Genomic DNA, 72,089 nt, shown 5'->3' on the forward strand with positions numbered 1-72,089 from the left:
ATTGAGTTGTGTCCTTATGTTCACTAACTTGTTTTGAAATTTTTAAAGTTTTACGGATTTCTTTTCTTCGTCTGTGCCGATTTCTTTTATCTATCGCATGCGGTGTTTTCGCTCTTGAGCTAACACGATTTACTTCGGCTCCAACATTTGTCTCTGGTTCTGGTGAAGCTGGAGTAAATTGCGATGTCTGTTCAGAAACCGATGGTGAAGGTAGTTGCCCAGAATGCTGCTCTGTTTCAAATGACACCGGCATTAATTCATAGGTTGCTCTATCACCTCGATCCTGGAAGACTTTGAGGAGTCTGTCAATCATGTCACTCAGCTGGGTAAAAGTAAACATGACTGCACGTCCATGTCCAGTAGGATGGGGCAAGCCTTCGGCAGTCCTTGAGTGGGAGTCAAAGAATCCGTACCTTCCACATCGGTCTCTGAACACCGCGATGCACTCTGGAGAAACGATGAGAAGTGCATGGCTGACATCTGTTGTGAGGCACTGCAGTCTTTCAGCGAGAGGAATCCACCACCCTTCCATGTCAGGGGTCCCTCTGGCTCGTAGACATCCCATCATCACTTCAGACTTCTGTACCTGGTATGCTCGGTTAAACGACGACACGCTTACCGGTACATCCTCCATAGTGAGATGATCGCTATTAAATCGTCTTTCAGCCATAAGCTGCATTTTAACGCCGACGTACAACGCGTCCCCGTCCTCTAAAACTCTATCGAGGTCCGGCATTTGAAACGGAATCCCTTCATTTTGATTAGCCAAGAATGTCAATGCGACGCACGTGCACTGATGATTCCTGGAGAAAACATCATATCTAACATCGTTCTGGCAATGAGACGCCTGCACGGACAAAACCCTACCTTCCGCGAACATACGACCCGAAAACTGAGGTACAGCAGCCGCAGTGCTTGCCTGTTCAACCTGTAAATAAATAATTGAGAGAATAAAAGAGAGAACGAATAAGTGTGTGTGAGAGAATGAATAAGTGTGTGTGTGTGTGTGTGTGTGAGAGAGAATGAATAATTGTGTGTGTGAGAAAATAAGTGTGTGTGTGTGTGTGTGTGAGAGAGAATGAATAAGTGTGAGAGAGAGAGAGAGAGAGAGAGAGAGAGAGAGAGAGAGAATGAATAAGGGTGTGTGTGTGTGTGTGAGAGAATGAATAATTTGTGTGTGTGAGAGAATGAATAAGTGTGTGTGTGTGTGTGTGTGAGAGAGAGAGAAAGAAAGAAAGAATGAATGAATGAATAAGTGTGTGTGTGAGAGAGAATGAATAAGTGTGAGAGAGAGAGACAGAGAGAGAGACAGAGAGAGAGAGAGAATGAATAAGGGTGTGTGTGTGTGTGTGAGAGAATGAATAATTTGTGTGTGTGAGAGAATGAATAAGTGTGTGTGTGTGTGTGTGTGTGTGTGTGTGTGTGTGTGTGTGTGTGAGAGGGAGAGAGAAAGAAAGAATGAATGAATAAGTGTGTGTGTGTGTGTCAGGGTATATACAGCAATCCTTAAGTTAAATTTACTACTTTTTAACACCTTTTTTACTACCTTCAGAATATTTTTTAAAACCATCACGACACTGAATTGCAAGTGTTAATCAGCTACCTTTCTATTATTTACACAGATTTTGACATATATAACATACAAAAAAGAATAGATTTAGAATCGACGCCAGGAGCAAATCTGTAATAAGTTATCATTCAGACACAGTAAAATACATCTCAACATTCACAAAGGTTGGTTAAGGAGAAGCATTACTGCATACACATTTGATTTCAATTAATAATTGGTTATTCAGCAATTAAATTATTTAGTGTTTTTTTTCCCCCAACAACAAAACCGGAGGCAAATATTACATTTCTATAACTGTGATAAGTTGTTGAATTTGACAAAATATTAAAAACTAGTGCTGTCAATCGATTAAAAACAAGATTAATCACACATTTTTTCTGTGATTAATCGCAATAAAAAAAATGTTTTTGTACGTTTTTAATATATTTTTTAATATAATAATTTCACAGTTAATCAAATTAATGTAGAAACAACATAAAGACAGTATATTTTAAATACTTGTTTAAATGGCATCTTTTTATGAATGAAGGCCAGTATTACTGATATTAATACAGCTACTGATTTATTTTTTATTACAACATTCATTATTAGGCTTCAAAAATATAACAGTTTTTAATTTAAGTAAACTTAAAACAATGCTAACATAAACCCATAATAAATGTCATGTTTACTCCTCCCCTTCCTATCTTAACAGTTAGGAAATATAGAGAAATTTAATAAAGTTATCAAAGTTATATGCAGTCTGCACTGCATAAACTATAAATGAAATAGTTAATCCTTATTAAAGCTACAAAAGTGATTTAGTCAAGAGCAGCGAGTCATTTTCTCTGTTCCCTTTGTTCTTTAGCTTTACTGACAGGAAGCTTTATTGGCTGCTGTCCCTTTAAGAGCAGACAGACACACGGATCTCACTGTTTATATACTACTGTCTATGGATCGTGCCTCATTCTCTCACAACTCTTTTTATTCATTTTAGACTTTATATAAATCATTTAAGATTGCTCTTATGAAGATAGTCGTTGAAGATATGCCTTTAAGGAAGTCTAAAATAAAACGTAAGCCAGCCACTTCTGTTGAGCGCGCAGTGTTCTGAGATGATACCGAACGATCACTGAATATGACGTCAGCCTCAAACACACGTTGAGACGGAGACGTAAGATCTTTGATTATGTGCCCAGATATGCTAAAGCCCATATTTAAATGAACTAACGCGAACGCAGACAGAATTTCAATCAGAATAGGACACCTGATAGTCTGAAAAAATAATACCTAATTTGGAAAAAAATAATACCTCTGAGACCACATTTAACACTTTTAATGGCCTTAAATTTGACAATTTTGATTTATCACTTTTTAATACTTTTTAAAACCCCGCGGACACCCTGGTGTGTGTGTGTTGTTCTAGCCTGGTGGGGACTTCAACCTGAATAAACACAGACTCATGGGGACACGTATCACTGTGGGGACCTAAATTGAGGCCCAAATGGGTACAAAAGCTTATAAATTATACAGAATGAGTTCTTTTGAAAATGTAAATGCAGAAAGTTTCCAGTGATGGGTAGGTTTAGGGGCAGGGGCAGTGTAGGGGGATAGAATATATGGTTTGTACAGCATAAAAAACATTACGTCTATGGTGAGTCCCCAGAAAGGTAGCGCAGCAGACATGTGTGTGTATGTGTGTGTGACAATGAATAAATGTGTGTGTGTGTGTGTGTGCGAGAATGAATAAGTGTGTGAGTGACTGATTGAATGAGTGTAAGAATGAGCGAGTGTGAGAATTAATAAATGAGTGAGAGAGAGTAAGTGTGAGTGTGAGAGTGATAGTGAGAGAGAGTGATAGCAATAGTATGTGAGTGTGAGTGTGTGAGAGAATGAATGAGTGTGTAATTTGACAATATCAACAGTACCTTGTCAGTCGTGGAGAGTTGATCCTTCAGGTCCTCCTTTTGCCGACGTGTTTGTTGGGCCCTAGCTCTCTTTCCTTTCCGCGGCATCCTTTAAAATATCAAGAGATAAAAAGAAATAAGACAAAAAAATTATTCACGAAAAATTTATCAGATTAACTCACAAATTTGAGTGAACTTAGTAACTAATAAAAGTACAGAGCGTACTTTAAAGTCTAAAATCATTAAACATAACAAATGATTTATTTTTAATCCTCAAAATGAATGCATATTGAAATACCTTTCTTTGTTAGTCAAATTCATTTTAACAGGACATTCTCACTTTAACAGGGACTTACTTTGAAAGTCCTCCCGATGTAACAGCTGATGAGCCTGAAAAGAGAAAACCTGCAGTACTCTCAGGTAGAAAAAACAGTTAAACAACAAAGAAATATACACTGTGTATTTGTGAAGGTTTTTTTGTATTTTTTTTGTTTTGTTTTGTTAAGAAAAGAACAATAAAAGTATAGTGAAATGAACTGTTCTCTGTATGAGTGTAATACAAGCTTAAAAGAACAAGTTAAGATTTAGAAATGTAATAAAAAAAAAATTAAAATAAACAACTGTCTATTCAAATATTCAAAATAAACTTAAAAGAAATAAATTTAAAAGAAAGAAGATTATAGAAAAAACTACAATAACAGCTTTAATGTGTTTTTTTTTCTTTAAGTAAAGAAGTAGAAAGAACAAATGAACTGCTCCCCGTGTAAAACAGCAAGACACAAGGAACCTAAAAAAGAAACACAAATAGAAATGGACATATTAGGTCACAGGAAGTACAATTATGGTGGTGTGATGAAATATTTTTTTAAAATATTGCTCTAAACCATATTAATACTGACCAAGGCGTGCAGCAGAAGATGCAGGTTGTGCTCTGATCAGTCAGTCTGAAAAAGAACAATGATAACAATGACAACTTAACTCAAGTCAACTATGCATAACTTGTTTGCATGTTAAATAACAATTATATATTTTATCTATATAGAATCTAATTTAGAAGCTGTATATCAAATATGCAGCCTAAAGATGAGATGAACTGGTCACCTATCAGATTTACCACAAGAGATACTGGGATAAGCTCCAGCATCTCTATATTGAACAAGTGGTTTGAATAACGGATGGATGCTGTGGTCTTAATTATTTGTGGTATAATCAAAACAGGTTTAATTTTTATAGTTTCTGTGACCCTATATATTTTTTTTAAAACTATAATTATTTCCTTATCAAGTCAAATCTTTTTGTATGTGTGGTCATGTCACTAATTAAAGTCTTACCTCAAAGGTCAGGAAGGTTTGTGAAAGTATTCTGAAACAGAGAAAGAAAAGTCATAGAAGGGACTTACAACACCACACTTACAACCCCTGTGACTTTAAATTGAATGGCAAAGATAGATAAAACTGGATTTTTTTTAATTTATTTTTTTACATTTATGCTGTAAAGTCTCTGTGTTGTTGGTAATTCCATTTCTAAAAATCTTTAAATGACTAAATACATTTTATGTAATTGTAATACAAGTAGTAAAAACATTACAATGTCATGAATGGACAATAATTATTGGACAAATATTATGTATTATAATAAAAAAATATCTCCTAACTATTACTGAACTAAAATATAGTGATTTTATATCGTATTGGTAAGTTACACATAAGAATAGCACAAGAAAATTAATGTCATCTCTCCATCACTTCCCTAAATAAAATAGCGATGTGAATGTCACCACATCAACGCGTTATGCACATAGGTTATGCATTACTATTTAAAGAAAAACAAAATGGCTGCGAATACAGCAAAGCGGCTGTCTCTTCACAAACCCAAGGGTGCGTTTCAATCAACTCCCTAGTTCAGTGGTAAGGGCACTGATAAGGGAGTCAGCCCATTGACTTATGTCCAAGTCAGTGCCCTGACTAGTGAAGTGGGGAGCGGATAGAGCCGCACCCCATTTCAATCGACAGCGCGGACTTCTACTGCATGTACCACGTGATCGCACGGCGCGAAATCAAAAAGTTCAACTCTGTCGAGTCATAAGCTCTCACAGAAACTCCTGTCGTATTCAATAAAGCCATGTACACTGCACAGTGAATTACATACATCATATATTTGCACTTTGTTGTTTATAATTAGAGAACTCTGTCAGCGAATGTGTAACAGAGGCCTCATCGGATTTATTCACCGGTGACTAACTTAGCCGCATTCGATTGGACAAAGCGTTACTAAACTCACCAATGCACTCTCAATCGACTTGCTTTGATCGACAAAAACGAATATAAATGCAGCAATCGACACTTCTCGTTGTAATACATGCATGTAAAATACAACAAAAGGCTAATATATTACATAAACTACCATCGTGGAAGCTGCAGCTTAATATAAGTGGCAAAGTGAAAAACGTTCAGCCTAATGTTAACATAACTTACAGTTCTAGCTCACGCATGAATGTAGGCTAAAGGATTTATATTCATCAAACACACACACAACATGATTTTATGTTTTACACACAAAAATAGATGAGTGGCTAGCCATAGAAATTACTTGCAGTTATACACATTACCATCTACAGACAAAAAGGTACCTTCAATGTCAACAAAAACGATAAAATATATACCTCATATTATAATACGATTAATAGTACTAACATTCTATTAAAATAAAGAACTATATGTCACATTACAAGGGTTTATAACGCAGCATATATGAGAACAGCCATTTCGCTTACCTCAGGAGATGAGAGTGGAACGATCTTCAGTGAGAGCTGCCGCTCGTTGGTGCCGCCAGCCAATCAGCAGCGAGCTTTGATTGGACAACCAATAAAATGACTTTTTCTTCACTTTGGGCCTTTTTTAAAGATGATGAGAACAATATAATAATTATGTTATATAAATAATAAAAAATAATGTAAATTTCCATCACCATACTCCAAATATATTATTTTATACTTGTTTTTTTTTTTTTTTTTTTTAAAGTGATAGGTCTGTATTTAAACTTACTGAGAGAGTGATGGTAATTTGACACCTCTATCAGCCATAATCCAGCTCCCTGTAATTGCTTCCTCTTATAAAAATGTGTAAATTCAGAAGTGGAACATTTTATTATGATTATGATTATGATTATGATTATGATTATTATGATTATTATGATTATGATTATTATGATTATTATTATTATTATTATTATTATTATTAGTAGTAGTAGTAGTAGTAGTAGTAGTAGTAGTAGTAGTAGTAGTATTACAGTAGTTTTTTATAACTCCCATTACCTTTATATAAGTTCACCCTGCTATACTTACGTTATGTATTAAGTAAACAGCAGAACATTTTTTTTAAGTTGTTACACCGTCCCTAGGGTAATGTAAATGATTACTAGGATTTTGATAAGTGGTTGCTATAGTAAACTGGGTGGATGTAAGGGTGTTGCTCAACTGTTAAGAGGTTTTAGGTTGTTATTAAGGTTTTGCTATGTGGTTGCTAAGATTTTCTGTATATTTTCTATGCAGTTGCTAAATGTTCTGGGTGGTTGCAAGGCAGTTGCTAAGGTGTTCAAGGTTGTTACTAGGGAGTTGATAGGCGGTTGCTAAGGTATTGTAGATGGTTGCTAGTTCATTGTTGGGTGGTTGCTAAGGTATTGTAATTGGTTGATAGGGCATCGCTGTGCAGTTGCTATGGTATTCTGGGTGGTTGCTAGGGGGTTGCTGGGTGGTTGCTAGGGCATTGCAATACAGTTGCTAGGGTTTTCTAGCTGGTTGCTAGGGTGTTGCTATGCAGTTGCTATGGTATTCTGTGTGCTTGCTAGGGGGTTGCTGGGTGGTTGCTAGGGTATCCTGGGTGATTGCTAGGGCATTTCTAGGTGGTTGCTAGGGTATTCTGTGTGGTTGCTAGGGTGTTGATATGTGGTTACTATGTGGTTGCTAGGGTGTTCTGGGTGGTTGCTAGGGCGTTGCTAGGCGGTTGCTAGGCGGTTGCTACGGTGTTCTGGGTGGTTGCTAGGACGTTGCTATGTGGTTGCTAGGGTGTTCTGGGTGGTTGCTAGGGCATTCCTAGGCGGTTGCTAGGGTGTTCTGGGTGGTTGTTAGGGCGTTGCTAGGTGGTTGCTAGGGTGTTCTGGGTGGTTGCTAGGGCGTTGCTAGGCGGTTGCTTGGGTGTTCTGGGTGGTTGCTAGGTGGTTGCTAGGTGGTTGCTAGGGTGTTCTGGGTGGTTGCTAGGGCGTTGCTAGGCGGTTGCTAGGGTGTTCTGGGAGGTTGCTAGGGCATTGCTAGGTGGTTGCTAGGCGGTTGCTATGGTGTTCTGAGTGGTTGCTAGGGCGTTGCTAGGCGGTTGCTAGGGTGTTCTGGGTGGTTGCTAGGGCGTTGCTAGGGTGTTGCTAGGCGGTTGCTAAGGTGTTCTGGGTGGTTGCTAGGCAGTTGCTATGGTGTTCTGGGTGGTTGCTATGACGTTGCTATGTGGTTGCTAGGGTGTGGCAGCATCCCATAATGATACCCCAAAATCACCTTGCCTGTATGGATGATATATACCAACCCCCATGTCTCTATGATTTTCTGATGCAGAGATCTGAACGGTTGCTAAGGTACTCTGTTTGGTTGCTATGGAGTGGCTTGGTAGCATCCCATAATGATTCCCCAAAATCCCCTTGCCAGTATGAATGATATAAACCAACCCCCGTGTCTCTACGATTTTCTGATGCAGAGATCTGAACGGTTGCTAAGGTACTCTGTTTGGTTGCTATGGAGTTGCTTGGCACCATCCCATAATGATACCCCAAAAGCTCCTTGCCAGTATGAATGATATAAACCAACCCCCGTGTCTCTATGATGTTCAGATGAGAAGATATACACTGTGGATTTGGGTTGTTAGGGTGCTTGATAGTGGTTGCTAGGGCGTGGCTAGGAAGTGTTGAAGGTGATTTGTGATTGGCCGTTGATGCCCTGACTCAATCAAACCCACCCCCATGTTTCTATGACACTCCTATCCAGAGATATAACTTTGATCTTTTTCAATGGAAGTCAATGGGATTGGTTGTTAGGGAGCTCTAAACGGTTGCTAGGGCGTGGCTTAATAACATCATCATGATCCTGAGATAGTGATTGGTTGTCTGAGTAGATTGGGCCCACCCCCTTGTGTCTGTGAGTCTGTGAAGCAGAGCTATGCTCAATACAAAATCCCTATGGGATTTACCATAGTAGGAGAAACGCATGCGTTGCATGCGTTTCATGGGTCAACCCTCCCCATTATAAGTCTATGGGACAATTTTTCGATTTTTGGGGAGCTCTAGCACCCCAGGGGTACAACTTACACCCCTTTGAGATGTGTGTGCTGAGAGATCCTATCAGCCCCTTCAAATTTCGTGTAATATATGTGTGTGTTTGAGATCCTCGCTCGGAGCCACGAGGGGTCAAAGTTTCGCCCCATCAATCGTCAATGGCACTTTTGGGCTACGTTTGCACCCCTGGGGCGCACAACGTACCCCCGATCCCTTAGCAGAGATATAGCACACCATTCCCCGTATAGGCCGCCGACTTTGGCTATTTAGTGGTTGGGGTTTGACAAAATTTGTGTGAGGAGAAGCGCGCCAAAATACGTGTGCGGTGGAAGAAGAATAATAATAAGTATGGTGGAGAACAATAGTGATGCCTTGCTACCGCAAGCACCACTACTAGAAAGTACAATTCCTGAAGAAATTGTGAGTGGTGCTTGCCGTGGCAAAACTCGGGGCCCGGTTATTGCAAGAGACTGCAAAATAAGCCAGCCCCATGTCTGTAAGATGTTCTGGAGTTGAGATATGGCTTATTAATGTGTCTGTATGGTTGCTAGGGTGGTCTAATTGGTTGCTATGGTGTGGCCATACAGTTTAAGAGGTGATATTTATAGAGTAGTTGTCAGTCTGAGTCAAAAGAGCCCAACTCTGTATGTGTACAATGGTCTGGTACTGAGATATGGCTTATTAATGTTGAAATATGGTTGCTAGGGTTGTTTAAATGGTTGCTAGGGAGTGGCTATGAAGTTGTGATGTCACTACTGATTGTCTGCTTGATAGGACGAGTCAAAAGAGCCCACCCTCGAGTCTCTACGACCTTCTGATCCGAATATATGATCTCACACAGTACTGCCAATGTTAAGTCTATGGGACTTTTTCCGGACGATTTTTTTCCCGCCAAAACGGAGATCGTTCATCCGATCCCTTAGAAAAGACATAGCACACCTCTCCTCAATAAGTCGGTCGATTTGACACCTCATCCGTGGGTCTGTGACAAACGGTGCCGGAGGAGTAGCGTGCCAAAGTTTTGAAAAAGTGAATAGTATTTACAATACTAGAAAGTACAATTCCTGAAGAAATTGTGAGTGGTGCTTGCCGTGGCAAAACTCGGGGCCCGGTTATTGCAAGTGACTGCAACATGTATGTCAAGCACACCCTATATGATATTGTGTGTGATATTTAAAGGCTATTTACCAGTCTGAGTCAAAAGAGCCCAACAATGATTGTGTGTGTTAATTGCCATCATTTTTTATTGAAAGCAAATACCTTTCCAGTGTGATATTTGATGACAAAAGGGAAAGGAGCAAACTCTGTCGAACGCGGATTCGAAGCCACGTTAATCGCGACAAAACGATGCACCGTAAACCACCCGCTTAACTGACTGCGCCACTAGACAGCACATAGAGCATAGCGATAATAGGTAGTAAAAAAAAACAACCGTTGCCCTAGGCAGACAGCATGATCACACTTATGTTAAAGGATTATAGATACAAACACATTATGTTTTACTTTTATAATGAGTAGAATAATTACAAAAAAAGAAAGAGAGGCAGTGTCAGAATGAGCAGTTAAGCTCAACTCCCAACATAGCAACGCGTCATGGTAACGATATCTCAGACGGACAGGATATGTACTAAAAATAAAAAAATAAACTTTTCATTTTAGACACTTTAATTCCACTTTTAGAAAATTGTTATAAGTGTTAATTGTCATTCATTTTATGAAAAGTAAATACCTTTTCAATGAAATATGTGATGAGAAAAGTAAGCTCTGCAAAAGGCGGATTCGAACCAGTTCGTCAAAAGAACAACACACGTCAAAGGCTGACGTGCTACCAACTACTCCACTGAGGATACACATATTTATCTTTACGCTAATATGTCGTTAAAAGAGAACCTGTACATAAGATGTATCGCTGCATGACATTGTTGTCTTTGGGTTTATTATTTTTAGTTAAAGTAAGTACCTTTACAATTTGAAAAGAGCGAACTCAGCGTATTAGAACCCGACAAAAATCCTTTTTAGGAAACATACGCTTTATGTTACTGACTACGTACGCCACTGAAGACAATTTATAATGGTGTTAAAAAATGCTTGTGGACCTAGAGACTACCATCCATTGTTTTTGACAGATAATATGGTCACAATTTAGAAAAGGAGCAAGAAAGTAAACACCCATAGCGCCATTATTCTGGTGACGAAGTCAATTTTAAGCGGGAGGGGGAAAAAATTCCCGCGCAGACCTGTAAAGTTACTGCACACCGCACAATATTCAGTAATAATCTAATAAATAACAATAACAGTTATCATATGTTTATTAGCTTTCATCCATAGAAACATTTGTTGGTTTTATTATGCAGTTCCTTGGGCATTGCTTAACTTCATTTGGCTAGCGTGATGTTTAGAAAAGATTATTTTTAGCAACATACAGCAACCATTTTAAAGTTTATTTGGAACATTAGTTAACTTGAGGATACCTAAACAGACAAAAATGAACACACCTGGAAAAATGCTCTTTATTTGAATGACTGGGTGGCTCTTAAAAGAGCCGTTGTTGCTGGTTTGGTGGCTTCATCCCCCGAGCTCCACCCGCAGAGCTTCAGCGATGTTGCGTCGCAGCAGCTCGTTACCGTCAGGCTCAGGTGCACCCCATCTCTGCACAGATGAGGCAATCTGATGTTGCGATGTCGAATACACCGCAACAACCCAGACACCTCTCTGTTCAGCCACCGTCGGCTCCGCTCGATCGGGTAGGCCCTCCTGCCGACCTGACCTCTCCAACTCAGACGGGGCAGGATTTCTGAGAACAGAACGGTGGTTTCTGGGAAGAGTCTTAAGACCTTAACCACATCAGCCTTGATTTCCCTAAAGAAATCCAGGCGGTTAAGGCCTTCCCGGCACAGACTATTTCCCCCTAGGTGGACAACGAGAACCCGGGGTGGTGAAGCCGTCGCAGAGAGAGAGCGCAGCACTGGAAGCAGGTGCTCCCACCGTCTACCCCCTCTCCCTGCCCAAGTTACCTTGGCGCGAAGTCCAAGGTTCCTGTCTAGGCCCTTGCCGCGGATGTGCGCCTCCAGCCTACGAACAATGGAGCTGCCTACGATCCAAACTTCCTGCGTACCAGCCATCTCGAACTGTGCGGGTGCAGCAGCGGTACCAGTATTTATAGTGAGCGCTGCACGTCATTGTCACGTGTCATTTCTACCCCCCCCCCCCCCCCCCCCGCCGCCCAGCAGCGCGCTTCGGAGCAGTTCAATGAATATCAAACGATTGCATATTAACTAATGTTTATGAATTATGACACTTTTGACGTTGGTGTTTTTATATGGTAATTTAGACTTTTTAGAAAGCAAATTGTATGTCCCTCATCTAAAAACTAATGCACAGTCAATGCGCAGATTTTTCAAAATAAGAGTTTCGTTGCGTTTCAGTCTTGTTTATAATTAAAAGTCACACATTAAGCATACATTTTTCCTGGTCATTACTGATTTTTTTTTTTACACAATAAACTAAAACAAGAATATTACATTTCCATTTAAGATGTCACAAGAATATGATGCTAACAGGGATTTCAAAGAAATGGATCTGTTAAACTATACTGCACTAATGTCACTTGGATTTGTAAAATTAAAGGCAAATTACCCATTGACATGCATTTCAGCAGCAAATCACACATCATATAAAAATATCCTTTATTGCTGTGAAAATAACCCAAAATGCATGAAAATCACTTAGAAATTATATTTTATTTTAAATGACTTTGATGAGTTAATTTAAATTTCATTGCTATGGCTGGTCATTTGCAATTTTATCACAAACATTCCACGTCACAGACACTGATGAAATCTACAAGTATGCCTGAGAGAAACCGATGATTACATATTTCAAATGATAGTTTGTTAGCATGAAGTAAGACTGATGGATGTTTTATTGTGCAGTGAACACTGAACAAATACTCATTGGATATGTGATTTTAAATTAGTTTGAAGCATAGACATGTATATAACAAGTATATAAAAAGCCATTTTAAAGGACCATCTGTCACTATACCTGGATCTCTGTAGTTCAAAATGTATTGTTAATTGAGGCTGGTAAATTAGTTTTACTGAGGAAATACTATACAGCATCAGATTTAAACCCAGAACTTATTATTTTTTTTCTCACCATCACATTCAGGAGCATACATTTACAAAATGGACATGTGTACCGATTCACTTACATGAGGAATCCCAGGAATGTATTATAGTTGATCTAAGGATGATAAGCATTAAACATGACTCTCAATTTCATTACTATGGCTGGTCATTTACCAAATTATCACAAACGTCAGATGTTGATGTAATGCACAAGTATGCCTATTGGAAACTGAGAATTGAATGGATAATTTTGCATGCAACAGTCACACAATATTTGATTATAAAATGATGAAGAAAGACAAAACCATGAAATTATGTTCAAAATGTACTTTTATTTAATTAATGGCAATTTGGATCGCACTTAGTCTGGAACCTCACCCTTAAGCAAGCCGCTTACTCTTACAGCCGTTTCACACTGCAAGCTTGAGCAGCGCATGAGCAGTGTATGTTTTCCAGTGTGCATGACAAGCAAAGAGTGCATTCACACAGAGTGTGTGTGTAGTTTTGCTGACGTGAAGCTCATGCTTGCAGTGTGAAACGGCCGTTAGGGATCACTGGAACACACAAGCCTTTCCACCAACGACAAGGTGGCGATCCTTGGAAAGGAACATTCACTCTCCATTCATTCTTTATCTAACACTCACTCTCTCACTCACTCACACACACACACACAAACGCACAGTCTATAACAAACGCATACACACTCGCATGCACACAAGGAGACAAAAAAAAAACAGTTTAGTATTACACATTATTTGTTTGCATTTGTATTACCTTAAAACTAAATGAACCAAACCTGATTATGGACATCCGCAGTGCTGACATACTTTACCCCTGTGCTTCTAGCTGTGCTTGTTCAGTCTTTAGCGTTGTCCTCAACGCCATACACATGTTGGTCCCGTCCCCTGGGCATGAAATTGAGAAATGAATATTGGTAGAAGTACTAAAAAAAAAATGTAAGAGATAAATAAAATTAAACTCACCACAAAACCTTGCAGAAAGGAATGAGTCCATATATTGGTGTCCAGCTTCTTCTCAGACATTCTGACTTCAAATGGCCGGTTTCTGAAAAACATCAAAAGCATCAAATATTAGATTTAACAGTTTCCTCCTAATGTGGTTATGATGTGCAGTGGTACAGTGACTTAAGTGAGATGTTTAAACACTTAGCTTTACATGGTACTGCACACTGATATCCGGTCACAGACAGCACTGCTGTCGTCTCCAAATTTTTCCTGCACATATCAACAACAGGATAAAAGGGGACTTTATAAAATGCATCAAATACAAATTGTCACAAATCGTACAGACTGAACACAAATTCAATGTAAAACTTGTATTATAAGGTCAAAAATCACAACACACATTAAATTACAACAGTTCATTACCATGTATTGCTTTACCTTCCTGTCGTCGTGTCTCACTGCCACTGTCTGTGTCGTCCCTGGAGCTGGCACATGACTCCTCACTGGATCCGCCGCTGCCGCCGTGTCCTCCCTGGAGCTGCTGAACTACTAATACGTAGCTAATACGAGCCGAACTCCGCAAAATTATTCGCTTATTTTGGTTAACGAATGTCACAAAACCTCGACGCACCATCAAACTGCAAACCGGCCATACGCGCCAACCATAGCATAGGCAGACGTAGCCCCACTTTTCAGTGACTATGTTCCGTATGGCTTATCAACACGACCATACGCGCCAACCCGTGGTTTTAAAAGGCTGCTGCCCCACTGCTGACGTTAATGCCGCAATCAGTGGCCACGGTTCCGTATGGCATACTATTCTAAAATGCGCAGCAATAGCTATCTACAACAAAAACTCACCTACGCAAAATGCAGTACACCGGATTATGATAGCTATGATAGCTATGTAACACACCCGCCTGAAGGCACAAATCCGGATGAGAGATGTAGATATGATCCAGGAGTGTGCGTTTTTTGGTCGTTGCTGTGGTGATCAGTTGCGCGTATCCCTTTGACTGGAACAATTCCAAAACCGCTTTTTTCCCTGTACCCAAGAGGTCCTCGTTGAAGTCGCCACAGACAATGACGGGATGTTTTTCCGCTATCTCCAAATAATCTAAAAGGCTCTTCACATTGTCCAAAAAGTCTTTGAGACTATAGCTCGGTGGCCGGTAGACGGCGGCGATCGTCAATTGGACGGGACTATCCACTTTGATGACGACAAACTCCAGATCGGTCACATTTTGTATAAATTGCCGAGGCTGAGCTGAAATATGCTCTTTACAAAATATGACAACGCCACCTCCATCTTTCTTTGCAATTTCTTGGTGCGTCGAGTAGGAGACTTGCCTATTTCGCATAAATGCGTTGTATCCTTGCAGTTGCAGATGGGGTGAAATGAACGATCCGGTCAGGTGAGTTTCCGTCATGCAAAGAATATCTGCCAAAAGCAGTTCGTGGTGTTTTCGGATGTCCTCGATGTGGGATGACAGTCCCTCCGTGTTGTGATGGACGATTTTGAAGTGTTGATCCACTTCAGTCTCCCTCGTCTTCTGTAAAAGCGGCATGATTCCGCCAAACGACGCTCGTGTCATATTCCGTAACGAGGCCGTGACCGCAGAATCAGCATAAATCTTTTTCTCGTTGAAGTCCGTGATGTGCAGTCCACGGAGCGAGGTCGTCCTGCTGAGCGCGACGTAGGCCATTCCCGGCTCGAAAATCTTCTTAAGCGACACTACGGCACTCTGCATGGTCATCCCTTGAACTTTGTGAGCCGTGCAGGCGTAGGCCAACTTGATGGGGAACTGGCGACGAACCACTCCTTTCCTCAGGCTTTCCTCGGACCTCTCGATGTACACCAGGTCGTCGTCTTCACCTTGCACCTTTCTGCGGTGATTCTTGCCGGCGTTCGGGTTGTCCAGCGTCAGTCCAAGCATCTGAACGGTCTCGGTTCCATCTTTTGTCTTACGGACAATATTTGAAACCTTCCCGAATGATCCGTTCACGAGTCCCTCCTCAACGTCCAGGTTCCTGGTCACCATTATGCGCGCTCCCAGCGCAATTTTAACGGTGTCGAGCAGGTCGGTTTTTTTCCCGACGACGGGCTTCATTTGCCTCTTCATCCCTCCCGTCCTCGGGTCCTTCCTGTAGTCTTCTGCGTTTACGATGACGATGTCAGTGTGAAGAGCGTCGATTGTTTCGGAGTTGTGTCTGTGGACTTCCTTGTTTGTGGCAAATATGTGCAGTGCATCACACGGGCAGTCTTCGGGGTTCTTCACGGCCTGAAGTAGCAACGCTCTATCGGCTTCTCGGAGGTCGCCGGACTTGGGCTTAACACGCAGCCGGTTCAAAAGCTGGGCAAAAGCAAGGTCCTCTTTCTGACGCATGATCTCTGTGAGGGTTATCATCTGGAAATGGTCTTTCCAGAAGTCCAAAACATCCTCTTCGAAGACGCACAGTGGTTTGGCTTTACCCAGAGGTGGCAGTTGGTAAAAGTCACCCACCGCGAGAACAGAGACCCCACCGAAAGGTTTCTTGCTGCCTTTGATTTGCTGAAATCTCCAGTTTACGTAGGCAAAAAGATCCTTTGAAATCATGGAGATTTCATCAATGATTAGAATTTGGACGTCGCGCAATACAGCTCGCAGCTCATCTAGAGCATTCCCGAGTCCCTGATACGGCGGTTTCAGGTTCCGCGGGAGTTTTAGAAAGGAATGCAGCGTTTTGCCCGAAATATTGTACGCTGCCGTTCCAGTAAACGCGCTCAAGATTACCGTGGGCACGGAGAGATCCCCTTCCTCTCGGATTTGAGGCAGTTGTCTCAAAATTTTCGACGCTTCCGTGTAGATGCACTTGATGACGTGCGATTTGCCACAACCCGCACCACCCGATACGAAGTAGTAAAACGGTTCTGGATTTTGACCCCACACGCGCTGCTGACACCACTGGCAGACAGTGTAAAATATGGCTGCCTGCGTCTCGTTGAGACTTCGAAACAACGCCCTAACGAATTCGGCACTCATCTGGGGTTCCTCTACTTGCGGTACAACTCCGTCTCCGTGTTCCAGAATGCGGTATTCTGGAACATCGTCTTGTACAGCACTCTCCCCCTCCGGATTGACGTCTTCTCGTTCCGCAACGCACTCCAAGCGGTCGACTTCGACTTCAGGTGCAAAAGCAGTCCACGCGTTCTCGGACGGTCCCTGCTGTTGCAGCTGATCGAACGCCTTGTCGACTTCTTCGCTATGTTTCTCGAATTTCTCTTGGCGTGCTTGCACGATGGCACGAACAGGCATCAGGAGACCCGGGTGTGTGGGTAGCTCCACGGATGCGCTAGTGTAAAACTGCTCATACGTTGGAAATCGATGAGGTTTTAGCTGTTCGTTGGAACGATGGGGCAGGTAAAGTTTGACTAATCTACCGTAAAATTTTTCGGGTTGTTTTTCTTTTGAAAATCGCGCGTACCTAATAACCGCAGGCTTACCGACGCTTCTTTTTTGAAAATACCCCATACCGTTTAGCAGCCGGTGAACATTTTTACCTTTCGTTTGTTGACCGTAAACGATGCGGCATTCGGAAGCGAAATCGGCCAGACACATGATCTCGAACTCTCGGGTTCGAGGCCTTGCTCTGTATTTATCGATGATCCCCGACATCCAGACGTCCTCTGAATCGGGATCTTTATTTAGTAGCGCGCTAATCGGGAGACTCATCTTAAGCGCGTCGTCGTCGGTCGGTACGAACACGACGCTTCGCGAACACTTCTTTAACGGTAAGCTGCATGTTCGCGCCACGGACTCCTGCGCGCTTACCTGCCTATGTTTGGAGTACGCCTGCATTATGTGCTTCATTTCGTCCTCCTCGTTCACGTTACTTTCGCGCACGTGCTTGACGACGTTCTTTAGCATTTCGCCCATTTCGTGCTCCGGCTTGGAAATGTACGACAACATGTACATGATGCAGCTAAAAGCATCAATGACGTACTGAATGTCCATGTTGGCGTTCCATGCCCTCAACAAATCGGGATTGTATCCGTTCACCCAAGCCTCCTTTGGCTCACGCTTCAGCAAAATCACGTTGTTATTGGACAGTGCCTCGACGGAATTATCGTAATCGTCCGCGCTCATTTTACACTGGGCCAGCAGCTCTGACAGGCTGTTGAAGGAGGCTTGGGGATCGTTCAACAAATCCCACACCGGCTTGAGTTTGTCTTTAGCGTCGCTCATCGCTTTTAGTTCGGCCGCGCGTCGCTTCGCCCTTTTTCGGTCGTCTTTGCGCTTCTGTTCGTCGACGGGGTTCAGCGGTTGGGGACGAGCGTTACCGTTTTGGGGCGCAAACATGCAGCTTCCCGACGCGTCGTCGTCGTCCTCTTCTTCGGGACGTGGCGGTCGCGGACGAGTTATCGTGGTGCTAGTCACCGGTAGCTTAGGGAAGCCAAATCTACATAATACATTTCCCTTCTTGCAAGATTTGGAGTGATTCCGGCTGTGAAGCTGAACTTCGGTGACGATGCGATGAAGCTCAGGATCAGAGTCGGAATCGGGCAACCGGCAGGATATGTAGCGGTCGATAAAGTCGCACACTTCCTTATCCTGTTCGCTCTCAAACTCCGGCGCATCCTTTATCCAAGCAAGGAGATGGATATGTGGGCTTCCTCTAGCTTGAAACTCAACCCTGTAAAAGTAGTCCTCGACTTTACCGATGGGTTCGGCGGGCGACAACAGCAGATGAGTCATGAGCGCGTCGACGCGTTTCTCAAACATGCGCATTACCGTGACGGGGTTGCTACGGAGCACGTCGCATTTCGTGTTCCAGTCGAGCTCGGAAAAGTCGATTTGTTCACCTTGCTGGGCCTTGATCGCGGTTATGATTTCAGGCCATCGCATTTCGGCTGCGCTGAACGTGCAAAAAAACGTCGGCTTCCCTAACTGTCTAATCATAGCCTGCAGATCTCTCAAAGTTTTCTCCCAGTAAGCTGGAGAGCCTCTCAACGGTTGCATAAAACGCGTGGCGTCTCTGTTGTGAACTAAGCGCTCGATTTCGCGATTATCTTGAAGCAGCTTGTTTGAAATTCGTCTGCCATCTCTAGTTACCGGTTTACCTTTTCGCAACTGGATAGACATGCTGTTTCTAGCCAGTTGCGTTTCCGTCACAAACTGCGCGAAGAAAAGGTAGCTCTGATCTTTGGCGAAACGAGTATCCACGCCGAACAATCGGACGTTGAAATACATACTGGGACTTATGGATACTTGTCTCGCCTCGTCGATTGTGTTCTGTCCGGTCGGAAATTGAACAGGGAACGCCATGGCTTCCAGCTTAGGGATCTTGAAAAACCCGACAGGCTTTTGTCCTTGCGCAGGCGCGATGCTAAAAACCCCCTCGCCGTACGACATGATCTCTTGCGCGATGTCAGGCGGCTGCATACACGTGTCTAATGTGAGACCCGGTCGGAGTTCGTCCTTTTCCTCTACACTAACGTTTTGCTCGTCCCGCTCGGCAACATCGACCGGTTGTTGTTCTTCCTCCCTACCGTCGTCGTTTTCGTTGTCTAAGTCGAACGTCGCCGTTTCTCTTATGGAGATGTCCCGGTACTCGGAATGTATCGCTTTCAGCGTCGCTAAAGCTGAAAGCACGTTACGCATGTCAACGGTAAGAAAGTGCTGATAACCTTTGAAATTTATGTGTCTCTTAAGCTTGACCTGCAGCAGCTGGGACTCACTGCTAGGTCTTGGGAGAGAGTTAACCGTCTTCTCCACTTCAGAGGGCACACAAACAACAGAGCCATGCACCGCTCGCTGCCTTCCCTTGGGCAAAGCAATAATTTTAGCAAACGGTAAAATTTTCGCGACGAGTTGGCGTTCGAGGACATTTAATTCGAGCAGTTCCGCCGGGATGGGTGGCAATTCCAGACGGTTAGCTGCTGCGATCGAAGACATGTGGCCTCTTTTAAGATGGCTGTCACACGTGTGGCAAATCCACTCCTCTGTTCTCTCTAGCGGAACGACGCAAGGACTTGAGCAGGCACGATCACAGGCGTGGACATACTTCCCGGTCAAGCAAGACGCGGCAACTTGAACGTTTTTTACGTAATTCGATCTGTTACAGGCCTTGACCTGATCTGGAAACAGGGCTCTGTGACAGACCGTGCAGACATGTGTTGGCCCATGTCGAATCTTGCATCGGAACGCATTAATGGCACTCTCGATCGCTTGGCCAACAATGGCACTCTCAATTGCTTGGCCAACCAAAGGCTGCGGTGTTTCCTGGCTAAAGCAGATGTACGGTCTGTATTTCCTTTTAATTCTGAGTGCGCATTGCAACCGATGCAGGATCCGATACGAGACATCACCGACGCATTTTTCCGACTTGCGCAGCGTACATCGCAGGATGTGATGTGCTCTAAACTCCGGGTCACCCGCATATCGCTTAGCCATGTACGCTTTCATTTTACTCTGGAATAGATTGTCTGTGTTGTACCGTCTAACCACGTACGCTTTCATTTTATTTTGGAAATCAGTATCGGTTCTATAACGCCTAACCACGTACGCTTTCTTTTTACTCTGGAAAAGAGTATCCGTCCTATACCGCTTAACCGTGTACGCTTTCATGTTACTCTGGAAAAGAGTATCTGTCTTATACCGCCTAAGCATGTACTCTTTCTTTTTGTTTCGGATGCGAGCATCCTGATTATACTTTATCCTAGTTTCTGCTTTTTTATTTGTTTGATATTGTAAAGAAGTGATGTACCGCTGTTTGTCATAGTCCCTTTTTTTATGTTTTTTGATTGAATAAGATGGTGTCGTGTCCTTATGTTCTCTAGCTTGTTTTGAATTTTTTAAAGCTCTGCGGACTTCTTTTCTTCGCCTGTGCTTATTTCTTTTATCTAACAAAGCTTGTTTTTTTGCTACCGAGTCAACGAGACTAACTGTGGCTCCAATATTTGTCTGTGGTTCTGGTGGAGCTAACGTCACTTGCGATGCCTGTTCAGAAACCGACGGTGAAGGTAGTCGCCCAGACTGCTGCTCGGTTTCGAACGACACCGGCATGAATTCATAGTTTGCTTTATCTCCACGATCCTGGAAGACCTTGAGGAGTCTGTCAATCATGTCACCCAGGTGGGTAAAAGTCAACATGACTGCAGTTCCATGACCGGTTGGATGGGGCAAGCCTTCTGCAGTTCGTGAGTGCGAATCAAAGAATCCATACCTTCCACATCGGTCTCTGAACACCGCGATGCACTCTGGAGAAACGATCAGAAGTGCATGGCTAACATGTGTAGTGAGGCACTGCAGTCTTTCAGTGAGAGGAATCCACCACCCTTCCATGTCAGGGGTCCCTCTGGCTCGTAGATATCCCATCATCACTTCAGACTTCAGTACCTGATGTGCTCGGTTAAACGACGACACGCTTATTGGTACTTCCTCCATAGAGAGATGATCGTCATTAAATCGCCCTTCAGCAAGAAGCTGCATTTTAACGTCGACGTACAACGCGTCCCCGTCCTCTAAAACTCTATCGAGGTCCCGCATTTGAAACGGAATCCCTTCATTTTGATTAGCCAAGAATGTCAACGCGACGCACGTGCACTGATGATTCCTGGAGAAAACATCATATCTAACATCATTCTGGCAATGAGACGCCTGCACAGACAAAACCCTACCTTCCGCGAACATTCGACCCGAAAACTGAGGTACAGCAGCCGCAGTGCTTGCCTGTTCAACCTGTAAATAAATAATTGAGAGAATAAAAGAGAGAACAAATAAGTGTGTGTGAGAGAATGAATAAGTGTGTGTGTGTGTGTGTGTGTGTGTGTGTGTGTGTGTGTGTGTGTGTGTGTGTGTGTGTGTGTGTGTGTGAGAGAGAGAGAGAGAATGAATAATTGTGTGTGAGAGAATAAGAGTGTGTGTGTGTGTGTTTGTGTGTGTGTGTGTGTGTGTGTGTGTGTGTGTGAGAGAGAGAATAAGTGTGTGGGTGTGTATGTGTGTGTGAGAGAATGAATAAGTGTGTGTGTGAGAGAGAGAGAGAGAGAGAGAGAGAGAGAGAGAGAGAGAGAGAGAGAGAGAGAGAGAGAGAGAGAATGAATGAATAAGAGTGTGTGTTGTGTGTGAGAGAGAGAGAGAGAGAGAGAATGAATAATTGTGTGTGTGAGAGAATAAGTGTGTGTGTGTGTGTGTGTGTGTGTGTGTGTGTGTGTGTGTGTGTGTGTGAGAGAGAGAGAATTAATAATTGTATGTGTGAGACAATGTGTGTGTGTGTGTGTGTGTGTGTGTGTGTGTGTGTGTGTGTGTGTGTGTTGTTCTAGCCTGGTGGGGACTTCAACCTGAATGCACACAGACTCATGGGGACACGTGTCACTGTGGGTACCTAAATTGAGGCCCTAATGGGTACAAAAGCTTATAAATCATACAGAATGAGTTCTTTTGAAAATGTAAATGCAGAATGTTTCCTGTTTAGGGGCAGGGGCAGTGTAGGGGGATAGAATATATGGTTTGTACAGCATAAAAAACATTACGTCTATGGTGAGTCCCCAGAAAGATAGCGCACCAGACATGTGTGTGTATGTGTGTGTGTGACAATGAATAAATGTGTGTGTGTGTGTGTGTGTGTGTGTGAGAGAGAGAATGAATAAGTGTGTGAGTGACTGATTGAATGTATCTGAGTGTAAGAATGAGCGAGTGTGAGAATGAATAAATGAGTGAGAGAGTAAGTGAGTGTCTGAGTGATGGTGTGAGAGTGATAGTGAGAGAGGGTGATAGCAATAGTATGTGAGTGTGAGTGTGTGAGAGAATGAATAAGTGTGTAATTTGACAATATCAACAGTACCTTGTCAGTCGTGGAGGGTTGATCCTTCAGGTCCTCCTTTTGCCGACGTGTTTGTTGGGCCCTAGCTCTCTTTCCTTTCCGTGGCATCCTTTAAAATATCAAGAGATAAAAAGAAATAAGACCAAAAAATTATTCATGACAAATTTATCAGATTAACTCACAAATTTGAGTGAACTTAGTAACTAATAAAAGTACAGAGCTTACTTTAAAGTCTAAAATCATTAAACATAACCAATGATTTATTTTTAATCCTCAAAATGAATGCACATTGAAATACATTTAGTTGTTAGTCAAATTCATTTTAACAGGACATTCTCACTTTAACAGGAACTTACTTTGAAAGTCCTCCCGATGAAACAGCTGTTGAGCCTGAAAAGAGAAAACCTGCAGTACTCTCAGGTAGAAAAATCAGTTAAACAACAATGAAAGAGACACTGTGTATTTGTGAAGGTTTTTTTTGTTTTGTTTTTTGTTAAGAAAAGAACAATACAAGTATAGTAAAATGAACTGTTAAATAAACTTAAAAGAAATAAATTTAAAAGAAAGATGATTATAGGAAAAACTACAATAACAGCTTTAATGTGTTTTTTTTTCCTTTAAGTAAAGAAGTAGAAACAAATGAACTGCTCCCCGTGTAAAACAGCAAGACACAAGGAACCTAAAAAAGAAACACAAATAGAAACGGACATATTAGGTCACAGGAACTACAATTATGGTGGTGTGATGAAATATTTTTTTTAAATATTGCTCTAAACCATATTAATACTGACCAAGGCGTGCAGCAGAAGATGCAGGTCGTGCTCTGATCAGTCAGTCTGAAAAAGAACAATGATAACAATGACAACTTAACTCAAGTCAACTATGCATAACTTGTTTGCATGTTAAATAATAATTATATATTTTATCTATATAGAATATAATTTAGAAGCTGTATATGAAATATGCAGCCTAAAGATGAGATGAACACCTATAAGATTTACCACAAGAGATACTGGGATAAGCTCCAGCATCTCTATATTGAACAAGTGGTTTGGAGAACGGATGGGTGCTGTGGTCTTAATTATTTGTGGTATAATCAAAACAGGTTTAATTTTTATAGTTTCTGTGACCCTATTTTTTTGTTTTTAACTATAATTATTTCCTTATCAAGACAAATGTTTTTGTATGTGTGGTCATGTCACTAATTAAAGTCTTACCTCAAAGGTCAGGAAGGTTTGTGAAAGTATTCTGAAACAGAGAAAGAAAAGTCATAGAAGGGACTTACAACACCACACTTACAACCCCTGTGACTTTAAATTGAATGGCAAAGATAGATAAAAATTTATGCTTTAAAGTCTGTGTTGGTGCTAATTTCATTTCTAAAAGTCTTTAAAATATTTAAATGTCTAAATACATTTTATGTAATTGTAATATAAGTGATAAAAACATTACAATGTCATGAATGGACAATAATTATTGGAGAAATATTATGTATTATAATAAAAAATATCTCCTAACTATTACTGAACTAAAATATAATGATTTTATATCGTATTGGTAAGTCACACTTAAGAATAGCACAAGAAAATTAATGTCATCTCTCCATCACTTCCCAAATTAAAATGGCGATGTGAATGTCGCCACATCAATGCGTTATGCACATAGGTTATGCACTACTATTTAAAGAAAAACAAAATGGCTGCGAATACAGCAAAGCGGCTGTGTCTTCACAAACCCAAGGGTGCGTTTCAATCAACTCCCTAGTTCAGTGGTCAGGGCACTGATAAGGGAGTCAGCCCATTGACTTTTATGTCCAAGTCAGTGCCCTGACTAGTGAAGTGGGGAGCGGATTGAAACGCACCCTTGGGTTTGTGAAGACACAGTCGCTTTGCTGTATTCGCAGCCATTTTGTTTTTCTTTAAATAGTAATCAATCGACAGCGCGGACTTCTACTGCATGTACCACGTGATCGAACAGCGCGAAATCAAAAGTTCGACTGTGTCGAGTAATAAGCTGTCACAAAAACTCCTGTCGTATTCAATAAAGTCATGTACACTGCACACTGAATTAAATACATCATATTTGCACATTGTTGTTTAAAATTAGAGAACTCTTATCAGCGAATGTGTAACAGAGGCCTCATCGGATTTATTCACCGGTGACTAACTTAACCGCATTCGATTGGACAAAGCGTTACTAAACTCACCAATGCACTGTCAATCGACTTGCTTTGATCGACAAAAACGGATATAAATGCAGCAATCGACACTTCTCGTTGTAATATATGCATGTAAAATACAACAAACGGCTAACATATTACATACACTACCATCGTGGAAGCTGTAGCTTAATATAAGTGCCAAAGTGAAAAACGTTCAGCCTAATGTTAACATACACTTCTAGCTCACTCATGAATGTAGGCTAAAGGATTTATATTCATCAAACACACACACAACATGATTTTATGTTTTACACACAAAAATAGATGAGTGGCTAGCCATAGAAATTACTTGAAGTTATACACATTACCATCTACAGACAAAAAGGTACCTTCAATGTCAACAAAAACGATAAAATATACACCTCATATTATAATAGGATTAATAGTACTAACATTATATTAAAATAAAGAGCTATATGTGACATTACAAGGGTTTATAACGCAGCATATATGAGAACAGCCATTTCGCTTACCTCAGGAGATGAGAGTGGAACGATCTTCAGTCAGAGCTCCCACTCGTTGGTGCCGCCAGCCAATCAGCAGCGAGCTTTGATTGGACAACCAATAAAATGACTTGTTCTTCACTTTGGGCCTTTTTTAAAGATGATGAGAAGAATATAATAATTATGTTATATAAATCATAAAAATAATGTAAATTTCGATCACCATACTCCAAATATATTATTTTATACTGTTTTTTTTTTTTTTTTTTTAAAGTGATAGGTCTGTCTTAAACTTACTGAGAGAGTGATGGTAATTTGACACCTCTATCAGCCATAATCCAGCTCCCTGTATTTGCTTCCTCTTATAAAAATTTGTAAATTCAGAAGTGGAACATTTTATTATGATTATGATTATTATTATTATTAGTAGTAGTAGTAGTAGTAGTAGTAGTAGTAGTAGTAGTATTACAGTAATGTTTTTTCCAAAAATTATAACTCCCATTACCTTTATATAAGTTCACCCTGCTATACTTAAGCTTTAAGCAGGAAATCGTCGTCCTCTTTCATTAATACATAATACAACGGGGGGGGGGGTGTATATAAGATTATAACGTGTGATATATGTAAAGAATGCACATTCTAAAAAAATCTATAAAAAATGAATGCCTAAATGTATCAAGTAAACAGCAGAAATTTTTTTTTTAAAGTTGTTACACCGTCCCTAGGGTAATGTAAATGATTACTAGGGTTTTGATAAGTGGTTGCTATAGTAAACTGGGTGGATGTAAGGGTGTTGCTCAACTGTTAAGAGGTTTTAGGTTGTTATTAAGGTGTTGCTATGTGGTTGCTAAGATTTTCTGTATATTTTCTATGCAGCTGCTAAATGTTCTGGGTGGTTGCAAGGCAGTTGCTAAGGTGTTCAAGGTTGTTACTAGGGAGTTGATAGGCGGTTGCTAAGGTTTTGTAGATGGTTGCTAGTTCATTGTTGGGTGGTTGCTAAGGTATTGTGATTGGTTAATAGGGCATCGCTGTGTAGTTGCTATGGTATTCTGGGTGGTTGCTAGGGGGTTGCTGGGTGGTTGCTAGGGTATCCTGGGTGGTTGCTAGGGCATTTCTAGGCGGTTGCTAGGGTATTCTGTGTGGTTGCTAAGGTGTTGATATGTGGTTGCTAGGGTATTCCAGGTTGTTGCTAGGTGGTTGCTAGGCGGTTGCTAGGGTGTTCTGGGTGGTTGCTAGGGCGTTACTAGGGCGGTTGCTAGGGTGTTGCTAGATGGTTGCTAGGGTGTTCTTGGTGGTTGCTAGGGTGTTGCTAGGTGGTTGCTAGGGTATTCCAGGTTGTTGCTAGGTGGTTGCTAGGCGGTTGCTAGGGTGTTCTAGGTTGTTGCTAGGGCGTTGCTAAGTGGTTGCTAGGCGGTTGCTAGGGTGTTCTGGGTGGTTGCTAGGCAGTTGCTATGGTGTTCTGGGTGGTTGCTATGGAGTGAGAGCATCCCATAATGCTACCCCAAAATCACCTTGCCAGTACTAATTATATAAACCAACCCCGATGTCTCTATGATTTTCTGATGTAGAGATCTGAACAGTTGCTAGGGTACTCTGTTTGGTTGCTATGGAGTGGCTTGGCAGCATCCCATAATGATACCCCAAAATCACCTTGCCTGTATGGATGATATATACCAACCCCCATGTCTCTATGATTTTCTGATGCAGAGATCTGAACGGTTGCTAAGGTACTCTGTTTGGTTGCTATGGAGTGGCTTGGCAGCATCCCATAATGATACCCCAAAATCACCTTGCCTGTATGGATGATATATACCAACCCCCATGTCTCTATGATTTTCTGATGCAGAGATCTGAACGGTTGCTAAGGTACTCTGTTTGGTTGCTATGCAGTGGCTTGGTAGCATCCCATAATGATTCCCCAAAATCCCCTTGCCAGTATGAATGATATAAACCAACCCCCGTGTGTCTATGATTTTCTGATGCAGAGATCTGAACGGTTGCTAAGGTACTCTCTTTGGTTGCTATGGAGTGGCTTGGCACCATCCCATAATGATACCCCAAAAGCTCCTTGCCAGTATGAATGATATAAACCAACCCCCGTGTCTCTATGATGTTCAGATGTGAAGATATACACTGTGGATTTGGGTTGTTAGGGTGCTTGATAATGGTTGCTAGGGAGTGGCTAGGAGGTGTTGAAGGTGATTTGTGATTGGCCGTCGATGCCCTGAGTCAATCAAACCCACCCCCATGTTTCTATGACACTCCTATCCAGAGATATAACTTTGATCTTTTTCAATGGAAGTCAATGGGATCGGTTGTTAGGGAGCTCTAAACGGTTGCTAGGGCGTGGCTTAATAACATCATCATGATCCTGAGATAGTGATTGGTTGTCTGAGTAGATTGGGCCCACCCCCTTGTCTCTGGGAGTCTGTGAAGCAGAGCTATGCTCAATACAAAATCCCTATGGGATTTACCATTGAATGAGAAACGCATGCGTTGCATGCGTTTCATGGGACGACCCTCCCCATGTTAAGTCAATGGGCCTTTTTTGCGATTTTTGGGGAGCTCTAGCACCCCAGGGGTACAACTTACACCCCTTTGAGATGTGTGTGCTGAGAGATCCTATCAGCCCCTTCAAATTTCGTGTAATATATGTGTGTGTTTGAGATCCTCGCTCGGAGCTACGAGGGGTCAAAGTTTCGCCCCATCAATCGTCTATGGCACTTTTGGGCTACGTTTGCACCCCTGGGGTGCACACCGTACCCCCGATCCCTTAGCAGAGATATAGCACACGATTCCCGTATAGGCCGCCGACTTTGGCTATTTAGTGGTTGGGGTTTGACAAAATTTGTGTGAGGAGAAGCGCGTCAAAATACGTGTGTGGAAGAATAAGAATAACTAGAAAGTACAATTCCTGAAGAAATTGTGAGTGGTGCTTTCCGTGGCAAAACTCGGGGCCCTGTTATTGCAAGAGACTGCAAAATCACCTTGCCAGTATGAATGATATAAACCAACCCCCATGTCTCTACGATTTTCAGATGTAGAGATCTGAACAGTTGCTAGGGTACTCTGTTTGGTTGCTATGGAGTGGCTTGGCAGCATCCCATAATGATTCCCCAAAATCCCCTTGCCAGTATGGATGATATAAACCAACCCCCGTGTCTCTATGATGTACTAATGCAGAGATATAGGTCTTGCTAAACAGTTGCTAAGGTACTCTGTTTGGTTGCTATGGAGTGGCTTGTCACCATCCCATAATGATTCCCCAAAATCCCCCTGCCAGTATGAATGATATAAACCAACCCCCGTGTCTCTATGATGTTCAGATGTGAAGATATAGACTGTGGATTTGGGTTGTTAGGGTGCTTGATAATGGTTGCTAGGGAGTGGCTAGGAGGTGTTGAAGGTGATTTGTGATTGGCCGTTGATGCCCTGAGTCAATCAAACCCACCCCCATGTTTCTATGACACTCCTATCCAGAGATATAACTTTGATATTTTTCAATGGAAGTCAATGGGATCGGTTGTTAGGGAGCTGTAAACGGTTGCTAGGGCGTGGCTTAATAACATCATCATGATCCTGAGATAGTGATTGGTTGTCTGAGTAGATTGGGCCCACCCCCTTGTGTCTGTGAGTCTGTGAAGCAGAGCTATGCTCAATACAAAATCCCTATGGGATTTACCATTGAATGAGAAACGCATGCGTTGCATGCGTTTCATGGGACGACCCTCCCCATGTTAAGTCAATGGGGCTTTTTTTCGATTTTTGGGGAGCTGTAGCACCCCAGGGGTACAACTTACACCCCTTTGAGATGTGTGTGCTGAGAGATCCTATCAGCCCCTTCAATTTTCGTGTAATATATGTGTGTGTTTGAGATCCTCGCTCGGAGCTACGAGGGGTCAAAGTTTCGCCCCATCAATCGTCTATGGCACTTTTGGGCTACGTTTGCACCCCTGGGGCACACACCGTACCCCCGATCCCTTATAAAAGTCATAGCACACGATTCCCGTATAGGCCGCCGGCTTTGGCTATTTAGTGGTTGGGGTTTGACAAAATTTGTGGGAGGAGAAGCGCGTCAAAATAAGTGGCCAGAAGAATAATAATAATAATAATAATAAGTATGGTGGAGAACAATAGTGATGCCTTGCTACCGCAAGCACCACTAATAATAAGTATGGTGGAGAACAATAGTGATGCCTTGCTACCGCAAGCACCACTAACTAGAAAGTACAATTCCTGAAGAAATTGTGAGTGGTGCTTGCCGTGGCAAAACTCGGGGCCCGGTTATTGCAAGAGACTGCAAAATCACCTTGCCAGTATGAATGATATAAACCAACCCCCATGTCTCTACGATTTTCAGATGTAGAGATCTGAACAGTTGCTAGGGTACTCTGTTTGGTTGCTATGGAGTGGCTTGGCACCATCCCATAATGATTCCCCAAAATCCCCTTGCCAGTATGAATGATATAAACCAACCCCCATGTCTGTATGATGTACTAATGCCGAGATATAGGTCTTGCTAAACAGTTGCTAGGGTACTCTGTTTGGTTGCTATGGAGTGGCTTGGCATCATCCCATAATGATTACCCAAAATCCCCTTGCCAGTATGAATGATATAAACCAACCCCCGTGTCTCTATGATGTTCAGATGTGAAGATATACACTGTGGATTTGGGTTGTTAGGGTGCTTGATAATGGTTGCTAGGGAGTGGCTAGGAGGTGTTGAAGGTGATTTGTGATTGGCCGTTGATGCCTTGAGTCAATCAAACCCACCCCCATGTTTCTATGACACTCCTATCCAGAGATATAACTTTGATCTTTTTCAATGGAAGTCAATGGGATCGGTTGTTAGGGAGCTGTAAACGGTTGCTAGGGCGTGGCTTAATAACATCATCATGATCCTGAGATAGTGATTGGTTGTCTGAGTAGATTGGGCCCACCCCCTTGTCTCTGTGAGTCTGTGAAGCAGAGCTATGCTCAATACAAAATCCCTATGGGATTTACCATAGTAGGAGAAACGCATGCGTTGCATGCGTTTCACGGGGCAACCCTCCCCATGTTAAGTCAATGGGCCTTTTTTTCGATTTTTGGGGAGCTCTAGCACCCCAGGGGTACAACTTACACCCCTTTGAGATGTGTGTGCTGAGAGATCCTATCAGCCCCTTCAAATTTCGTGTAATATATGTGTGTGTTTGAGATCCTGGCTCGGAGCCACGAGGGGTCAAAGTTTCGCCCCATCAATCGTCTATGGCACTTTTGGGCTACGTTTGCACCCCTGGGGCACACACCGTACCCCCGATCCCTTATAAAAGTCATAGCACACCATTCCCGTATAGGCCGCCGACTTTGGCTATTTAGTGGTTGGGGTTTGACAAAATTTGTGTGAGGAGAAGCGCGCCGAAATACGTGTCCAGAAGAAGAAGAAGAACTAGAAAGTACAATTCCTGAAGAAATTGTGAGTGGTGCTTGCCGTGGCAAAACTCGGGGCCCGGTTATGGAAAATAAGCCAGCCCCATGTCTCTATGATGTTGTGGAGTTGAGATATGGCTTATTCATGTGTTTGTATGGTTGTTAGGGTGGTCAAAATGGTTGCTAGGGTGTGACTATACAGTTCAAGGGGTGATATTCATAGAGTAGTTCTCAGTCTGAGTCAAAAGAGCCCAACTCTGTATGTGTTCAATGCTGTAGTACTGAGATATGGCTTGTTAATGTTGAAATACGGTTGCTAGGGTGCTGAAACTGGTTGCTAGGGCATGTCTATGAAGTTGTGATGTCACTACTGATTGTCTACTTGATAGGCCGAGTCAAAAGAGCCCACCCTCGAGTCTCTATGACCTTCTGATCCGAACATATGATCTCACACAGTACTGCCAATGTTAAGTCTATGGGACTTTTCCGGGAGGATTTTTTTCCCGCCAAAACGGAGATCGTTCATCCGATCCCTTAGAAAAGACATAGCACACCTCTCCTCGATAAGTCGGTCGATTTGACACCTCATCCGTGGGTCTGTGACAAACGGTGCCGGAGGAGTAGCGTGCCAAAGTTTTGAAAAAGTGAATAGTATTTACAATACTAGAAAGTACAATTCCTGAAGAAATTGTGAGTGGTGCTTGCCGTGGCAAAACTCGGGGCCCTGTGGCATTTGTGATAGAAAAAAGCCAAGCAACATGATGTTAGCATGATGCTAACATGAATAGCATGTTGTTAGCATAGGATAAGCAAGTTATTAGCATAATGCTAACATGATTAGCATGTGGTTAGCACGATGCTAACATGATTAGCATGATGCTAGCATGATGCTAACATGATTAGCATGATGTTAGCATGATGCTAACATGATTAGCATGTTGTTAGCATAATGCTAACTTGATTAGCATGATGTTAGCATGATGCTAACATGATTAGCATGATGCTAGCAACATGATTAGCATGTTGCTAGCATGATGCTAACATGACTAGCATGTTGCTAGCATGATGCTAACATGATTAGCATGATGCTAGCATTATGCTAACATGATTAGCATGTTGTTAGCATGATGCTAACATGATTAGCATGATGCTAGCAACATGATTAGCATGTTGCTAGCATGATGCTAACATGATTAGCATGATGCTAGCATGATGCTAACATGATTAGCATGTTGCTAGCATGATGCTAACATGATTAGCATCATGCTAGCATGATTAGCATGTTGCTAGGTGGTTGCTAGGGTGTTTTTGGTGGTTGCTAGGTGGTTGCTAAGGTGTTCTGGGTGGTTGCTAGGGCGTTGCTAGGCGGTTGCTAGGGTGTTCTGGGTGGTTGCTAGGGTGTTGCTAGGTGGTTGCTAGGCGGTTGCTAAGGTGTTCTGGGTGGTTGCTAGGGCGTTGCTAGGTGGTTGCTATGGTGTTCTGGGTGGTTGCTAGGGCGTTGCTAGGGTGTTGCTAGGCGGTTGCTAGGGTGTTCTGGGTGGTTGCTAGGCAGTTGCTATGGTGTTCTGGGTGGTTGCTATGACGTTGCTATGTGGTTGCTAGGGTATTCTGGGTAGTTGCTATGGAGTGGCAACATCCCATAATGATACCCCAAAATCACCTTGCCAGTACTAATTATATAAACCAACCCCCATGTCTGTATGATTTTCTAATGCAGAGATCTGAACAGTTGCTAGGGTACTCTGTTTGGTTGCTATGGAGTGGCTTCGCAGCATCCCATAATGATATCCCAAAATCCCCTTGCCAGTCTGAATGATATAAACCAACCCCCGTGTCTGTACGATTTTCAGATGCAGAGATCTGAACAGTTGCTAGGGTACTGTGTTTGGTTGCTATGGAGTGGCTTGGCACCATCCCATAATGATTCCCCAAAATCCCCTTGCCAGTATGAATGATATATACCAACCCCCGTGTCTCTATGATGTTCAGATGTGGAGATATACACTGTGGATTTGGGTTGTTAGGGTGCTTGATAATGGTTGCTAGGGAGTGGCTAGGAGGTGTTGAAGGTGATTTGTGATTGGCCGTTGATGCCCTGAGTCAATCAAACCCACCCCCATGTTTCTATGACACTCCTATCCAGAGATATAACTTTGATCTTTTTCAATGGAAGTCTATGGGATCGGTTGTTAGGGAGCTCTAAACGGTTGCTAGGGCGTGGCTTAATAACATCATCATGATCCTGAGATAGTGATTGGTTGTCTGAGTAGATTGGGCCCACCCCCTTGTCTCTGTGAGTCTGTGAAGCAGAGCTATGCTCAATAGAAAATCCCTATGGGATTTACCATTGAATGAGAAACGCATGCGTTGCATGCGTTTCATGGGACGACCCTCCCCATGTTAAGTCAATGGGCCTTTTTTGCGATTTTTGGGGAGCTCTAGCACCCCTGGGGTACAACTTACACCCCTTTGAGATGTGTGTGCTGAGAGATCCTATCAGCCCCTTCAAATTTCGTGTAATATATGTGTGTGTTTGAGATCCTCGCTCGGAGCTACGAGGGGTCAAAGTTTCGCCCCATCAATCGTCTATGGCACTTTCGGGGTACGTTTGCACCCCTGGGGCGCACACCGTACCCCCGATCCCTTAGCAGAGATATAGCACACGATTCCCGTATAGGCCGCCGACTTTGGCTATTTAGTGGTTGGGGTTTGACAAAATTTGTGTGAGGAGAAGCGCGTCAAAATACCTGTGTGGAAGAATAATAATAACTAGAAAGTACAATTCCTGAAGAAATTGTGAGTGGTGCTTGCCGTGGCAAAACTCGGGGCCCTGTGGCATTTGTGATGCAAAAAAGCCAAGCAACATGATGTTAGCACGATGTTAACATGATTAGCAAGTTGCTAGCATGATGCTAACATGATTAGCATGTTGTTAGCAGCATGATTAGCAAGTTATTAGCATGATGCTAACATGATTAGCATGATGTTAGCATGATGCTAACATGATTAGCATGTTGCTAGCATAATGCTAACATGATTAGCATGATGTTAGCATGATGCTAACATGATTAGCATGTTGCTAGCATGATGCTAACATGATTAGCATGTTACTAGCATGATGCTAACATGATTAGCATGTTGTTAGCATTATGCTAACATGATTAGCATGATGCTAGCAACATGATTAGCATGTTGCTAGCATGATGCTAACATGATTAGCATGTTGCTAGCATGATGCTAACATGATTAGCATGATGCTAACACAATTAGCATGTTGCTAGGTGGTTGCTAGGGTGTTTTTGGTGGTTGCTAGGCGGTTGCTAGGGTGTTCTGGGTGGTTGCTAGGGCGTTGCTAGGTGGTTGCTAGGGTGTTCTGGGAGGTTGCTAGGGCGTTGCTAGGTGGTTGCTAGGCGGTTGCTATGGTGTTCTGGGTGGTTGCTAGGGCGTTGCTAGGGTGTTCTGGGTGGTTGCTAGGGCGTTGCTAGGGTGTTGCTAGGCGGTTGCTAGGGTGTTCTGGGTGGTTGCTAGGCAGTTGCTATGGTGTTCTGGGTGGTTGCTAGGCGGTTGCTATGTGGTTGCTAGGGTATTCTGGGTGGTTGCTATGGAGTGGCAACATCCCATAATGATACCCCAAAATGACCTTGCCAGTACTAATTATATAAACCAACCCCCATGTCTGTATGATTTTCTAATGCAGAGATCTGAACAGTTGCTAGGGTACTCTGTTTGGTTGCTATGGAGTGGCTTGGCAGCATCCCATAATGATTCCCCAAAATCCCCTTGCCAGTATGAATGATATAAACCAACCCCCATGTCTGTACGATTTTCAGATGCAGAGATCTGAACAGTTGCTAGGGTACTGTGTTTGGTTGCTATGGAGTGGCTTGGCACCATCCCATAATGATTCCCCAAAATCCCCTTGCCAGTATGAATGATATAAACCAACCCCCGTGTCTCTATGATTTTCTGATGCAGAGATCTGAACGGTTGCTAAGGTACTCTGTTTGGTTGCTATGGAGTGGCTTGGCACCATCCCATAATGATTCCCCAAAATCCCCTTGCCAGTATGAATGATATAAACCAACTCCCGTGTCTCTATGATGTTCAGATATGAAGATACACACTGTGGATTTGGGTTGCTAAGGTGCTTGATAGTGGTTGCTAGGGCGTGGCTAGGAGGTGTTGAAGGTGATTTGTGATTGGCTGTTGATGCCCTGAGTCAATCAAACCCACCCTCATGTTTGTATGACACTCCTATCCAGAGATATCCCTTTGATCTATTTCAATGGAAGTGTATGGGATCTGTTGCTAGGGAGCTCTGAACGGTTGCTAGGGCGTGGCTTAATAGTGTCACAATGATCCTGAGATAGTGATTGGTTGTCTGAGTAGATTGGGCCCACCCCCTTGTCTCTGTGAGTCTGTGAAGTAGAGCTATACTCAATACAAAATCCCTATGGGATTTACCATTGAATGAGAAACGCATGCGTTGCATGCGTTTCATGGGACGACCCTCCCCATGTTAAGTCAATGGGCCTTTTTTGCGATTTTTGGGGAGCTGTAGCACCCCAGGGGTACAACTTACACCCCTTTGAGATGTGTGTGCTGAGAGATCCTATCAGCCCCTTCAATTTTCGTGTAATATATGTGTGTGTTTGAGATCCTCGCTCAGAGCTACGAGGGGTCAAAGTTTCGCCCCATCAATCGTCTATGGCACTTTCGGGCTACGTTTGCACCCCTGGGGCGCACACCGTACCCCCGATCCCTTAGCAGAGATATAGCACACGATTCCCGTATAGGCCGCCGACTTTGGCTATTTAGTGGTTGGGGTTTGACAAAATTTGTGGGAGGAGAAGCGCGTCAAAATACGTGTGTGGAAGAATAAGAATAAGAATAATAAGTATGGTGGAGAACAATAGTGATGCCTTGCTAAAGCAAGCACCACTAATAAGTATGGTGGAGAACAATAGTGATGCCTTGCTACGCAAGCACCACTAACTAGAAAGTACAATTCCTGAAGAAATTGTGAGTGGTGCTTGCCGTGGCAAAACTCGGGGCCCTGTGGCATTTGTGATGCAAAAAAGCCAAGCAACATGATGTTAGCATGATGCTAACATGAATAGCATGTTGTTAGCATAGAATAAGCAAAATATTAGCATAATGCTAACATGATTAGCATGTGGTTAGCACGATGCTAACATGATTAGCATGTTGCTAGCATGATGCTAACATGATTAGCATGATGCTAGCATGATGCTAACATGATTAGCATGTTGCTAGCATGATGCTAACATGATTAGCATGTTGCTAGCATGATGCTAACATGATTAGCATAGAGCTAGCAACATGATTAGCATGTTGCTAGCATGATGCTAACATGATTAGCATGTTGCTAGCATAATGCTAACATGATTAGCAAGTTGTTAGCATGATGCTAACATGATTAGCATGATGTTAGCATGATGTTAGCATGATGCTAACATGATTAGCATGTTGCTAGCATGATGCTAACATGATTAGCATCATGCTAGCAACATGATTAGCATGTTGCTAGCATAATGCTAACATGATTAGCATTATGCTAGCACGATGCTAACATGATTAGCATGTTGCTAGCATGATTAGCATGTTGCTAGGCGGTTGCTATGGTGTTCTGGATGGTTGCTAGGGCGTTGCTAGGCGGTTGCTAGGGTGTTCTGGGTGGTTGCTAGGGTGTTGCTAGGCGGTTGCTAGGGTGTTCTGGGAGGTTGCTAGGGCGTTGCTAGGTGGTTGCTAGGCGGTTGCTATGGTGTTCTGGGTGGTTGCTAGGGCGTTGCTAGGCGGTTGCTAGGGTATTCTGGATGGTTGCTAGGGCGTTGCTAGGGTGTTGGTAGGCGGTTGCTAGGGTGTTCTGGGTGGTTGCTAGGCAGTTGCTATGGTGTTCTGGGTGGTTGCTATGACGTTGCTATGTGGTTGCTAGGGTATTCTGGGTGGTTGCTATGGAGTGGCAGCATCCCATAATGATACCCCAAAATCACCTTGCCAGTATGGATGATATATACCAACCCCCATGTCTCTATGATTTTCTGATGCAGAGATCTAAACAGTTGCTAGGGTACTCTGTTTGGTTGCTATGGAGTGGCTTGGTAGCATCCCATAATGATTCCCCAAAATCCCCTTGCCAGTATGAATGATATATACCAACCCCCGTGTCTCTATGATGTACTAATGCAGAGATATAGGTCTTGCTAAACAGTTGCTAGGGTACTCTGTTTGGTTGCTATGGAGTGGCTTGGCACCATCCCATAATGATTCCCCAAAATCCCCTTGCCAGTATGAATGATATATACCAACCCCCGTGTCTCTATGATGTTCAGATGTGGAGATATACACTGTGGATTTGGGTTGTTAGGGTGCTTGATAATGGTTGCTAGGGAGTGGCTAGGAAGTGTTGAAGGTGATTTGTGATTGGCCGTTGATGCCCTGAGTCAATCAAACCCACCCTCATGTTTCTATGACACTCCTATCTAGAGATATAACTTTGATCTTTTTCAATGGAAGTCTATGGGATCGGTTGTTAGGGAGCTCTAAACGGTTGCTAGGGCGTGGCTTAATAACATCATCATGATCCTGAGATAGTGATTGGTTGTCTGAGTAGATTGGGCCCACCCCCTTGTCTCTGTGAGTCTGTGAAACAGAGCTATGCTCAATACAAAATCCCTATGGGATTTACCATAGTAGGAGAAACGCATGCGTTGCATGCGTTTCATGGGGCAACCCTCCCCATGTTAAGTCTATGGGGCAATTTTTCGATTTTTGGGGAGCTCTAGCACCCCAGGGGTACAACTTACACCCCTTTGAGATGTGTGTGCTGAGAGATCCTATCAGCCCCTTCAATTTTCGTGTAATATATGTGTGTGTTTGAGATCCTCGCTCGGAGCCACGAGGGGTCAAAGTTTCGCCCCATCAATCGTCAATGGCACTTTTGGGGTACGTTTGCACCCCTGGGGCACACACCGTACCCCCGATCCCTTATAAAAGTCATAGCACACCATTCCCGTATAGGTCGCCGACTTTGGCTATTTAGTGGTTGGGGTTTGACAAAATTTGTGGGAGGAGAAGCGCGCCGAAATACGTAACCAGAAGAATAAGAATAAATAATAATAAGTATGGTGGAGAACAATAGTGATGCCTTGCTACGCAAGCACCACTAATAATAAGTATGGTGGAGAACAATAGTGATGCCTTGCTACGCAAGCACCACTAACTAGAAAGTACAATTCCTGAAGAAATTGTGAGTGGTGCTTGCCGTGGCAAAACTCGGGGCCCGGTTATGCAAGAGACTGCAAAATAAGTCAGCCCCATGTCTGTAAGATGTTGTGGAGTTGAGATATGGCTTATTAATGTGTCTGTATGGTTGCTAGGGTGGTCTAATTGGTTGCTATGGTGTGGCCATACAGTTTAAGAGGTGATATTTATAGAGTAGTTGTCAGTCTGAGTGAAAAGAGCCCAACTCTGTATGTGTACAATGGTCTGGTACTGAGATATGGCTTATTAATGTTGAAATACGGTTGCTAGGGTGGTTTAAATAGTTGCTAGGGAGTGGCTATGAAGTTGTGATGTCACTACGGATTGTCAACTTGATAGGCCGAGTCAAAAGAGGCCACCCTCAAGTCTCTACGACCTTCTGATCCGAATATATGATCTCACACAGTACTGCCAATGTTAAGTCTATGGGACTTTTCCGGGACGATTTTTTTCCCGCCAAAACGGAGATCGTTCATCCGATCCCTTAGAAAAGACATAGCACACCTCTCCTCAATAAGTCGGTCGATTTGACACCTCATCCGTGGGTCTGTGACAAACGGTGCCGGAGGAGAAGCGTGCCAAAGTTTTGAAAAAGTGAATAGTATTTACAATACTAGAAAGTACAATTCCTGAAGAAATTGTGAGTGGTGCTTGCCGTGGCAAAACTCGGGGCCCTGTGGCATTTGTGATGCAAAAAAGCCAAGCAACATGATGTTAGCATGATGCTAACATGATTAGCAAGTTGTTAGCATGATGCTAACATGATTAGCATGTTGTTAGCAGCATGATTAGCATGTTGCTAGCATGATTCTAACATGATTAGCATGATGTTAGCATTATGCTAACATGATTAGCATGATGTTAGCATGATGCTAACATGATTAGCATGTTGATAGCATAATGCTAACATGATTAGCATGATGTTAGCATTATGCTAACATGATTAGCATGATGCTAGCAACATGATTAGCATTTTGCTAGCATGATGCTAACATGATTAGCATGTTGCTAGCATGATGCTAACATGATTAGCATGTTGCTAGCATGATGCTAACATGATTAGCATGTTGCTAGCATGATGCTAACATGATTAGCATCATGTTAGCATGATGCTAACATGATTAGCATCATGCTAGCAACATGATTAGCATGTTGCTAGCATAATGCTAACATGATTAGCATTATGCTAGCATGATGCTAACATGATTAGCATGTTGCTAGCATGATTAGCATGTTGCTAGGTGGTTGTTAGGGTGTTTTTGGTGGTTGCTAGGCGGTTGCTAGGGTGTTCTGGGTGGTTGCTAGGGCGTTGCTAGGCGGTTGCTAGGGTGTTCTGGGAGGTTGCTAGGGCGTTGCTAGGTGGTTGCTAGGCGGTTGCTAGGGTGTTCTGGGTGGTTGCTAGGGCGTTGCTAGGTGGTTGCTAGGGTGTTCTGGTGGTTGCTAGGTGGTTGCTAGGCGGTTGCTAGGGTGTTCTGGGTGGTTGCTAGGCAGTTGCTATGGTGTTCTGGGTGGTTGCTATGACGTTGCTATGTGGTTGCTAGGGTATTCTGGGTGGTTGCTATGGAGTGGCAACATCCCATAATGATACCCCAAAATGACCTTGCCAGTACTAATTATATAAACCAACCCCCATGTCTGTATGATTTTCTAATGCAGAGATCTGAACAGTTGCTAGGGTACTCTGTTTGGTTGCTATGGAGTGGCTTGGCAGCATCCCATAATGCTACCCCAAAATCACCTTGCCAGTATGAATGATATATACCAACCCCCGTGTCTCTATGATGTACTAATGCAGAGATATAGGTCTTGCTAAACAGTTGCTAGGGTACTCTGTTTGGTTGCTATGGAGTGGCTTGGCAGCATCCCATAATGATTCCCCAAAATCCCCTTGCCAGTATGAATGATATAAACCAACTCCCGTGTCTCTATGATGTTCAGATGTGGAGATATACACAGTGGATTTGGGTTGTTAGGGTGCTTGATAATGGTTGCTAGGGAGTGGCTAGGAGGTGTTGAAGGTGATTTGTGATTGGCCGTTGATGCCCTGAGTCAATCAAACCCACCCTCATGTTTCTATGACAGTCCTATCCAGAGATATAACTTTGATCTTTTTCAATGGAAGTCAATGGGATCGGTTGCTAGGGAGCTCTAAATGGTTGCTAGGGCGTGGCTTAATAGCATCATCATGATCCTGAGATAGTGATTGGTGGTCTGAGTAGATTGAGCCCTCCCCCTTGTCTCTGTGAGTCTGTGAAACAGAGCTATGCTCAATACAAAATCCCTATGGGATTTACCATTGAATGAGAAACGCATGCGTTGCATGCGTTTCATGGGACGACCCTCCCCATGTTAAGTCAATGGGCCTTTTTTGCGATTTTTGGGGAGCTCTAGCACCCCAGGGGTACAACTTACACCCCTTTGAGATGTGTGTGCTGAGAGATCCTATCAGCCCCTTCAATTTTCGTGTAATATATGTGTGTGTTTGAGATCCTCGCTCGGAGCCACGAGGGGTCAAAGTTTCGCCCCATCAATCGTCAATGGCACTTTTGGGCTACGTTTGCACCCCTGGGGCGGACACCGTACCCCCGATCCCTTATAAAAGTCATAGCACACCATTCCCGTATAGGCCGCCGACTTTGGCTATTTAGTGGTTGGGGTTTGACAAAATTTGTGTGAGGAGAAGCGCGCCGAAATACGCGTCCAGAAGAAGAAGAATAATAATAAGTATGGTGGAGAACAATAGTGATGCCTTGCTACCGCAAGCACCACTAACTAGAAAGTACAATTCCTGAAGAAATTGTGAGTGGTGCTTGCCGTGGCAAAACTCGGGGCCCTGTGGCATTTGTGATGCAAAAAAGCCAAGCAACATGATGTTAGCACGATGTTAACATGATTAGCAAGTTGCTAGCATGATGCTAACATGATTAGCATGTTGTTAGCAGCATGATTAGCAAGTTATTAGCATGATGCTAACATGATTAGCATGATGTTAGCATGATGCTAACATGATTAGCATGTTGCTAGCATAATGCTAACATGATTAGCATGATGTTAGCATGATGCTAACATGATTAGCATGTTGCTAGCATGATGCTAACATGATTAGCATGTTACTAGCATGATGCTAACATGATTAGCATGTTGTTAGCATTATGCTAACATGATTAGCATGATGCTAGCAACATGATTAGCATGTTGCTAGCATGATGCTAACATGATTAGCATGTTGCTAGCATGATGCTAACATGATTAGCATGATGCTAACACAATTAGCATGTTGCTAGGTGGTTGCTAGGGTGTTTTTGGTGGTTGCTAGGCGGTTGCTAGGGTGTTCTGGGTGGTTGCTAGGGCGTTGCTAGGTGGTTGCTAGGGTGTTCTGGGAGGTTGCTAGGGCGTTGCTAGGTGGTTGCTAGGCGGTTGCTATGGTGTTCTGGGTGGTTGCTAGGGCGTTGCTAGGGTGTTCTGGGTGGTTGCTAGGGCGTTGCTAGGGTGTTGCTAGGCGGTTGCTAGGGTGTTCTGGGTGGTTGCTAGGCAGTTGCTATGGTGTTCTGGGTGGTTGCTAGGCGGTTGCTATGTGGTTGCTAGGGTATTCTGGGTGGTTGCTATGGAGTGGCAACATCCCATAATGATACCCCAAAATGACCTTGCCAGTACTAATTATATAAACCAACCCCCATGTCTGTATGATTTTCTAATGCAGAGATCTGAACAGTTGCTAGGGTACTCTGTTTGGTTGCTATGGAGTGGCTTGGCAGCATCCCATAATGATTCCCCAAAATCCCCTTGCCAGTATGAATGATATAAACCAACCCCCATGTCTGTACGATTTTCAGATGCAGAGATCTGAACAGTTGCTAGGGTACTGTGTTTGGTTGCTATGGAGTGGCTTGGCACCATCCCATAATGATTCCCCAAAATCCCCTTGCCAGTATGAATGATATAAACCAACCCCCGTGTCTCTATGATTTTCTGATGCAGAGATCTGAACGGTTGCTAAGGTACTCTGTTTGGTTGCTATGGAGTGGCTTGGCACCATCCCATAATGATTCCCCAAAATCCCCTTGCCAGTATGAATGATATAAACCAACTCCCGTGTCTCTATGATGTTCAGATATGAAGATACACACTGTGGATTTGGGTTGCTAAGGTGCTTGATAGTGGTTGCTAGGGCGTGGCTAGGAGGTGTTGAAGGTGATTTGTGATTGGCTGTTGATGCCCTGAGTCAATCAAACCCACCCTCATGTTTGTATGACACTCCTATCCAGAGATATCCCTTTGATCTATTTCAATGGAAGTGTATGGGATCTGTTGCTAGGGAGCTCTGAACGGTTGCTAGGGCGTGGCTTAATAGTGTCACAATGATCCTGAGATAGTGATTGGTTGTCTGAGTAGATTGGGCCCACCCCCTTGTCTCTGTGAGTCTGTGAAGTAGAGCTATACTCAATACAAAATCCCTATGGGATTTACCATTGAATGAGAAACGCATGCGTTGCATGCGTTTCATGGGACGACCCTCCCCATGTTAAGTCAATGGGCCTTTTTTGCGATTTTTGGGGAGCTGTAGCACCCCAGGGGTACAACTTACACCCCTTTGAGATGTGTGTGCTGAGAGATCCTATCAGCCCCTTCAATTTTCGTGTAATATATGTGTGTGTTTGAGATCCTCGCTCAGAGCTACGAGGGGTCAAAGTTTCGCCCCATCAATCGTCTATGGCACTTTCGGGCTACGTTTGCACCCCTGGGGCGCACACCGTACCCCCGATCCCTTAGCAGAGATATAGCACACGATTCCCGTATAGGCCGCCGACTTTGGCTATTTAGTGGTTGGGGTTTGACAAAATTTGTGGGAGGAGAAGCGCGTCAAAATACGTGTGTGGAAGAATAAGAATAAGAATAATAAGTATGGTGGAGAACAATAGTGATGCCTTGCTAAAGCAAGCACCACTAACTAGAAAGTACAATTCCTGAAGAAATTGTGAGTGGTGCTTGCCGTGGCAAAACTCGGGGCCCTGTGGCATTTGTGATGCAAAAAAGCCAAGCAACATGATGTTAGCACGATGTTAACATGATTAGCAAGTTGCTAGCATGATGCTAACATGATTAGCATGTTGTTAGCAGCATGATTAGCAAGTTATTAGCATGATGCTAACATGATTAGCATGATGTTAGCATGATGCTAACATGATTAGCATGTTGCTAGCATAATGCTAACATGATTAGCATGATGTTAGCATGATGCTAACATGATTAGCATGTTGCTAGCATGATGCTAACATGATTAGCATGTTACTAGCATGATGCTAACATGATTAGCATGTTGTTAGCATTATGCTAACATGATTAGCATGATGCTAGCAACATGATTAGCATGTTGCTAGCATGATGCTAACATGATTAGCATGTTGCTAGCATGATGCTAACATGATTAGCATGATGCTAACACAATTAGCATGTTGCTAGGTGGTTGCTAGGGTGTTTTTGGTGGTTGCTAGGCGGTTGCTAGGGTGTTCTGGGTGGTTGCTAGGGCGTTGCTAGGTGGTTGCTAGGGTGTTCTGGGAGGTTGCTAGGGCGTTGCTAGGTGGTTGCTAGGCGGTTGCTATGGTGTTCTGGGTGGTTGCTAGGGCGTTGCTAGGGTGTTCTGGGTGGTTGCTAGGGCGTTGCTAGGGTGTTGCTAGGCGGTTGCTAGGGTGTTCTGGGTGGTTGCTAGGCAGTTGCTATGGTGTTCTGGGTGGTTGCTAGGCGGTTGCTATGTGGTTGCTAGGGTATTCTGGGTGGTTGCTATGGAGTGGCAACATCCCATAATGATACCCCAAAATGACCTTGCCAGTACTAATTATATAAACCAACCCCCATGTCTGTATGATTTTCTAATGCAGAGATCTGAACAGTTGCTAGGGTACTCTGTTTGGTTGCTATGGAGTGGCTTGGCAGCATCCCATAATGATTCCCCAAAATCCCCTTGCCAGTATGAATGATATAAACCAACCCCCATGTCTGTACGATTTTCAGATGCAGAGATCTGAACAGTTGCTAGGGTACTGTGTTTGGTTGCTATGGAGTGGCTTGGCACCATCCCATAATGATTCCCCAAAATCCCCTTGCCAGTATGAATGATATAAACCAACCCCCGTGTCTCTATGATTTTCTGATGCAGAGATCTGAACGGTTGCTAAGGTACTCTGTTTGGTTGCTATGGAGTGGCTTGGCACCATCCCATAATGATTCCCCAAAATCCCCTTGCCAGTATGAATGATATAAACCAACTCCCGTGTCTCTATGATGTTCAGATATGAAGATACACACTGTGGATTTGGGTTGCTAAGGTGCTTGATAGTGGTTGCTAGGGCGTGGCTAGGAGGTGTTGAAGGTGATTTGTGATTGGCTGTTGATGCCCTGAGTCAATCAAACCCACCCTCATGTTTGTATGACACTCCTATCCAGAGATATCCCTTTGATCTATTTCAATGGAAGTGTATGGGATCTGTTGCTAGGGAGCTCTGAACGGTTGCTAGGGCGTGGCTTAATAGTGTCACAATGATCCTGAGATAGTGATTGGTTGTCTGAGTAGATTGGGCCCACCCCCTTGTCTCTGTGAGTCTGTGAAGTAGAGCTATACTCAATACAAAATCCCTATGGGATTTACCATTGAATGAGAAACGCATGCGTTGCATGCGTTTCATGGGACGACCCTCCCCATGTTAAGTCAATGGGCCTTTTTTGCGATTTTTGGGGAGCTGTAGCACCCCAGGGGTACAACTTACACCCCTTTGAGATGTGTGTGCTGAGAGATCCTATCAGCCCCTTCAATTTTCGTGTAATATATGTGTGTGTTTGAGATCCTCGCTCAGAGCTACGAGGGGTCAAAGTTTCGCCCCATCAATCGTCTATGGCACTTTCGGGCTACGTTTGCACCCCTGGGGCGCACACCGTACCCCCGATCCCTTAGCAGAGATATAGCACACGATTCCCGTATAGGCCGCCGACTTTGGCTATTTAGTGGTTGGGGTTTGACAAAATTTGTGGGAGGAGAAGCGCGTCAAAATACGTGTGTGGAAGAATAAGAATAAGAACTAGAAAGTACAATTCCTGAAGAAATTGTGAGTGGTGCTTGCCGTGGCAAAACTCGGGGCCCTGTGGCATTTGTGATGCAAAAAAGCCAAGCAACATGATGTTAGCATGATGCTAACATGAATAGCATGTTGTTAACATAGAATAAGCAAAATATTAGCATAATGCTAACATGATTAGCATGTGGTTAGCACGATGCTAACATGATTAGCATGTTGCTAGCATGATGCTAACATGATTAGCATGATGCTAGCATGATGCTAACCTGATTAGCATGTTGCTAGCATGATGCTAACATGATTAGCATGTTGCTAGCATGATGCTAACATGATTAGCATGTTGCTAGCAAAATGCTAACATGATGCTAACATGATTAGCATGATGTAAGCATGATGCTAACATGATTAGCATGTTGCTAGCATAATGCTAACATGATTAGCATGATGTTAGCATGATGCTAACATGATTAGCATCATGCTAGCAACATGATTAGCATGTTGTTAGCATAATGCTAACATGATTAGCATTATGCTAACATGATTAGCATTATGCTAGCATGATGCTAACATGATTAGCATGTTGCTAGCATGATTAGCATGTTGCTAGGCGGTTGCTATGGTGTTCTGGATGGTTGCTAGGGCGTTGCTAGGCGGTTGCTAGGGTGTTCTGGGTGGTTGCTAGGGCGTTGCTAGGCGGTTGCTAGGGTGTTCTGGGAGGTTGCTAGGGCGTTGCTAGGTGGTTGCTAGGCGGTTGCTAGGGTGTTCTGGGTGGTTGCTAGGGCGTTGCTAGGCGGTTGCTAGGGTGTTCTGGGTGGTTGCTAGGGCGTTGCTAGGGCGTTGCTAGGCGGTTGCTAGGGTGTTGTGGGTGGTTGCTAGGCAGTTGCTATGGTGTTCTGGGTGGTTGCTATGACGTTGCTATGTGGTTGCTAGGGTATTCTGGGTGGTTGCTATGGAGTGGCAACATCCCATAATGATACCCCAAAATGACCTTGCCAGTACTAATTATATAAACCAACCCCCATGTCTCTATGATTTTCTAATGCAGAGATCTAAACAGTTGCTAGGGTACTCTGTTTGGTTGCTATGGAGTGGCTTGGCAGCATCCCATAATGATTCCCCAAAGTCCCCTTGCCAGTATGAATGATATAAACCAACCCCCATGTCTCTATGATTTTCTGATGCAGAGATCTGAACGGTTGCTAAGGTACTCTGTTTGGTTGCTATGGAGTGGCTTGGCACCATCCCATAATGATTCCCCAAAATCCCCTTGCCAGTATGAATGATATAAACCAACCCCCGTGTCTCTATGATGTTCAGATGTGAAGATATACACTGTGGATTTGGGTTGCTAAGGTGCTTGATAATGGTTGCTAGGGAGTGGCTAGGAGGTGTTGAAGGTGATTTGTGATTGGCCGTTGATGCCCTGAGTCAATCAAACCCACCCCCATGTTTCTATGACACTCCTATCCAGAGATATAACTTTGATCTTTTTCAATGGAAGTCAATGGGATCGGTTGTTAGGGAGCTCTAAACGGTTGCTAGGGCGTGGCTTAATAACATCATCATGATCCTGAGATAGTGATTGGTTGTCTGAGTAGATTGGGCCCACCCCCTTGTCTCTGTGAGTCTGTGAAGCAGAGCTATGCTCAATACAAAATCCCTATGGGATTTACCATTGAATGAGAAACGCATGCGTTGCATGCGTTTCATGGGACGACCCTCCCCATGTTAAGTCAATGGGCCTTTTTTGCGATTTTTGGGGAGCTCTAGCACCCCAGGGGTACAACTTACACCCCTTTGAGATGTGTGTGCTGAGAGATCTTGTCAGCCCCTTCAAATTTCGTGTAATATATGTGTGTGTTTGAGATCCTCGCTCGGAGCTACGAGGCGTCAAAGTTTCGCCCCATCAATCGTCTATGGCACTTTCGGGGTACGTTTGCACCCCTGGGGCGCACACCGTACCCCCGATCCCTTATAAAAGTCATAGCACACGATTCCCGTATAGGCCGCCGACTTTGGCTATTTAGTGGTTGGGGTTTGACAAAATTTGTGGGAGGAGAAGCGCGTCAAAATACGTGTGTGGAAGAATAAGAATAATAAGTATGGAGGAGAACAATAGTGATGCCTTGCTACCGCAAGCACCACTAATAATAAGTATGGTGGAGAACAATAGTGATGCCTTGCTAAAGCAAGCACCACTAACTAGAAAGTACAATTCCTGAAGAAATTGTGAGTGGTGCTTGCCGTGGCAAAACTCGGGGCCCTGTGGCATTTGTGATGCAAAAAAGCCAAGCAACATGATGTTAGCATGATGCTAACATGATTAGCAAGTTGTTAGCATTGAATAAGCAAGTTATTAGCATAATGCTAACATGATTAGCATGTGGTTAGCACGATGCTAACATGATTAGCATGTTGCTAGCATGATGCTAACATGATTAGCATGATGTTAGCATTATGCTAACATGATTAGCATGTTATTAGCATAATGCTAACTTGATTAGCATGATGTTAGCATGATGCTAACATGATTAGCATGATGCTAGCAACATGATTAGCATGTTGCTAGCATGATGCTAACATGACTAGCATGATGCTAACATGATTAGCATGATGCTAGCATTATGCTAACATGATTAGCATGTTATTAGCATAATGCTAACTTGATTAGCATGATGTTAGCATGATGCTAACATGATTAGCATGATGCTAGCAACATGATTAGCATGTTGCTAGCATGATGCTAACATGACTAGCATGATGCTAACATGATTAGCATGATGCTAGCATTATGCTAACATGATTAGCATGTTGTTAGCATGATGCTAACATGATTAGCATGATGCTAGCAACATGATTAGCATGTTGCTAGCATGATGCTAACATGATTAGCATGTTGCTAGCATGATTAGCATGTTGCTAGGCGGTTGCTATGGTGTTGTGGATGGTTGCTAGGGCGTTGCTAGGCGGTTGCTAGGGTGTTCTGGGTGGTTGCTAGGGCGTTGCTAGGCGGTTGCTAGGGTGTTCTGGGTGGTTGCTAGGGCGTTGCTAGGCAGTTGCTAGGGTGTTCTGGGTGGTTGCTAGGGCGTTGCTAGGGTGTTGCTAGGCGGTTGCTAGGGTGTTCTGGGTGGTTGCTAGGCAGTTGCTATGGTGTTCTGGGTGGTTGCTATGACGTTGCTATGTGGTTGCTAGGGTATTCTGGGTAGTTGCTATGGAGTGGCAACATCCCATAATGATACCCCAAAATCACCTTGCCAGTACTAATTATATAAACCAACCCCCATGTCTGTATGATTTTCTAATGCAGAGATCTGAACAGTTGCTAGGGTACTCTGTTTGGTTGCTATGGAGTGGCTTGGCAGCATCCCATAATGATATCCCAAAATCCCCTTGCCAGTATGAATGATATATACCAACCCCCGTGTCTCTATGATGTACTAATGCAGAGATATAGGTCTTGCTAAACAGTTGCTAGGGTACTCTGTTTGGTTGCTATGGAGTGGCCTGGCACCATCCCATAATGATTCCCCAAAATCCCCTTGCCAGTATGAATGATATAAACCAACTCCCGTGTCTCTATGATGTTCAGATGTGAAGATATACACTGTGGATTTGGGTTGTTAGGGTGCTCGATAATGGTTGCTAGGGCGTGGCTAGGAAGTGTTGAAGGTGATTTGTGATTGGCCGTTGATGCCCTGAGTCAATCAAACCCACCCTCATGTTTCTATGACACTCCTATCCAGAGATATAACTTTGATCTTTTTCAATGGAAGTCAATGGGATCGGTTGTTAGGGAGCTCTAAACGGTTGCTAGGGCGTGGCTTAATAACATCATCATGATCCTGAGATAGTGATTGGTTGTCTGAGTAGATTGGGACCACCCCCTTGTCTCTGTGAGTCTGTGAAGCAGAGCTATGCTCAATACAAAATCCCTATGGGATTTACCATTGAATGAGAAACGCATGCGTTGCATGCGTTTCATGGGACGACCCTCCCCATGTTAAGTCAATGGGCCTTTTTTGCGATTTTTGGGGAGCTCTAGCACCCCAGGGGTACAACTTACACCCCTTTGAGATGTGTGTGCTGAGAGATCCTATCAGCCCCTTCAAATTTCGTGTAATATATGTGTGTGTTTGAGATCCTCGCTCGGAGCTACGAGGGGTCAAAGTTTCGCCCCATCAATCGTCTATGGCACTTTGGGGGTACGTTTGCACCCCTGGGGCGCACACCGTACCCCCGATCCCTTAGCAGAGATATAGCACACGATTCCCGTATAGGCCGCCGACTTTGGCTATTTAGTGGTTGGGGTTTGACAAAATTTGTGTGAGGAGAAGCGCGTCAAAATACCTGTGTGGAAGAATAATAATAACTAGAAAGTACAATTCCTGAAGAAATTGTGAGTGGTGCTTGCCGTGGCAAAACTCGGGGCCCTGTGGCATTTGTGATGGAAAAAAGCCAAGCAACATGTCTGTACGATGTTGTGGGGCTGAGATATGGCATCTTTATGTGTTTGTATGGTTGCTAGGGTGGTCTAAATGGTTGCTATGGTGTGCTTAAACAGTTTAAGGGGTGATATCTAAAGACTAACTGTCAGTCTGAGTCAAAAGAGCCCAACTCTGTATGTGTACAATGCTGTAGTGCTGAGATATGGCTTGTTAATGGTGAAATACGGTTGCTAGGGTGGTGAAACTGGTTGCTAGGGAGTGGCTAGGAAGTTGTGATGTCACTACTGATTGTCTACTTGATAGGCCGAGTCAAAAGAGCCCACCCTCAAGTCTCTACGACCTTCTGATCCGAATCTATGATCTCACACAGTACTGCCAATGTTAAGTCTATGGGACTTTTCCGGGACTATTTTTTTCCCGCCAAAACGGAGAGCGTTCATCCGATCCCTTAGAAAAGACATAGCACACCTCTCCTCGATAAGTCGGTCGATTTGACACCTCATCCGTGGGTCTGTGACAAACGGTGCCGGAGGAGTAGCGTGCCAAAGTTTTGAAAAAGTGAATAGTATTAACAATACTAGAAAGTACAATTCCTGAAGAAATTGTGAGTGGTGCTTGCCGTGGCAAAACTCGGGGCCCTGTGGCATTTGTGATGCAAAAAAGCCAAGCAACATGATGTTAGCATGATGTTAACATGATTAGCAAGTTGTTAGCATGATGCTAACATGATTAGCATGTTGTTATCAGCATGATTAGCAAGTTATTAGCATGATGCTAACATGATTAGCATGTTGCTAGCATGATGCTAACATGATTAGCATGTTGCTAGCATAATGCTAACATGATTAGCAAGTTGTTAGCATGATGCTAACATGATTAGCATGATGTTAGCATGATGCTAACATGATTAGCATGTTGCTAGCATAATGCTAACATGATTAGCATCATGTTAGCATGATGCTAACATGATTAGCATCATGCTAGCAACATGATTAGCATGTTGCTAGCATAATGCTAACATGATTAGCATTATGCTAGCATGATGCTAACATGATTAGCATGTTGCTAGCATGATTAGCATGTTGCTAGGCGGTTGCTATGGTGTTCTGGATGGTTGCTAGGGCGTTGCTAGGCGGTTGCTAGGGTGTTCTGGGTGGTTGCTAGGGCGTTGCTAGGCGGTTGCTAGGGTGTTCTGGGAGGTTGCTAGGGCGTTGCTAGGTGGTTGCTAGGCGGTTGCTATGGTGTTCTGGGTGGTTGCTAGGGCGTTGCTAGGCGGTTGCTAGGGTGTTCTGGGTGGTTGCTAGGGCGTTGCTAGGGTGTTGCTAGGCGGTTGCTAGGGTGTTCTGGGTGGTTGCTAGGCAGTTGCTATGGTGTTCTGGGTGGTTGCTATGACGTTGCTATGTGGTTGCTAGGGTATTCTGGGTGGTTGCTATGGAGTGGCAACATCCCATAATGATACCCCAAAATGACCTTGCCAGTACTAATTATATAAACCAACCCCCATGTCTCTATGATTTTCTAATGCAGAGATCTAAACAGTTGCTAGGGTACTCTGTTTGGTTGCTATGGAGTGGCTTGGCAGCATCCCATAATGATTCCCCAAAGTCCCCTTGCCAGTATGAATGATATAAACCAACCCCCATGTCTCTATGATTTTCTAATGCAGAGATCTAAACAGTTGCTAGGGTACTCTGTTTGGTTGCTATGGAGTGGCTTGGCAGCATCCCATAATGATTCCCCAAAGTCCCCTTGCCAGTATGAATGATATAAACCAACCCCCATGTCTCTATGATTTTCTGATGCAGAGATCTGAACGGTTGCTAAGGTACTCTGTTTGGTTGCTATGGAGTGGCTTGGCACCATCCCATAATGATTCCCCAAAATCCCCTTGCCAGTATGAATGATATATACCAACCCCCGTGTCTCTATGATGTTCAGATGTGGAGATATACACTGTGGATTTGGGTTGTTAGGGTGCTTGATAATGGTTGCTAGGGAGTGGCTAGTAAGTGTTGAAGGTGATTTGTGATTGGCCGTTGATGCCCTGAGTCAATCAAACCCACCCTCATGTTTCTATGACACTCCTATCCAGAGATATAACTTTGATCTTTTTCAATGGAAGTCAATGGGATGGGTTGTTAGGGAGCTCTAAACGGTTGCTAGGGCGTGGCTTAATAACATCATCATGATCCTGAGATAGTGATTGGTTGTCTGAGTAGATTGGGCCCACCCCCTTGTGTCTGTGAGTCTGTGAAGCAGAGCTATGCTCAATACAAAATCTCTATGGGATTTACCATTGAATGAGAAACGCATGCGTTGCATGCGTTTCATGGGACGACCCTCCCCATGTTAAGTCAATGGGCCTTTTTTGCGATTTTTGGGGAGCTCTAGCACCCCAGGGGTACAACTTACACCCCTTTGAGATGTGTGTGTTGAGAGATCCTATCAGCCCCTTCAATTTTCGTGTAATATATGTGTGTGTTTGAGATCCTCGCTCGGAGCTACGAGGTGTCAAAGTTTCGCCCCATCAATCGTCTATGGCACTTTCGGGGTACGTTTGCACCCCTGGGGCGCACACCGTACCCCCGATCCCTTATAAAAGTCATAGCACACGATTCCCGTATAGGCCGCCGACTTTGGCTATTTAGTGGTTGGGGTTTGACAAAATTTGTGGGAGGAGAAGCGCGTCAAAATACCTGTGTGGAAGAATAAGAAGAATAATAAGTATGGTGGAGAACAATAGTGATGCCTTGCTACGCAAGCACCACTAACTAGAAAGTACAATTCCTGAAGAAATTGTGAGTGGTGCTTGCCGTGGCAAAACTCGGGGCCCGGTGATGCAAGAGACTGCAAAGAGACAAGCAACATGATGTTAGCATGATGCTAACATGATTAGCATGTTACTAGCATAATGCTAACATGATTAGCATGTTGTTAACAGCATGATAAGCAAATTATTAGCATGATGCTAACATGATTAGCATGTTGCTAGCATGATGCTAACATGATTAGCATGATGTTAGCATGATGCTAACATGATTAGCATGATGTTAGCATGATGCTAACATGATTAGCATGTTGCTAGCATAATGCTAACATGATTAGCATGTTGCTAGCATGATGCTAACATGATTAGCATGTTGCTAGCATAATGCTAACATGATTAGCAAGTTGTTAGCATGATGCTAACATGATTAGCATGATGTTAGCATGATGCTAACATGATTAGCATGTTGCTAGCATAATGCTAACATGATTAGCATCATGTTAGCATGATGCTAACATGATTAGCATCATGCTAGCAACATGATTAGCATGTTGCTAGCATAATGCTAACATGATTAGCATTATGCTAGCATGATGCTAACATGATTAGCATGTTGCTAGCATGATTAGCATGTTGCTAGGCGGTTGCTATGGTGTTCTGGATGGTTGCTAGGGCGTTGCTAGGCGGTTGCTAGGGTGTTCTGGGTGGTTGCTAGGGCGTTGCTAGGCGGTTGCTAGGGTGTTCTGGGAGGTTGCTAGGGCGTTGCTAGGTGGTTGCTAGGCGGTTGCTATGGTGTTCTGGGTGGTTGCTAGGGCGTTGCTAGGCGGTTGCTAGGGTGTTCTGGGTGGTTGCTAGGGCGTTGCTAGGGTGTTGCTAGGCGGTTGCTAGGGTGTTCTGGGTGGTTGCTAGGCAGTTGCTATGGTGTTCTGGGTGGTTGCTATGACGTTGCTATGTGGTTGCTAGGGTATTCTGGGTGGTTGCTATGGAGTGGCAACATCCCATAATGATACCCCAAAATGACCTTGCCAGTACTAATTATATAAACCAACCCCCATGTCTCTATGATTTTCTAATGCAGAGATCTAAACAGTTGCTAGGGTACTCTGTTTGGTTGCTATGGAGTGGCTTGGCAGCATCCCATAATGATTCCCCAAAGTCCCCTTGCCAGTATGAATGATATAAACCAACCCCCATGTCTCTATGATTTTCTAATGCAGAGATCTAAACAGTTGCTAGGGTACTCTGTTTGGTTGCTATGGAGTGGCTTGGCAGCATCCCATAATGATTCCCCAAAGTCCCCTTGCCAGTATGAATGATATAAACCAACCCCCATGTCTCTATGATTTTCTGATGCAGAGATCTGAACGGTTGCTAAGGTACTCTGTTTGGTTGCTATGGAGTGGCTTGGCACCATCCCATAATGATTCCCCAAAATCCCCTTGCCAGTATGAATGATATATACCAACCCCCGTGTCTCTATGATGTTCAGATGTGGAGATATACACTGTGGATTTGGGTTGTTAGGGTGCTTGATAATGGTTGCTAGGGAGTGGCTAGTAAGTGTTGAAGGTGATTTGTGATTGGCCGTTGATGCCCTGAGTCAATCAAACCCACCCTCATGTTTCTATGACACTCCTATCCAGAGATATAACTTTGATCTTTTTCAATGGAAGTCAATGGGATGGGTTGTTAGGGAGCTCTAAACGGTTGCTAGGGCGTGGCTTAATAACATCATCATGATCCTGAGATAGTGATTGGTTGTCTGAGTAGATTGGGCCCACCCCCTTGTGTCTGTGAGTCTGTGAAGCAGAGCTATGCTCAATACAAAATCTCTATGGGATTTACCATTGAATGAGAAACGCATGCGTTGCATGCGTTTCATGGGACGACCCTCCCCATGTTAAGTCAATGGGCCTTTTTTGCGATTTTTGGGGAGCTCTAGCACCCCAGGGGTACAACTTACACCCCTTTGAGATGTGTGTGTTGAGAGATCCTATCAGCCCCTTCAATTTTCGTGTAATATATGTGTGTGTTTGAGATCCTCGCTCGGAGCTACGAGGTGTCAAAGTTTCGCCCCATCAATCGTCTATGGCACTTTCGGGGTACGTTTGCACCCCTGGGGCGCACACCGTACCCCCGATCCCTTATAAAAGTCATAGCACACGATTCCCGTATAGGCCGCCGACTTTGGCTATTTAGTGGTTGGGGTTTGACAAAATTTGTGGGAGGAGAAGCGCGTCAAAATACCTGTGTGGAAGAATAAGAAGAACTAGAAAGTACAATTCCTGAAGAAATTGTGAGTGGTGCTTGCCGTGGCAAAACTCGGGGCCCGGTTATGGAAAATAAGCCAGCCCCATGTCTCTATGATGTTGTGGAGTTGAGATATGGCTTATTCATGTGTTTGTATGGTTGTTAGGGTGGTCAAAATGGTTGCTAGGGTGTGACTATACAGTTCAAGGGGTGATATTCATAGAGTAGTTCTCAGTCTGAGTCAAAAGAGCCCAACTCTGTATGTGTTCAATGCTGTAGTACTGAGATATGGCTTGTTAATGTTGAAATACGGTTGCTAGGGTGCTGAAACTGGTTGCTAGGGCATGTCTATGAAGTTGTGATGTCACTACTGATTGTCTACTTGATAGGCCGAGTCAAAAGAGCCCACCCTCGAGTCTCTATGACCTTCTGATCCGAACATATGATCTCACACAGTACTGCCAATGTTAAGTCTATGGGACTTTTCCGGGAGGATTTTTTTCCCGCCAAAACGGAGATCGTTCATCCGATCCCTTAGAAAAGACATAGCACACCTCTCCTCGATAAGTCGGTCGATTTGACACCTCATCCGTGGGTCTGTGACAAACGGTGCCGGAGGAGTAGCGTGCCAAAGTTTTGAAAAAGTGAATAGTATTTACAATACTAGAAAGTACAATTCCTGAAGAAATTGTGAGTGGTGCTTGCCGTGGCAAAACTCGGGGCCCGGTTATTGCAAGAGACTGCAAAATCACCTTGCCAGTATGAATGATATAAACCAACCCCCATGTCTCTATGATTTTCTAATGCAGAGATCTAAACAGTTGCTAGGGTACTCTGTTTGGTTGCTATGGAGTGGCTTGGCACCATCCCATAATGATTCCCCAAAATCCCCTTGCCATTATGAATGATATATACCAACCCCCGTGTCTCTATGATGTACTAATGCAGAGATATAGGTCTTGCTAAACAGTTGCTAGGGTACTCTGTTTGGTTGCTATGGAGTGGCCTGGCACCATCCCATAATGATTCCCCAAAATCCCCTTGCCAGTATGAATGATATAAACCAACCCCCGTGTCTCTATGATGTTCAGATGTGAAGATATACACTGTGGATTTGTGTTGTTAGGGTGCTCGATAATGGTTGCTAGGGCGTGGCTAGGAAGTGTTGAAGGTGATTTGTGATTGGCCGTTGATGCCCTGAGTCAATCAAACCCACCCCCATGTTTCTATGACACTCCTATCCAGAGATATAACTTTGATCTTTTTCAATGGAAGTCAATGGGATCGGTTGTTAGGGAGCTCTAAATGGTTGCTAGGGCGTGGCTTAATAACATCATCATGATCCTGAGATAGTGATTGGTTGTCTGAGTAGATTGGGCCCACCCCCTTGTCTCTGGGAGTCTGTGAAGCAGAGCTATGCTCAATACAAAATCCCTATGGGATTTACCATTGAATGAGAAACGCATGCGTTGCATGCGTTTCATGGGACGACCCTCCCCATGTTAAGTCAATGGGTTTTTTTGCGATTTTTGGGGAGCTCTAGCACCCCAGGGGTACAACTTACACCCCTTTGAGATGTGTGTGCTGAGAGATCCTATCAGGATGTTCAATTTTCGTATAAGAGACGAGTGTTTTTGAATTCATGGTTTGGCGCTACGAGTGTTCAAAGTTTTCGCAATGCATTCTCGATGGGACGTTTTCGCTACTTTTTCGCCCCTGGGGCGAGCCCCGTACCCCCGATCCCTTATAAAAGTCATAGCACACCATTCCCGATGAGGACGCACCTTTTGACAATTGCTTTGTTGGGTCTTTGACAAAATCTCTGGGAGGAGAAGCGCGCCGAAAATATGGCGGAAGGAAGAAGAAGAATAATAAGTATGGTGGAGAACAATAGTGATGCCTTGCTAAAGCAAGCACCACTAACTAGAAAGTACAATTCCTGAAGAAATTGTGAGTGGTGCTTGCCGTGGCAAAACTCGGGGCCCGGTTATTGCAAGAGACTGCAAAATCACCTTGCCAGTATGAATGATATAAACCAACCCCCATGTCTCTATGATTTTCTAATGCAGAGATCTAAACAGTTGCTAGGGTACTCTGTTTCGTTGCTATGGAGTGGCTTGGCACCATCCCATAATGATTCCCCAAAATCCCCTTGCCAGTATGAATGATATATACCAACCCCCGTGTCTCTATGATGTACTAATGCAGAGATATAGGTGTTGCTAAACAGTTGCTAGGGTACTCTGTTTGGTTGCTATGGAGTGGCCTGGCACCATCCCATAATGATTCCCCAAAATCCCCTTGCCAGTATGAATGATAAAAACCAACCCCCGTGTCTCTATGATTTTCTGATGCAGAGATCTGAACGGTTGCTAAGGTACTCTGTTTGGTTGCTATGGAGTGGCTTGGCACCATCCCATAATGATTCCCCAAAATCCCCTTGCCAGTATGAATGATATAAACCAACCCCCGTGTCTCTATGATGTTCAGATGTGAAGATATACACTGTGGATTTGGGTTGTTAGGGTGCTTGATAATGGTTGCTAGGGAGTGGCTAGTAAGTGTTGAAGGTGATTTGTGATTGGCCGCTGATGCCCTGAGTCAATCAAACCCACCCCCATGTTTCTATGACACTCCTATCCAGAGATATAACTTTGATCTTTTTCAATGGAAGTCAATGGGATCGGTTGTTAGGGAGCTCTAAACGGTTGCTAGGGCGTGGCTTAATAACATCATCATGATCCTGAGATAGTGATTGGTTGTCTGAGTAGATTGGGCCCACCCCCTTGTCTCTGTGAGTCTGTGAAGCAGAGCTATGCTCAATACAAAATCCCTATGGGATTTACCATTGAATGAGAAACGCATGCGTTGCATGCGTTTCATGGGACGACCCTCCCCATGTTAAGTCAATGGGCCTTTTTTGCGATTTTTGGGGAGCTCTAGCACCCCAGGGGTACAACTTACACCCCTTTGAGATGTGTGTGCTGAGAGATCCTATCAGCCCCTTCAATTTTCGTGTAATATATGTGTGTGTTTGAGATCCTCGCTCGGAGCTACGAGGGGTCAAAGTTTCGCCCCATCAATCGTCTATGGCACTTTCGGGGTACGTTTGCACCCCTGGGGCGCACACCGTACCCCCGATCCCTTAGCAGAGATATAGCACACCATTCCCGTATAGGTCGCCGACTTTGGCTATTTAGTGGTTGGGGTTTGACAAAATTTGTGTGAGGAGAAGCGCGCCGAAATACGTGGCCAGAAGAATAATAATAATAATAATAAGTATGGTGGAGAACAATAGTGATGCCTTGCTACCGCAAGCACCACTAATAAGTATGGTGGAGAACAATAGTGATGCCTTGCTAAAGCAAGCACCACTAACTAGAAAGTACAATTCCTGAAGAAATTGTGAGTGGTGCTTGCCGTGGCAAAACTCGGGGCCCTGTGGCATTTGTGATGCAAAAAAGCCAAGCAACATGATGTTAGCACGATGTTAACATGATTAGCAAGTTGCTAGCATGATGCTAACATGATTAGCATGTTGTTAGCAGCATGATTAGCAAGTTATTAGCATGATGCTAACATGATTAGCATGATGTTAGCATGATGCTAACATGATTAGCATGTTGCTAGCATAATGCTAACATGATTAGCATGATGTTAGCATGATGCTAACATGATTAGCATGTTGCTAGCATGATGCTAACATGATTAGCATGTTACTAGCATGATGCTAACATGATTAGCATGTTGTTAGCATTATGCTAACATGATTAGCATGATGCTAGCAACATGATTAGCATGTTGCTAGCATGATGCTAACATGATTAGCATGTTGCTAGCATGATGCTAACATGATTAGCATGATGCTAACACAATTAGCATGTTGCTAGGTGGTTGCTAGGGTGTTTTTGGTGGTTGCTAGGCGGTTGCTAGGGTGTTCTGGGTGGTTGCTAGGGCGTTGCTAGGTGGTTGCTAGGGTGTTCTGGGAGGTTGCTAGGGCGTTGCTAGGTGGTTGCTAGGCGGTTGCTATGGTGTTCTGGGTGGTTGCTAGGGCGTTGCTAGGGTGTTCTGGGTGGTTGCTAGGGCGTTGCTAGGGTGTTGCTAGGCGGTTGCTAGGGTGTTCTGGGTGGTTGCTAGGCAGTTGCTATGGTGTTCTGGGTGGTTGCTAGGCGGTTGCTATGTGGTTGCTAGGGTATTCTGGGTGGTTGCTATGGAGTGGCAACATCCCATAATGATACCCCAAAATGACCTTGCCAGTACTAATTATATAAACCAACCCCCATGTCTGTATGATTTTCTAATGCAGAGATCTGAACAGTTGCTAGGGTACTCTGTTTGGTTGCTATGGAGTGGCTTGGCAGCATCCCATAATGATTCCCCAAAATCCCCTTGCCAGTATGAATGATATAAACCAACCCCCATGTCTGTACGATTTTCAGATGCAGAGATCTGAACAGTTGCTAGGGTACTGTGTTTGGTTGCTATGGAGTGGCTTGGCACCATCCCATAATGATTCCCCAAAATCCCCTTGCCAGTATGAATGATATAAACCAACCCCCGTGTCTCTATGATTTTCTGATGCAGAGATCTGAACGGTTGCTAAGGTACTCTGTTTGGTTGCTATGGAGTGGCTTGGCACCATCCCATAATGATTCCCCAAAATCCCCTTGCCAGTATGAATGATATAAACCAACTCCCGTGTCTCTATGATGTTCAGATATGAAGATACACACTGTGGATTTGGGTTGCTAAGGTGCTTGATAGTGGTTGCTAGGGCGTGGCTAGGAGGTGTTGAAGGTGATTTGTGATTGGCTGTTGATGCCCTGAGTCAATCAAACCCACCCTCATGTTTGTATGACACTCCTATCCAGAGATATCCCTTTGATCTATTTCAATGGAAGTGTATGGGATCTGTTGCTAGGGAGCTCTGAACGGTTGCTAGGGCGTGGCTTAATAGTGTCACAATGATCCTGAGATAGTGATTGGTTGTCTGAGTAGATTGGGCCCACCCCCTTGTCTCTGTGAGTCTGTGAAGTAGAGCTATACTCAATACAAAATCCCTATGGGATTTACCATTGAATGAGAAACGCATGCGTTGCATGCGTTTCATGGGACGACCCTCCCCATGTTAAGTCAATGGGCCTTTTTTGCGATTTTTGGGGAGCTGTAGCACCCCAGGGGTACAACTTACACCCCTTTGAGATGTGTGTGCTGAGAGATCCTATCAGCCCCTTCAATTTTCGTGTAATATATGTGTGTGTTTGAGATCCTCGCTCAGAGCTACGAGGGGTCAAAGTTTCGCCCCATCAATCGTCTATGGCACTTTCGGGCTACGTTTGCACCCCTGGGGCGCACACCGTACCCCCGATCCCTTAGCAGAGATATAGCACACGATTCCCGTATAGGCCGCCGACTTTGGCTATTTAGTGGTTGGGGTTTGACAAAATTTGTGGGAGGAGAAGCGCGTCAAAATACGTGTGTGGAAGAATAAGAATAAGAATAATAAGTATGGTGGAGAACAATAGTGATGCCTTGCTAAAGCAAGCACCACTAACTAGAAAGTACAATTCCTGAAGAAATTGTGAGTGGTGCTTGCCGTGGCAAAACTCGGGGCCCGGTTATTGCAAGAGACTGCAAAATCACCTTGCCAGTATGAATGATATAAACCAAGCCCCATGTCTCTATGATTTTCTAATGCAGAGATCTAAACAGTTGCTAGGGTACTCTGTTTGGTTGCTATGGAGTGGCTTGGCACCATCCCATAATGATTCCCCAAAATCCCCTTGCCAGTATGAATGATATATACCAACCCCCGTGTCTCTATGATGTACTAATGCAGAGATATAGGTCTTGCTAAACAGTTGCTAGGGTACTCTGTTTGGTTGCTATGGAGTGGCTTGGCAGCATCCCATAATGATACGCCAAAAGCTCCTTGTCAGTATGAATGATATAAACCAACCCCCGTGTCTCTATGATGTTCAGATGTGGAGATATACACTGTGGATTTGGGTTGTTAGGGTGCTTGATAATGGTTGCTAGGGAGTGGCTAGGATGTGTTGAAGGTGATTTGTGATTGGCCGTTGATGCCCTGAGTCAATCAAACCCACCCTCATGTTTCTATGACACTCCTATCCAGAGATATAACTTTGATCTTTTTCAATGGAAGTCAATGGGATCGGTTGTTAGGGAGCTCTAAACGGTTGCTAGGGCGTGGCTTAATAACATCATCATGATCCTGAGATAGTGATTGGTTGTCTGAGTAGATTGGGCCCACCCCCTTGTCTCTGTGAGTCTGTGAAGCAGAGCTATGCTCAATACAAAATCCCTATGGGATTTACCATTGAATGAGAAACGCATGCGTTGCATGCGTTTCATGGGACGACCCTCCCCATGTTAAGTCTATGGGTTTTTTTCCACTTTTTGGGGAGCTCTAGCACCCCTGGGGTACAACTTACACCCCTTTGAGATGTGTGTGCTGAGAGATCCTATCAGCCCCTTCAAATTTCGTATTAGAGACGAGTGTTTTGGAATTCGTCGCTCGGCGCTATGTGTGGTCGAAGTTTTCGCAATGTTTTGTCGATGGGACGTTTTGGCTACTTTTACCCCCCTGGGGCGAGCCACGTACCCCCGATCCCTTAGTAGAGATATAGCACACCATTCCCGATGAGGACGCACCTTTTGTCAATGGCTTTGTTGGGTCTTTGACAAAATCTCCGGGAGGAGTAGCGCGCCGAAATTTTGGTCCAGAAGGAAGAAGAAGAATAATAATAACTAGAAAGTACAATTCCTGAAGAAATTGTGAGTGGTGCTTGCCGTGGCAAAACTCGGGGCCCGGTTATTGCAAGAGACTGCAAAATCACCTTGCCAGTATGAATGATATAAACCAACCCCCATGTCTCTATGATTTTCTAATGCAGAGATCTGAACAGTTGCTAGGGTACTCTGTTTGGTTGCTATGGAGTGGCTTGGCACCATCCCATAATGATTCCCCAAAATCCCCTTGCCAGTATGGATGATATAAACCAACCCCCGTGTCTTCATGATTTTCTAATGCAGAGATCTAAACAGTTGCTAGGGTACTCTGTTTGGTTGCTATGGAGTGGCTTTACTCCTTCCCATAATGATTCCCCAAAATCCCCTTGCCAGTATGAATGATATATACCAACCCCCGTGTCTCTATGATGTACTAATGCAGAGATATAGGTCTTGCTAAACAGTTGCTAGGGTACTCTGTTTGGTTGCTATGGAGTGGCTTGGCACCATCCCATAATGATTCCCCAAAATCCCCTTGCCAGTATGAATGATATATACCAACCCCCGTGTCTCTATGATGTTCAGATGTGGAGATATACACTGTGGATTTGGGTTGTTAGGGTGCTTGATAATGGTTGCTAGGGAGTGGCTAGTAAGTGTTGAAGGTGATTTGTGATTGGCCGTTGATGCCCTGAGTCAATCAAGCCCACCCTCATGTTTCTATGACACTCCTATCCAGAGATATTCATTTGATCTCTTTCAATGGAAGTCTATGGGATCAGTTGCTAGGGAGCTCTAAATGGTTGCTAGGGCGTGGCTTAATAGCATCATCATGATCCTGAGATAGTGATTGGTGGTCTGAGTAGATTGAGCCCTCCCCCTTGTCTCTGTGAGTCTGTGAAGCAGAGCTATGCTCAATACAAAATCCCTATGGGATTTACCATTGAATGAGAAACGCATGCGTTGCATGCGTTTCATGGGACGACCCTCCCCATGTTAAGTCAATGGGAAAATTTGCGATTTTTGGGGAGCTGTAGCACCCCAGGGGTACAACTTACACCCCTTTGAGATGTGTGTGCTGAGAGATCCTATCAGGATCTTCAACTTTCGTATAAGAGACGAGTGTTTTTGAAATCCTCGCTCGGAGCTATGAGTGTTCAAAGTTTTCGCAATGCATTCTCGATGGGACGTTTTCGCTACTTTTTCGCCCCTGGGGCGAGCCCCGTACCCCCGATCCCTTAGTAGAGATATAGCACACCATTCCCGATGAGGACGCACCTTTTGTCAATGGCTTTGTTGGGTCTTTGACAAAATCTCTGGGAGGAGTAGCGCGCCGAAATTTTGTGCAGAATAAAGAATAATAATAACTAGAAAGTACAATTCCTGAAGAAATTGTGAGTGGTGCTTGCCGTGGCAAAACTCGGGGCCCTGTGGCATTTGTGATGCAAAAAAGCCAAGCAACATGATGTTAGCATGATGCTAACATGAATAGCATGTTGTTAGCATGATGCTAACATGATTAGCATGTTGCTAGCATGATGCTAACATGATTAGCATGTTGCTAGCATGATGCTAACATGATTAGCATGTTGCTAGCATGATGTTAACATGATTAGCATGATGTTAGCATTATGCTAACATGATTAGCATGTTGTTAGCATGATGCTAAAATGATTAGCATGATGCTAGCAACATGATTAGCATGTTGCTAGCATGATGCTAACATGATTAGCATGTTGCTAGCATGATGCTAATCATGTTAGCATGATGCTAGCAACATGATTAGCATGATGCTAGCATGATGCTAACATGATTAGCATGTTGCTAGCATGATGCTAACATGATTAGCATGTTGCTAGCATGATGCTAACATGATTAGCATCATGCTAGCATGATTAGCATGTTGCTAGGTGGTTGCTATGGTGTTTTTGGTGGTTGCTAGGCGGTTGCTAGGGTATTCTGGGTGGTTGCTAGGGCGTTGCTAGGCGGTTGCTAGGGTGTTCTGGGAGGTTGCTAGGGCGTGGCTAGGTGGTTGCTAGGCGGTTGCTAGGGTGTTCTGGGTGGTTGCTAGGGCGTTGCTAGGCGGTTGCTAGGGTGTTCTGGGTGGTTGCTAGGGCGTTGCTAGGGTGTTGCTAGGCGGTTGCTAGGGTGTTCTGGGTGGTTGCTAGGCAGTTGCTATGGTGTTCTGGGTGGTTGCTATGACGTTGCTATGTGGTTGCTAGGGTATTCTGGGTGGTTGCTATGGAGTGGCAACATCCCATAATGATACCCCAAAATGACCTTGCCAGTACTAATTATATAAACCAACCCCCATGTCTCTATGATTTTCTAATGCAGAGATCTAAACAGTTGCTAGGGTACTCTGTTTGGTTGCTATGGAGTGGCTTGGCAGCATCCCATAATGATTCCCCAAAGTCCCCTTGCCAGTATGAATGATATAAACCAACCCCCATGTCTCTATGATGTTCAGATGTGGAGATATACACTGTGGATTTGGGTTGTTAGGGTGCTTGATAATGGTTGCTAGGGAGTGGCTAGGAGGTGTTGAAGGTGATTTGTGATTGGCCGTTGATGCCCTGAGTCAATCAAACCCACCCCCATGTTTTTATGACACTCCTATCCAGAGATATAACTTTGATCTTTTTCAATGGAAGTCTATGGGATCGGTTGTTAGGGAGCTCTAAATGGTTGCTAGGGCGTGGCTTAATAACATCATCATGATCCTGAGATAGTGATTGGTTGTCTGAGTAGATTGGGCCCACCCCCTTGTCTCTGTGAGTCTGTGAGTCTGAGCTATGCTCAATACAAAATCCCTATGGGATTTACCATTGAAAGAGAAACGCATGCGTTGCATGCGTTTCATGGGACGACCCTCCCCATTAAAAGTCTATGGGGTTTTTTGCGATTTTTGGGGAGCTCTAGCACCCCAGGGGTACAACTTACACCCCTTTGAGATGTGTGTGCTGAGAGATCCTATCAGGATCTTCAAATTTCGTATAAGAGACGAGTGTTTTGGAATTCATCGTTCAGCGCTATGAGTGTTTGAAGTTTTCGTAATGTTACGTCGATGGGACGTTTTGGCTACTTTTACGCCCCTGGGGCGAGCCCCGTACCCCCGATCCCTTAGTAGAGATATAGCACACCATTCCCGATGAGGACGCACCTTTTGTCAATTGCTTTGTTGGGTCTTTGACAAAATCTCCGGGAGGAGTAGCGCGCCGAAATTTTTGTCCAGAAGGAAGAAGAAGAATAATAATAAGTATGGAGGAGAACAATAGTGATGCCTTGCTAAAGCAAGCACCACTAATAAGTATGGTGGAGAACAATAGTGATGCCTTGCTAAAGCAAGCACCACTAATAATAAGTATGGTGGAGAACAATAGTGATGCCTTGCTAAAGCAAGCACCACTAATAAGTATGGTGGAGAACAATAGTGATGCCTTGCTACGCAAGCACCACTAATAAGTATGGTGGAGAACAATAGTGATGCCTTGCTACGCAAGCACCACTAACTAGAAAGTACAATTCCTGAAGAAATTGTGAGTGGTGCTTGCCGTGGCAAAACTCGGGGCCCTGTGGCATTTGTGATGCAAAAAAGCCAAGCAACATGATGTTAGCATGATGTTAACATGATTAGCAAGTTGTTAGCATGATGCTAACATGATTAGCATGTTGTTATCAGCATGATTAGCAAGTTATTAGCATGATGCTAACATGATTAGCATGTTGCTAGCATGATGCTAACATGATTAGCATGTTGCTAGCATAATGCTAACATGATTAGCAAGTTGTTAGCATGATGCTAACATGATTAGCATGATGTTAGCATGATGCTAACATGATTAGCATGTTGCTAGCATAATGCTAACATGATTAGCATCATGTTAGCATGATGCTAACATGATTAGCATCATGCTAGCAACATGATTAGCATGTTGCTAGCATAATGCTAACATGATTAGCATTATGCTAGCATGATGCTAACATGATTAGCATGTTGCTAGCATGATTAGCATGTTGCTAGGCGGTTGCTATGGTGTTCTGGATGGTTGCTAGGGCGTTGCTAGGCGGTTGCTAGGGTGTTCTGGGTGGTTGCTAGGGCGTTGCTAGGCGGTTGCTAGGGTGTTCTGGGAGGTTGCTAGGGCGTTGCTAGGTGGTTGCTAGGCGGTTGCTATGGTGTTCTGGGTGGTTGCTAGGGCGTTGCTAGGCGGTTGCTAGGGTGTTCTGGGTGGTTGCTAGGGCGTTGCTAGGGTGTTGCTAGGCGGTTGCTAGGGTGTTCTGGGTGGTTGCTAGGCAGTTGCTATGGTGTTCTGGGTGGTTGCTATGACGTTGCTATGTGGTTGCTAGGGTATTCTGGGTGGTTGCTATGGAGTGGCAACATCCCATAATGATACCCCAAAATGACCTTGCCAGTACTAATTATATAAACCAACCCCCATGTCTCTATGATTTTCTAATGCAGAGATCTAAACAGTTGCTAGGGTACTCTGTTTGGTTGCTATGGAGTGGCTTGGCAGCATCCCATAATGATTCCCCAAAGTCCCCTTGCCAGTATGAATGATATAAACCAACCCCCATGTCTCTATGATTTTCTAATGCAGAGATCTAAACAGTTGCTAGGGTACTCTGTTTGGTTGCTATGGAGTGGCTTGGCAGCATCCCATAATGATTCCCCAAAGTCCCCTTGCCAGTATGAATGATATAAACCAACCCCCATGTCTCTATGATTTTCTGATGCAGAGATCTGAACGGTTGCTAAGGTACTCTGTTTGGTTGCTATGGAGTGGCTTGGCACCATCCCATAATGATTCCCCAAAATCCCCTTGCCAGTATGAATGATATATACCAACCCCCGTGTCTCTATGATGTTCAGATGTGGAGATATACACTGTGGATTTGGGTTGTTAGGGTGCTTGATAATGGTTGCTAGGGAGTGGCTAGTAAGTGTTGAAGGTGATTTGTGATTGGCCGTTGATGCCCTGAGTCAATCAAACCCACCCTCATGTTTCTATGACACTCCTATCCAGAGATATAACTTTGATCTTTTTCAATGGAAGTCAATGGGATGGGTTGTTAGGGAGCTCTAAACGGTTGCTAGGGCGTGGCTTAATAACATCATCATGATCCTGAGATAGTGATTGGTTGTCTGAGTAGATTGGGCCCACCCCCTTGTGTCTGTGAGTCTGTGAAGCAGAGCTATGCTCAATACAAAATCTCTATGGGATTTACCATTGAATGAGAAACGCATGCGTTGCATGCGTTTCATGGGACGACCCTCCCCATGTTAAGTCAATGGGCCTTTTTTGCGATTTTTGGGGAGCTCTAGCACCCCAGGGGTACAACTTACACCCCTTTGAGATGTGTGTGTTGAGAGATCCTATCAGCCCCTTCAATTTTCGTGTAATATATGTGTGTGTTTGAGATCCTCGCTCGGAGCTACGAGGTGTCAAAGTTTCGCCCCATCAATCGTCTATGGCACTTTCGGGGTACGTTTGCACCCCTGGGGCGCACACCGTACCCCCGATCCCTTATAAAAGTCATAGCACACGATTCCCGTATAGGCCGCCGACTTTGGCTATTTAGTGGTTGGGGTTTGACAAAATTTGTGGGAGGAGAAGCGCGTCAAAATACCTGTGTGGAAGAATAAGAAGAATAACTAGAAAGTACAATTCCTGAAGAAATTGTGAGTGGTGCTTGCCGTGGCAAAACTCCGGGCCCGGTTATTGCAAGAGACTGCAAAATCACCTTGCCAGTATGAATGATATAAACCAACCCCCACATCTGTATGATTTTCTGATGCAGAGATCTAAATGGTTGCTATGGTACTCTGTTTGGTTGCTATGGAGTGGCTTGGCACCATCCCATAATGATTCCCCAAAATCCCCTTGCCAGTATGAATGATATAAACCAACCCCCGTGTCTCTGTGATGTACTAATGCAGAGATATAGGTCTTGCTAAACAGTTGCTAGGGTACTCTGTTTGGTTGCTATGGAGTGGCTTGGCAGCATCCCATAATGATACGCCAAAAGCTCCTTGTCAGTATGAATGATATAAACCAACCCCCGTGTCTCTATGATGTTCAGATGTGGAGATATACACTGTGTATTTGGGTTGTTAGGGTGCTTGATAATGGTTGCTAGGGAGTGGCTAGTAAGTGTTGAAGGTGATTTGTGATTGGCCGTTGATGCCCTGAGTCAATCAAACCCACCCCCATGTTTCTATGACACTCCTATCCAGAGATATAACTTTGATCTTTTTCAATGGAAGTCAATGGGATCGGTTGTTAGGGAGCTGTAAACGGTTGCTAGGGCGTGGCTTAATAACATCATCATGATCCTGAGATAGTGATTGGTTGTCTGAGTAGTTTGGGCCCACCCCCTTGTCTCTGTGAGTCTGTGAAGCAGAGCTATGCTCAATACAAAATCCCTATGGGATTTACCATAGTAGGAGAAACGCATGCGTTGCATGCGTTTCATGGGGCAACCCTCCCCATGTTAAGTCTATGGGGCAATTTTTCGATTTTTGGGGACCTCTAGCACCCCAGGGGTACAACTTACACCCCTTTGAGATGTGTGTTTTGAGAGATCCTATTAGCCCCTTCAATTTTCGTGTAATATATGTGTGTGTTTGAGATCCTCGCTCGGAGCTACGAGGGGTCAAAGTTTCGCCCCATCAATCGTCTATGGCACTTTTGGGCTACTTCTGCACCCCTGGGGCGGACCCCGTACCCCCGATCCCTTAGCAGAGATATAGCACACCATTCCCGTATAGGCCGCCGACTTTGGCTATTTAGTGGTTGGGGTTTGACAAAATTTGTGTGAGGAGAAGCGCGCCAAAATACGTGTGCGGTGGAAGAATAATAATAATAAGTATGGTGGAGAACAATAGTGATGCCTTGCTAAAGCAAGCACCACTAATAAGTATGGTGGAGAACAATAGTGATGCCTTGCTACGCAAGCACCACTAACTAGAAAGTACAATTCCTGAAGAAATTGTGAGTGGTGCTTGCCGTGGCAAAACTCGGGGCCCTGTTATGCAAGAGACTGCAAAGAGACAAGCAACATGCCTGTACGATGTTGTGGAGTGGAGATATGGCTTATTCATGTGTGTGTACGGTTGCTAGGGTGGTCGAAATGGTTGCTAGGGTGTGGCTATACAGTTTAAGGGGTGATATTCATAGAGTAGTTGTCAGTCTGAGTCAAAAGAGCCCAAGTCTGTATGTGTACAATGGTCTGGTACTGAGATATGGCTTATTAATGTTGAAATACGGTTGCTAGGGTGGTTTAAATAGTTGCTAGGGAGTGGCTATGAAGTTGTGATGTCACTACGGATTGTCAACTTGATAGGCCGAGTAAAAAGAGCCCACCCTCAAGTCTCTACGACCTTCTGATCCGAATATATGATCTCACACAGTACTGCCAATGTTAAGTCTATGGGACTTTTCCGGGACGATTTTTTTCCCGCCAAAACGGAGATCGTTCATCCGATCCCTTAGAAAAGACATAGCACACCTCTCCTCAATAAGTCGGTCGATTTGACACCTCATCCGTGGGTCTGTGACAAACGGTGCCGGAGGAGTAGCGTGCCAAAGTTTTGAAAAAGTGAATAGTATTTACAATACTAGAAAGTACAATTCCTGAAGAAATTGTGAGTGGTGCTTGCCGTGGCAAAACTCGGGGCCCTGTGGCATTTGTGATGCAAAAAAGCCAAGCAACATGATGTTAGCATGATGTTAACATGATTAGCAAGTTGTTAGCATGATGCTAACATGATTAGCATGTTGTTATCAGCATGATTAGCAAGTTATTAGCATGATGCTAACATGATTAGCATGTTGCTAGCATGATGCTAACATGATTAGCATGTTGCTAGCATAATGCTAACATGATTAGCAAGTTGTTAGCATGATGCTAACATGATTAGCATGATGTTAGCATGATGCTAACATGATTAGCATGTTGCTAGCATAATGCTAACATGATTAGCATCATGTTAGCATGATGCTAACATGATTAGCATCATGCTAGCAACATGATTAGCATGTTGCTAGCATAATGCTAACATGATTAGCATTATGCTAGCATGATGCTAACATGATTAGCATGTTGCTAGCATGATTAGCATGTTGCTAGGCGGTTGCTATGGTGTTCTGGATGGTTGCTAGGGCGTTGCTAGGCGGTTGCTAGGGTGTTCTGGGTGGTTGCTAGGGCGTTGCTAGGCGGTTGCTAGGGTGTTCTGGGAGGTTGCTAGGGCGTTGCTAGGTGGTTGCTAGGCGGTTGCTATGGTGTTCTGGGTGGTTGCTAGGGCGTTGCTAGGCGGTTGCTAGGGTGTTCTGGGTGGTTGCTAGGGCGTTGCTAGGGTGTTGCTAGGCGGTTGCTAGGGTGTTCTGGGTGGTTGCTAGGCAGTTGCTATGGTGTTCTGGGTGGTTGCTATGACGTTGCTATGTGGTTGCTAGGGTATTCTGGGTGGTTGCTATGGAGTGGCAACATCCCATAATGATACCCCAAAATGACCTTGCCAGTACTAATTATATAAACCAACCCCCATGTCTCTATGATTTTCTAATGCAGAGATCTAAACAGTTGCTAGGGTACTCTGTTTGGTTGCTATGGAGTGGCTTGGCAGCATCCCATAATGATTCCCCAAAGTCCCCTTGCCAGTATGAATGATATAAACCAACCCCCATGTCTCTATGATTTTCTAATGCAGAGATCTAAACAGTTGCTAGGGTACTCTGTTTGGTTGCTATGGAGTGGCTTGGCAGCATCCCATAATGATTCCCCAAAGTCCCCTTGCCAGTATGAATGATATAAACCAACCCCCATGTCTCTATGATTTTCTGATGCAGAGATCTGAACGGTTGCTAAGGTACTCTGTTTGGTTGCTATGGAGTGGCTTGGCACCATCCCATAATGATTCCCCAAAATCCCCTTGCCAGTATGAATGATATATACCAACCCCCGTGTCTCTATGATGTTCAGATGTGGAGATATACACTGTGGATTTGGGTTGTTAGGGTGCTTGATAATGGTTGCTAGGGAGTGGCTAGTAAGTGTTGAAGGTGATTTGTGATTGGCCGTTGATGCCCTGAGTCAATCAAACCCACCCTCATGTTTCTATGACACTCCTATCCAGAGATATAACTTTGATCTTTTTCAATGGAAGTCAATGGGATGGGTTGTTAGGGAGCTCTAAACGGTTGCTAGGGCGTGGCTTAATAACATCATCATGATCCTGAGATAGTGATTGGTTGTCTGAGTAGATTGGGCCCACCCCCTTGTGTCTGTGAGTCTGTGAAGCAGAGCTATGCTCAATACAAAATCTCTATGGGATTTACCATTGAATGAGAAACGCATGCGTTGCATGCGTTTCATGGGACGACCCTCCCCATGTTAAGTCAATGGGCCTTTTTTGCGATTTTTGGGGAGCTCTAGCACCCCAGGGGTACAACTTACACCCCTTTGAGATGTGTGTGTTGAGAGATCCTATCAGCCCCTTCAATTTTCGTGTAATATATGTGTGTGTTTGAGATCCTCGCTCGGAGCTACGAGGTGTCAAAGTTTCGCCCCATCAATCGTCTATGGCACTTTCGGGGTACGTTTGCACCCCTGGGGCGCACACCGTACCCCCGATCCCTTATAAAAGTCATAGCACACGATTCCCGTATAGGCCGCCGACTTTGGCTATTTAGTGGTTGGGGTTTGACAAAATTTGTGGGAGGAGAAGCGCGTCAAAATACCTGTGTGGAAGAATAAGAAGAATAATAAGTATGGTGGAGAACAATAGTGATGCCTTGCTACGCAAGCACCACTAACTAGAAAGTACAATTCCTGAAGAAATTGTGAGTGGTGCTTGCCGTGGCAAAACTCGGGGCCCTGTTATGCAAGAGACTGCAAAGAGACAAGCAACATGCCTGTACGATGTTGTGGAGTGGAGATATGGCTTATTCATGTGTGTGTACGGTTGCTAGGGTGGTCGAAATGGTTGCTAGGGTGTGGCTATACAGTTTAAGGGGTGATATTCATAGAGTAGTTGTCAGTCTGAGTCAAAAGAGCCCAAGTCTGTATGTGTACAATGGTCTGGTACTGAGATATGGCTTATTAATGTTGAAATACGGTTGCTAGGGTGGTTTAAATAGTTGCTAGGGAGTGGCTATGAAGTTGTGATGTCACTACGGATTGTCAACTTGATAGGCCGAGTAAAAAGAGCCCACCCTCAAGTCTCTACGACCTTCTGATCCGAATATATGATCTCACACAGTACTGCCAATGTTAAGTCTATGGGACTTTTCCGGGACGATTTTTTTCCCGCCAAAACGGAGATCGTTCATCCGATCCCTTAGAAAAGACATAGCACACCTCTCCTCAATAAGTCGGTCGATTTGACACCTCATCCGTGGGTCTGTGACAAACGGTGCCGGAGGAGTAGCGTGCCAAAGTTTTGAAAAAGTGAATAGTATTTACAATACTAGAAAGTACAATTCCTGAAGAAATTGTGAGTGGTGCTTGCCGTGGCAAAACTCGGGGCCCTGTGGCATTTGTGATGGAAAAAAGCCAAGCAACATGATGTTAGCATGATGCTAACATGATTAGCAAGTTGTTAGCATGATGCTAACATGATTAGCATGTTGTTAGCAGCATGATTAGCAAGTTATTAGCATGATGCTAACATGATTAGCATGTTGCTAGCATGATGCTAACATGATTAGCATGTTGCTAGCATAATGCTAACATGATTAGCATGATGTTAGCATGATGCTAACATGATTAGCATGATGCTAGCAACA

The 72,089-nt window shown here is 43.9% G+C and overlaps 2 long non-coding RNA genes across 2 annotated transcripts; both read right to left on the reverse strand.

Annotated features, from left to right (window-relative positions):
- Window positions 1-13,208: 13,208 nt before the first annotated feature.
- On the reverse strand, window positions 13,209-14,625 carry LOC137067439 (uncharacterized). Its single transcript, XR_010903228.1, has 3 exons — window positions 14,300-14,625; window positions 13,880-14,131; window positions 13,209-13,801 (listed from the first exon to the last, which is right to left on the reverse strand). It is a non-coding gene; the product is annotated as an uncharacterized lncRNA (long non-coding RNA).
- Window positions 14,626-20,960: 6,335 nt separating this feature from the next.
- LOC137067438 (uncharacterized) lies at window positions 20,961-23,498 on the reverse strand. The gene is made up of 3 exons (XR_010903227.1): window positions 23,020-23,498; window positions 22,685-22,772; window positions 20,961-21,582 (listed from the first exon to the last, which is right to left on the reverse strand). It is a non-coding gene; the product is annotated as an uncharacterized lncRNA (long non-coding RNA).
- Between the last annotated feature and the right edge of the window lie 48,591 nt (window positions 23,499-72,089).

This window comes from Pseudorasbora parva, unplaced genomic scaffold (genome assembly GCF_024679245.1).
Source record: "Pseudorasbora parva isolate DD20220531a unplaced genomic scaffold, ASM2467924v1 scaffold_52, whole genome shotgun sequence".
NCBI classification, from domain to species: Eukaryota; Metazoa; Chordata; class Actinopteri; order Cypriniformes; family Gobionidae; genus Pseudorasbora; species Pseudorasbora parva.